The 70,828-nt window shown below is 33.3% G+C and overlaps 9 protein-coding genes and 1 pseudogene across 11 annotated transcripts; 6 read left to right on the top strand and 4 right to left on the bottom strand.

Moving 5' to 3' along the window:
• The first annotated feature begins 219 nt into the window (after positions 1-219).
• Positions 220-3,052, top strand: LOC120144101 (superoxide dismutase [Cu-Zn], chloroplastic-like). The gene is made up of 8 exons (XM_039158254.1): positions 220-587; positions 1,141-1,202; positions 1,304-1,343; positions 1,442-1,537; positions 1,633-1,664; positions 1,807-1,882; positions 2,153-2,206; positions 2,800-3,052. Exons 1-8 carry the CDS (start codon positions 326-328, stop codon positions 2,823-2,825), a joined length of 648 nt encoding a protein of 215 aa, XP_039014185.1. The 5' UTR covers positions 220-325; the 3' UTR covers positions 2,826-3,052.
• Positions 3,053-11,330: 8,278 nt separating this feature from the next.
• LOC120144058 (protein SENSITIVE TO PROTON RHIZOTOXICITY 2-like) lies at positions 11,331-12,438 on the top strand. The gene has a single exon (XM_039158212.1). The coding sequence runs from the start codon at positions 11,331-11,333 to the stop codon at positions 12,417-12,419; it is 1,089 nt and encodes a 362-aa protein (XP_039014143.1). The 3' UTR covers positions 12,420-12,438.
• Positions 12,439-18,279: 5,841 nt separating this feature from the next.
• On the top strand, positions 18,280-18,746 carry LOC120144066 (probable histone H2B.1). The gene has a single exon (XM_039158218.1). It carries the CDS (start codon positions 18,319-18,321, stop codon positions 18,727-18,729), a length of 411 nt encoding a protein of 136 aa, XP_039014149.1. The 5' UTR covers positions 18,280-18,318; the 3' UTR covers positions 18,730-18,746.
• Positions 18,747-18,987: 241 nt separating this feature from the next.
• LOC120144094 (pheophorbide a oxygenase, chloroplastic-like) lies at positions 18,988-21,867 on the bottom strand. Its single transcript, XM_039158248.1, has 7 exons — positions 21,413-21,867; positions 21,044-21,279; positions 20,826-20,952; positions 20,471-20,607; positions 19,913-20,072; positions 19,422-19,700; positions 18,988-19,343 (listed from the first exon to the last, which is right to left on the bottom strand). Exons 1-7 carry the CDS (start codon positions 21,827-21,829, stop codon positions 19,089-19,091), a joined length of 1,611 nt encoding a protein of 536 aa, XP_039014179.1. The 5' UTR covers positions 21,830-21,867; the 3' UTR covers positions 18,988-19,088.
• An 882-nt stretch (positions 21,868-22,749) lies between these two features.
• LOC120144075 lies at positions 22,750-24,841 on the bottom strand. 2 transcript variants are annotated; one of them, XM_039158228.1, is made up of 4 exons: positions 24,741-24,841; positions 23,786-24,108; positions 23,453-23,587; positions 22,750-23,361 (listed from the first exon to the last, which is right to left on the bottom strand). In XM_039158228.1, exons 3-4 carry the CDS (start codon positions 23,551-23,553, stop codon positions 23,238-23,240), a joined length of 225 nt encoding a protein of 74 aa, XP_039014159.1. In that variant the 5' UTR covers positions 23,554-23,587; positions 23,786-24,108; positions 24,741-24,841; the 3' UTR covers positions 22,750-23,237. The 2 variants fall into 2 exon arrangements, with proteins under 2 accessions (XP_039014159.1, XP_039014160.1); XM_039158229.1 differs by adding an exon at positions 24,307-24,517 and having other exon boundaries at positions 23,453-24,108; positions 24,741-24,818.
• Positions 24,842-25,742: 901 nt separating this feature from the next.
• Positions 25,743-27,097, bottom strand: LOC120144071 (cyclin-dependent kinases regulatory subunit 1-like). The gene is made up of 3 exons (XM_039158226.1): positions 26,938-27,097; positions 26,748-26,808; positions 25,743-26,174 (listed from the first exon to the last, which is right to left on the bottom strand). The coding sequence occupies exons 1-3, from the start codon at positions 26,988-26,990 to the stop codon at positions 26,022-26,024; spliced, it is 267 nt and encodes an 88-aa protein (XP_039014157.1). The 5' UTR covers positions 26,991-27,097; the 3' UTR covers positions 25,743-26,021.
• A 6,293-nt stretch (positions 27,098-33,390) lies between these two features.
• Positions 33,391-34,047, top strand: LOC120144040 (uncharacterized protein At1g08160). The gene has a single exon (XM_039158203.1). It carries the CDS (start codon positions 33,400-33,402, stop codon positions 34,003-34,005), a length of 606 nt encoding a protein of 201 aa, XP_039014134.1. The 5' UTR covers positions 33,391-33,399; the 3' UTR covers positions 34,006-34,047.
• A 2,489-nt stretch (positions 34,048-36,536) lies between these two features.
• LOC120144091 lies at positions 36,537-43,462 on the top strand (annotated as a pseudogene).
• A 517-nt stretch (positions 43,463-43,979) lies between these two features.
• On the bottom strand, positions 43,980-46,019 carry LOC120144059 (histone H2B.3-like). The gene is made up of 3 exons (XM_039158213.1): positions 45,874-46,019; positions 44,250-44,585; positions 43,980-44,187 (listed from the first exon to the last, which is right to left on the bottom strand). The coding sequence occupies exons 1-3, from the start codon at positions 46,017-46,019 to the stop codon at positions 43,980-43,982; spliced, it is 690 nt and encodes a 229-aa protein (XP_039014144.1).
• Positions 46,020-64,918: 18,899 nt separating this feature from the next.
• LOC120144102 (serine carboxypeptidase-like 51) lies at positions 64,919-68,375 on the top strand. 2 transcript variants are annotated; one of them, XM_039158255.1, is made up of 13 exons: positions 64,924-65,192; positions 65,296-65,390; positions 65,478-65,585; positions 65,672-65,912; positions 65,996-66,039; positions 66,151-66,218; positions 66,547-66,652; positions 66,729-66,931; positions 67,044-67,113; positions 67,219-67,269; positions 67,463-67,515; positions 67,832-67,961; positions 68,218-68,375. In XM_039158255.1, the coding sequence occupies exons 1-13, from the start codon at positions 65,057-65,059 to the stop codon at positions 68,296-68,298; spliced, it is 1,386 nt and encodes a 461-aa protein (XP_039014186.1). In that variant the 5' UTR covers positions 64,924-65,056; the 3' UTR covers positions 68,299-68,375. The 2 variants fall into 2 exon arrangements, with proteins under 2 accessions (XP_039014187.1, XP_039014186.1); XM_039158256.1 differs by lacking the exons at positions 67,463-67,515; positions 67,832-67,961; positions 68,218-68,375 and adding an exon at positions 67,409-67,438 and having other exon boundaries at positions 64,919-65,192; positions 67,219-67,341.
• Positions 68,376-70,828: the final 2,453 nt, after the last annotated feature.

A 70,828-nucleotide genomic window follows, 5' to 3' on the forward strand; every position in this document is an offset into this window, starting at 1 on the left:
AACCTAAGAACTAATTTATAACTTTAATAATTAAAATACTTAACAAAACAACACCTTGTATCCCACGGACTAATTGCGTACTTTACCCAAAAATAAATAATAATAAAAAAACCCAGAGGGTTTCACTTCTTACTCGTGTTTGGACCGCACCGGTCCCCTCAGCTCAGAAGATTCGAGGGCTGAACCACAACAGATCCAGCCATATATAAAACCAGCTTTGTACACTCTATAGCTATATCTCACGGGTAACTCAGCCACCACAACCTCAGCTCACATTATCATAATCTTCATCTCTCAGCAACTGCAAGCTGCGACAATAGCAGCCATGGCAGCCCACGCTTTTCTCGCAACAACCCCATCTCACCACACTCTCCTTTTTCCTTACTCAACTAACCCTTCAAACCCACCGGTTCTTCTCTCTTCATTTCGCGGCGTCTCTCTCAAGCTCCCCCGTCAATCCCTCTCCCTTTCCGCCTCTATCCCCAAAAAGCCGTTTTCTGTTTTCGCTGTCACTAAGAAAGCAGTCGCTGTTCTCAAAGGTGATTCTAAAGTTGAAGGCGTTGTCACGTTGACCCAGGAAGATGATGGTCAGTGTTTTCTTTTTATTACCTCACTGTTGATCCATTTATTAACTTTCTAATGCATTTTGTGATTTGGGTTTTGGTTTTGTTGCTTTTTAATGGGGAAATTTTCTCTCGTTTTTGGATTTCCTTCTTTTGCTGAGAATGGAAGTTCTACCTTAATATACAGCTATGTAAACCGTTTATTAAGGATTACGCACGTAAAACTTTCCCGCTGAGAAGGATAAGAAGCAAAAGAAAGGAAATTGGGTACATTTTTCCTTTAGGGGTTTTTCTTATTGGCAAATTCATTTCCAAGGTTTCTTCGAGTTTGGGGTTTGTTCTGGTTTTTCAAGGTGATATTGACATGAAATGCTATTTTTTTAATGTTCAAGTTCAATTTGCAATGAATGATAGACCGGAACATATTTTAGGAAATAAAATCAATGTTATGTTCTGTCTTTGCTGTTTAATAAGGAAGCTAAAAAAGAAAAAAAGTTCAGCTTGTATGTCTTTTATCCTTTTAGGAATCAAATATTTCTATTATCTGAGGATGCTTACTTGTTGTGTGAATGAATAGGTCCTACAACTGTGAATGTTCGTATTACCGGTCTTACTCCAGGGCCTCATGGGTTCCACCTAGTGAGTGTTTTCGGCTTTAGCTGCTTGTTTCCGGTGTATTTCAGTACAAAGAAGCTCTTTTAAATACATGATTTTGATCTCTTTTTTCCCCTTTTGTGTAGCATGAGTATGGTGACACAACAAATGGATGCATGTCAACAGGTATAACTTATTTCATTTGAGTCTGATGCCGTTTGTTGGTATGGAGTTTCAATTTGTTTATACATAAATCCTTTATTTTTGAAAATTTTACATGGTAGGAGCACATTTCAATCCTAACAACATGACACATGGTGCTCCTGAGGATGAAGTACGCCATGCGGGTGACCTGGGAAACATAATTGCTAATGCTGATGGTAATACATCCTTTGATTTACTTTGTTTTTTTTTCTTTTTAAATTTGTCTTTGCACCTGTTAAATTGATTCATTGGCTAATGTTTGGTAATGCAGGAGTGGCAGAGGCAACAATTATGGACAATCAAGTGATTCTCAGAAACTTGTGTTTTTTTTTCCCGTGGATAAGCATATTCTTGTGTTTCTATGCATGGAATTTTCCTTTTTCAGTGTGAGCGGCTCTAGATAATGTCTTCTTTTCTGTTACTAAACTTTGGCTCTCTTGAGCAGATACCACTAAGTGGCCCGAATGCAGTCGTTGGAAGAGCATTTGTGGTTCATGAGCTTGAGGATGATCTTGGAAAGGGTAAGTATTTGGCTTGCAATTCTCACTTTTCCTTAACGAGTTAAGTACCCTCATAAGTTGTGAACAGGAGAGTGACATGTAGTGGCTCTTATGTTGTTCGGACAGTGCACTTTGGTTATAGGAATACATTTTTTTTTAACTTACATGCATGCTTCATCATAGTTGATACTGTTAGTCGGGGCATATTTTGCTTTCTGGTTTCAGAATTTCCATCTTATTTACTTCTTACTTTCCTTTTGCTTATATTTATGTTTTATCGTGCATCTGCAGGTGGACATGAACTTAGTCTAACCACTGGCAACGCTGGCGGAAGATTGGCATGTGGTATGTGCAAATGTACTTTTATCTACATGCCTATATGTTTACAGAGCAGACAAGAAATTCATACATTTTCCAGACTGATCCTTGTTTTGAGCATAATTTATTTTAGTTAAGCCAAATGTGCATTAGAAACTTGGAGGACACTGCCGCTTGTTGTTCCAGTTTCCAGTGGCCTTCATTTTATTTTGATGTTTTACCCTTTATTGGATCAGTCAAGCCTAAATTTTGCTCGAGGGGACAATGATGCATTTGATTCAAACTGTTCTCTGTAGTATATTAGTCTATTAGATCCTTTAGATTGGTGCAATTCCATCCATCCACCCATCCAATGGACTCTTGAACTGTTTAAAATGCGTGTACATCCATGGCTTTGCAATGAATGTGGTGAATGATCTATATGCTTTATGTTGGACACGGTATTGTTGATTCTGCCACATGGGGATCGAATGTTTTAATGTTGGACTAAGTGATCTTTTGTACCATATCTTTGACATGCCTATGTCAAAATTCATTCCAGCATACATCAAACATTATATTGAATTCATAAGTTCCTCTCATATTTACTTTGTTTTCTTTTTCTGGTAACCTCTTTGCAGGAGTTGTCGGCTTGACTCCGGAATAAATCTTTTCAGTAGCACCAGTTGGAAGATGTGCAATTTGTTGGTTGGTGTTGGCAGCTTCTCTTATAGAGGCGCATGTGATGTTTGCTTTCAATGTTGATAGCCTGTTATGTGAGATTGTGCAGACAAGAGGTTTTAGTGGAACAACATTTGCAGAGCTTTATTATCTTTGTCGATCAGTATTCCCTATGCAATAAAAAAAATAAGTTAGTTGCATGTGTTATGGCTTGTGAACCTGTAGACGTAAAACATGCTCTCTTTTTTTAGCTAATAAAATTTGGTGGTGGTGCTTATTAGTAATTTTACTGCTTTTGCGAGTTGAAACATGTCATTTTGGGGTCAATTATGATTCTGGTCTTTGGGATTTAAGCTTCACGCAATTTGTTTTTTTCTAAGTTGGAAATGTGTCCTGAAATGTCCAAATTTTAATTGAATTATATTTCAACTAACTAGTAATATTGACAAAATATGTAAATTAACGTATGGAAAATAAATTTTAAATTTGAGTGCAGTCCACGGGCCAGAACTATAATTTGACTAAATATAGCTTATTCAACTCTTAAGCTTGTTTCTCACATTGTTTCAATTAGATGTCAAATCATATGAAATTTCATTAAAATAAATGAAAAAGTTTAAGGAACGATAATTTAATTTAAGGCTAAAGACGACAAAAATAAGTATAATTAAAAATATGATATAAAGGTAACCTAATTTAAGGTTAAAAAGAAGCAGAAGTAGGCGCAATCGAAAATATAATAAAATACATAACATTTTCGGTTGGACGTATCTTAAAATGTTATTTTTTTTCCTAACATTTTTAGTTGAACCTAAAATGTTATTTTTTTTAACATTTTCACTTGAACTTAAAATTTTATCTTATTCATGTCATTTTTTGTTGGTAATTGAAAATGTTACCTATTTTGTAACATTTTAAGTTTAGCTGAAAATGTTAAGAAAAATATAACAGGTTGCTTTTAACCTAAAATATATATTTTTTTATTTTCAATTGTGTCTATTTTCGCCATTTCCAACTTTAAATTAGGTACCGTAGAATTACTGATTAAATGGATGAATCAAAGAATTTTAAATATGGGTAAATTACTGAAATAGGCAGTTACCTTTTATATTTGTATGTTTTTGCTTACCAAATCTAAAAAACTTAAATTTTGATATTTACATTATTTGTTTTATTAAGTTTTGATCAATGGAGCCATTAGTTTGATGACGTGGTACGTTAATGAAAAGTTTTAATTTTTATTTTTAATTTCTGAAATTTAAATAAAATATTAATTGCGAGTCTTTATATAAACTCAAAGTAGTCCCCACTCCATTGTTATTCATTTTTTTCCTTTACCGGTCACATGACAGACATCACTTTGTGAAATTTTTTATTATATCTAATTATTTAGCATTCCATCATGATAAGTATACTTTTCAGCTTTTGAATCAAAATTTTTGTTATATCACGAAACCAGTTGATTCTATGAATACAGTGGGGGAGAATATCATCAGCCCAATTTGTACATAGGAAAAGAAAACCCCTTTGTTATGTACTTTTATGACGTGTGAAATAAACATCCTCTGAACCCCATTTGACAATGAAACCTTTGCAACTGCGTGTGTTGTGTTCCTTTTTTACTTGTTGGGTAGGACATCTAATTAAGATATTCATTTGGCGATTTTCCCCAAAAATCACTTTCATCAGTTTTATTTTTCTGTCAGACACCGTTTAAATTTTATTTTTTAATCTAACACCCTTTGCAGGAAGATGTGGCTCCTATACCGCGTCTTACGCTGATCTAGCGTCATGTGAGTAAAGAGCGCCCCTGCGACGCGTCTTGTGAAACGTGTAAAAAACATGAGTGTTAGTTTTGTAAATAATTTTAAAATAGTGCCTAATATGTAATTCATTTTTATTAAGGTAATATTTATGTAAAAACGCCAACTTTATCTATTTATTTTTTATGTGATATTATTTTTTACAACAGTTAATAATGTTTATTGACTTTTAAAATTAATTGTTTAAAAATATAAAAATATTAAAATAAATTTTTAATTACAATTGAGATATCAAATGAATTATTATTCACTTTTTTAAAAATAAATAAAAATACAATAAAAAAGAATTAAAAGTGAATAAAATTCAATAAAAATATAATATAAAGCTAAAAAATATCACATCTTTATTTAAAATATTCTTTCTAGTATTGATTTTAAAAAATATAAAATAAATATTAAATTTTAATTTTATTAAAAATGAATAAACATTATTAATTATTGTTAAAAATAATAATTAATAATTAATAATTCATTTGATCTCTCAATTGTATTTAAAAGTTTATTTTAATATTTATAAATAATTAATTTTAAAATACTTTATTCTCAATACCTAAAATCAAGTTTATGATTGTTAAACAGTCGTAGGTGTGGAAAGCTACAAGAATCGAATGAAAATTCGATCGTACAAAGTCAATAACTCAAAATTATCTTACTGCTATCTAAATATCAACTCAATTGTACCATGAATAAATATCCGATCAAAGATTTGATTTTTTTACTCAATCTTCACAAAAATTGTTTTGTCTCATCATTTTCTCCTGTGTATAAGCTTCTTTCTTTTTCAATTTTTTCTGTTGAATATAGTTGCCCACACGCACACATAAAAATCAAAAGTAGAGTGATTTTTATTACAAAAGTCATTTGTAATTAAAAGTTTATTTTAATATTTTTTTATATTTTTAAACAATTAATTTTAAAAGTTAATAAATTTTTTTTAAAAATATATGAAATTTATAATTTTTTAAATTATAAAATATTTATCATCATCATCATCATTTTGTAAAAGAAATATTAGTTATAAAACTTTTATAAAATTATTCATATTTTAAAATACTTACCCTCAAAGTTTTCATATACTAGATTATACGTATTGTGTAATTTCATGTAAAAATCAAAATTTGTCCAGTTATAAAATAATTTGTAAAAGAATATTTAAAGATTTTAATGTATAAAGTTTTTTTTCACACACAAAAAATAAAGAAATAAATTTGACGTTTTTACACAAATATCACCCTAATATAAATTAATTATATATTAGACACATTTTAAAAATATTTACAAAAATGACACCCAAATTTTTTACACATTTCATAAGGCGCGTTGCAGGGACGCACCTTACTCACGTGGTGCCAGATCAGCGTAAGGCGCGGTGTAGGGGTCGCACCTTCCTACAAATGGTGTTAGATCGAGAAATAAAGACTGAACGGTGTCTGACAGGGAAATAAAGCTGCTGAGGGTGATTTTTGGGGAAAATCACCTATTCATTTACTAGGAATGCAGTTCTTATTATAATTGTGAATGTAATTAATGAGATCAATAATAATAATAATCAAATTATATAATAACAATTATAATATCTCATTTTAATATATATATATATATATATGTGTGTGTGTGTATTGTATAAGAAAGGGGGTTGGTTTGCTTAAAAGTAACCATAATCATTTAGGAAATGGATATTTTTTGTGGTGGTAGTTTGCTTTTTAGGGTGCGTTTGGTTCACGGAATATAAGATTATCAAATGGAATAAGATTACCGGCGAGAATAAGATTACTAGAAATTTTGCATTGTTGTTTTTGTTTCGTTTAGCATGATATAAGATTACATTGTTTGGTTAAAAGAATAAAAGATTATTGGAATATATATTTTACCAAATTGTCCTTATTATATATTTGTTTTTTAACAAGTTGAATTCTACTATAATTTTACTATAACTAATTTATATATTTTCTTTAAAAATTTTAAATTTATATAATTTATATAATTTTTTTTACAAAATTGAAAAGATAAATAGGTTTAATGAATGGGTAAAATTTTACTTTAACCCCTGAACTTTATATAAAATTCTAATTATGGACTTTTTTTTTGTAAATCTAAAATAGTTTTAGGATAAATTTGTAATTTAAAATTCGTATAATTTTTTTATTCAACGAAAGTAGAAGGATATTTTTGAAAAAAAAATAAAGGTATTTTAGTCCAAAACACCGGGAATGTAACAATACCTAAGGGAAGGGGTAATCACATTCCCGGCAATATACCCCCAAAATACCACAGTTGGGAATAAATTATTACCGGGTTGAGAATGTTTGTCAACCAAACAGGAGAATGACATTTCATTCCTTCGGTAATGTGAGATACCCTGAACCAAACGGCCTTAAGAAGACATGACATCCCATGCTTTTTAACCATCTTTGCTTTAATCTAAGGTCTCGTTTGGTTCACGGTATATTTCATTCATGGGGGAATGTTTTTTTCCCAACTGAATATACCCATGTTTGGATGGATAATGTTACCAAGGGCCAGTAAAAAATTAATACCAATAGTGATTTTTTGCATTATTTTCCCGGTAATATTAGTCCCCCGTCTCCGTTAGGTATTTGCTTATTCCTATTATTGTTGTCTAAAATAGCCTCTCCCCACTTGATACATGCACCAGAGTCTATAATACATGCTTCTTTGGACTAATGTTTCTACTCGAACCTATTAGAAGAACAAAGTCTCGAAGATTTCTTTGATTAATAATACAACAAGAGTTCGTTTTTGCAATTGTTGATTGCCTCGTGCCTTCGAAGCTTCTTCTCCTTGAGTTCTTTCAAGTTATTGTGAGGGAGATTAATCTTCACACTCTAATTTGCCTTTTCATCGCGACTATGAGGGTTGGTTAGAGCCATATTATCGTGTTTGCCTTTTCATTGCGACTAGGAGGGATCGATAGGACATTATTCATCGATTTTCCACATATTCATTCACGCCATCAATCATCTTTACCGTTCACCTTCATAAGGGAGATCTTTTGATTTCTTGTTTATCTTATTTTATTTTTTTTAATCTTATTTCTTATCTTGTTTCTAGCACCTAAAAGAAACCCTAAAGAACCCTAACTATTGCCTCCACCTTCCCTATTCATTGCCTATTGTTCTTCATCAAGTCTAGAGCATTTTAGGTTTGATTCTTCAACAAGAGCAACGTTCATTAACCCACCACCGCTTCCCTATCAATTGATATTAGAGTCTACTGGATACTACTGAAGGTATTTGGTTCAAAAATTTTACAGGTGGTTTCTTGACGCATCGAAAGACATTCAAGAATTTTTCCAAAATTATTGGACACCGGTAACCCCCTCAAAAACGTTGCTCAAGTTGATCCAGTATTTTCTAGGTTTTCTGGTTTGGTTCTTTTTTTTTTCTTTGACTTTTAGTGCTTTAGGTTTTTTTTTTTCCTTTTTATTGTTCTTTTGCATTATCTAACACATTATCTTTCTTGTGTTAGTAGGATTAAAGTGTTTGCATACTTCTTCCTTCCTTGCATTCTCGCTCTCTTGGAGTCCCCTTGTTTAGCCTCTTAGAACTTTTAGGTTTTCTTATCGCCTTTGTTAGTAATCAAACTCCTATACGAATTGTGGAAGACTACTTGGTAAAGTGAGTTTTTAAGAGTACAAGATCAGCTTACTCGCCTCTCGTTGTGTTACTTTCTTGGAGTGACTTGATGGGCGACAATAACAACAAGACACTTACAGCTGTCTTAGTCGCACTTGCCCGACTCACGACTCAAGTTGAAAGATTTGATGAAATTGTGAAAGAACGACAAGAACCACAACTAGATCTACCAAACCAGAATCCAAGACCAAACAATGTTGAACTTTTGGTACCCGGGCGAGAACAATCACGTTTCCAAGCACCCAAACTTTTTACAAAACCAAAGTTCACGATCCCGTCTTTCAAAGAAGACAACGATCCAGACAGGTACATCGAATGGGAAGGAAAAATTGATCTCATGTTCGCATACAATGACTACCCCCAAGCTAAACAAGTTCACCTCATCACCATACAATTCGAAGGATATGCTCGAACTTGGTAGATGCAAACAAGGAAAAAGATCCAGAACTTTCAAATTCCAACAATCACTTCTTGGGCCGACCTCAAACAAACCATGAGGAAGCGATTCCTACCGGCACATTATACACGAGAAGTTAAACTACGACTACACCGACTTCGACAAGGTAGAAGTTCAGTTGAAGACTACTACAAGGAGATGATGTCCTTACTCAATAGGGCTAACATAACCGAAAAAGAAAAGGTCACCGTGTCAAGATTCGTCGTCGACTTAAACTTAAACATCACTGATCTTCTTGATCTCCAGGGGTACGAAAACCTTGAAGATACACTAAAGAAAACAATGACAATCGAAGCACAAATCCAAAGGAGATTTCAATTCATAGAACATAACCAAGGTATTTCATCCTCTTACCAAGGTAATCCTTCAAATCCTTCCTCATCTTCTACTCCATATTCTCAAAAAAAGCCAAGAGATGACAAACATGACAAGGAGAAAGAACGACCAGCAAAGAATGACACACTTCTAGCCCCTAAAGATCAAATGATAATTTGTGAGGAGGTAGGGAAAGTAAAAAAAGAAAAAGATGAGAATCTAAAGTTGAATCTTAATCTTCCAGCACCAGAAGGCGATCTCAGAGATTCACAGTTTCAACAAGCTGTTGCTTTCTCCGCACCAGCTTTGGTAGATCGTCATTACTGAAAAAAGAAGATAAAATCATGAAATCAAAGTGAATTACACAGTTAGTGCTGTTTCAACTTTCAACTCCTTGTACTTTTACAGATATATAAAATTATATCAATTATTATTTCTTGTTTTACTCCCAAGAGTTCTGATTTCTGATGATGTACATGTTCAAGTTGAATAACTTTTGAGTAAGTGGTTACTAGTGTTGATGGCTGCCTTTCATTCACGAAGGTAAGGGTGAAAAAGAAACTATAATTGTTGCTGCCCAGGATCAAACTGGGGACCTACAGTGTGTAAGACTGACGTGATAACCACCACACAACATTGCTCTTCGTTTACCAGTTACAAAACTTATTTAAAATAAATCAAGGACCCGTACCCAAAATATCACCTCGATAAAGAAGAAAGAAAGTTGGGCAATATATACAAGACGGCATGAGAACAACAAGAGATGCTTTCTGACCCCCTTTGGAATTATAAAAACCTTACGAAACATGAAGTGATTGCTCAATTCTCTCACGTAACGTGGCCATTGACCAGACAAGTGTTATTTCGACAGAATTTTTCTTTCAAATGTTACTTCGTTTTTTTATTCTCAATTAGTTTCAGATTTTATGCATGCAATTAAGGATAGGTCAATTTCTATGTGTAATCCTTGTATTTTAGTCAACTTGAAGTATTAGTAATGTTGTATGGAATAGGTATGGAGGTTGAGAGTCAGACAATGATTAGAGTTAAGAGAGGATGGTTAGGTACTTGGGAGAGAAGTAGCGATTAATAACTGGGAATCTAGTTGTGATTGATGGTCCTAAGGAACTATTTATGGATTATTTTATAAGGAATTATTACAGAATTTTTTATGGATTGATTTTTTCAATTCAAATGTTTTGTTCCAGTATTCAACCTCACCAACAATTCAATAAGTTACGCACTAAAAAAAGCCATACGAAACATGATGGATTGATGGACTGAACTACAGCCGTAAACGAGTAGAACTGAGTTCGAATATTGTTGAGTTTTACTTGATTCAAAAATTTTAAAATGGCGTTTGAAACTCAAATTCAAAATTATGAATTGAAGTTCGAAAAAGCTTGAAGTTAAAAAAAAAATCTTAGATTTATTTTAGTTAAAACTCAAACTCGAATTCAGACCTAAATCTTAAATACATGAGAATTTTATATTGCGCTTAAAAAAAATATATTAATGTTAATATTATTAATAATTTAAATTTTTTAAATATTTTTTTAATATATTTTTTTTGAGTTGCTTTTAAACTTTTTAAGTCGAATATCAAGTACTTTATTTAAACTTGTTAAAAATTCGAATCGAATTCAAACTCAAATTAAATATTAATCGAGTTTTGATCTAATAGAATAACTCATAATTTTTCTGATCTCATTTATAAGTTATAACCATATAATGAACCATGAATTTATTCATTAATTACTTATTTAATTACCCATTGAAATTTCCGAGGAAATAGAGCAAATGACTGATGCCAAGTCTTATCCAACAGGGTTTTGATTACTTCAACTTCTAAATACGTGAGAAACATTGGTTTCCCGGAATAAAAATCCAAGAAAATGGAGAAAATTAAGAGTATGGCATGATACAATCTCACAAGTCCTACATGGATTAAGATAATATTTTCCTGCCAAATATAATTATCATTTCAACGTTTCTTTATTAAAAATTTGCAATAATAATAGCCGCTGAAGATAAATTAGTGTAAGTATCTGAGTGAGGTCTTAAGTGGGGATGAACACATGCTCTTAGACTTGACTTCCATTTGTCTTTAACCGTATATTTTTTTCAACCGATCTCAAACGATGAAACATTAAATCTCAGTTCCGAGGAAGATGAAAAGCAAAACACGATCCGACTCAAAATCCAAAATTGATCCAATATAGTAGCCAAAGCTTTTGAAAATGATTTTGGAGGTGAGTACTTCATGTTTCCCCAATGCGCCGCAGGGCTTGCCGATGTATCCCATGGCTGATCAAGACAATATTAATGTTTCATTTCCTGGTTCAGGATTAGATCAGGCTCGTTCAAGCTCTCTCCTCTGTAATTTCTCCATCTTGAAAGATAAAATTCTTCAGGTTGAATCACTTGTTAGCATCTTAAAATCCTCGGATCGAGTCCACCCTGAGTCAAACAGGTCTTTAGCCATAGCAAGCATGGGTTCTTTGGTTCAAGACATCATCATAGCAGCGTCTTCCATGATAGTAGTTTGCCAACAAATGTCTCTTGGAACCATTTCAGGTAACGACAATGGTAGAGACGATAATGGCATGTCTAAACAACTAAACTTTAGCGATGATTGTGAGTTTTATCCTAGTAATGATCAAATATCTAGTTGGTATGATCTCAATAACAACGATGACAACCGAACTTCGCGAGAATCGGCTGAAATGATTCGAAGAAGCAAAACCAGCGAAGGGTCGCAAGGGAATATTTCGGATTCGAATTACGATATTGTCGAATTGGAAGTAGATGATCTGTTAGCTAAGTACGCACATTACTGCCACGTTTGTGGTAAAGGGTTCAAACGAGATGCGAATCTGAGAATGCACATGAGAGCTCATGGTGATGAGTACAAGACCAACGCTGCTTTGTTTAACCCCATGAGGGGAAGCAATAGCGGCGGCGGGGGAAACTGTTCGAAGAAATATTCGTGTCCTCACGAAGGTTGTAGGTGGAACCAGAGACATGCCAAGTTCCAACCTTTGAAATCCATGATCTGCGTGAAGAATCATTACAAGAGGAGCCATTGTCCTAAGATGTACGTTTGCAAGCGGTGCAAGCAGAAGCAGTTCTCGATGCTGTCGGATCTCCGTACTCACGAGAAGCACTGTGGTGATCTCAGGTGGCGATGTTCTTGCGGAACCACGTTTTCGAGGAAAGATAAGCTGATGGGTCACGTTGCTTTGTTCGTCGGGCACAGTCCAGTTAGTGTTAATGTTTTGCCAACGCAAGGAAAGTTCGAAAACTATGCCAACACTTCAACAAGATAATACAGGTAACATGGAGTACTCGCTTCTTCTTCTTCTTCTATTTAATGTATATTCTTTTTTAATGTTGCTAAATCTTTAACATTTTAGGCTTCCATTTAAAATATAATACTTCATATATTTTTTATAAAAATAATCTTAATTAATATCATACACTCTAACACTTTTAAACCCTAATTATCCTAATGTTTTATGTTGAATAGTTAAATGAAATAAATCAACAATACTAGTAAGGAAATTTTAGGGGTTTAGGTCATAATTAGCACTTAAAATTTATAAGTGAGGTTTAGGATTTTAGATATATGAATTATATTTTTAGGAATTAAGATTAAGGTGATGATCTAGGGTTAGTTTAGATTTAGGGTTTAAGATATTTGATTTAGTTTATTTACGAGAGTTTATAATAAATATTTGTACCTTAAAACTTAAATCTTAAATCATGCTAAACTTTAAACTTATTGCTTCTAAACCCTAAAATCATAAAATTTAAAACCCTAAATATCCTTCCTAATCATAAACATTAAACTCTTAATTCTAATAATAAACAATATGTGTCTTGTTTTACCATTATCATCAGTTAATCTCGTTTAACTAATTAACACATAAATGATTATTAAGGTTACAAATATTTTTAAGGAAAACTGCTCTAGTGTAAAAGAGTGCATGATACAAAATATCCTTGATGTGGTTGAGTTTTTACTAGTGCTTTACCCTGAAGAAAAATTAAGTTATAAGTAATTAGGTTTCAAGAAGTTTTTAACCATATGCTGCTTATGTTCATGTATATATATTTCCAGGTGACGACTGGCATCCACTGTGGTGTGTTATTATTTAGACTTTACCCCCAAAAATATTGGAATTTGATGTAAATGTTTTGAGGACGTATTATGTTTGTTCATGTGTTATATGATTGTGAAGAAAGAATTTGAAAGCATAGTAGATTTAGTCACACCATCAAACTATGTATAAATATGTATCGAATAATTTATAAGTTTTTTTAAGGTGTATGTCGTAATTCTATTGTAATCTATTCAACCATGTCTTATAATATTTTGATATAATAAATTAAAGACAAAATATTTTTTGGATTTGATTGAATTTGTTCAATAGTTTTCAAAAATAATTCAAAGCCCATTAAAGAAGAATTTGAGCACAAAACAGTTTTTCAGGATACGTAATACCGATAATGTTCATGTGGTATCGATACCAAAGATAAGAGAATTATCGATAATCTCTAGGTAGTATCGATACTACCAGTTGTTTTCCAAATTGCTCAAATTCCATAATGCAAAATAGGTACTGATACTCAAAGGGGTACTGATACTATTTTACACAATAGTATCGATACCATGAAGCATAGTATCGATATTGATCAAGCCCAACAATCTTTAACGGCTAGTTTATTTAAAAATTATAAAGAAAGTACCGATACTCACTAAAGGATTATCGATACTTTCTATCCTGAGCAATTTTGTTTTGCATAAAATTAATCCCCAACGGCTCCAAAACATCGCCAACGGTTAGAAACGACAATAAACTCATTCCAACATATAAAAACAAGTTGAGGACACTTGAAGAAGGTTACAAAACACCTATCCAAGCAATCAAACACAAGAAAAAAGCTTTTCAATCTTATTTTTCTCTCTTGTAAATATTAGAGTGTTTGAGCTCATTGCAAATCTTTTTAGTGTTTTCTTGTGAGCTTAATTTTGTAAACACATATCTTGTGAGATTTTCTTGTTTACATATCTTTTAACCTTTAAAAAGGAGAGTGGTTCTATCATAGCCATTGAAAAGATAGGGATTTGTGAAGCTATCTCATTGTCCTGGAAAAAGAAAGAACAGATTAGTGAAGTTGTTAGAAAATCCTTGGTGAGGAGCTAAGGTAGTGGATGTAGACTTGGTTGAGAAGTCAAACTACTGTAAATCGTTGTGCATCAATTTCTCATTCTTAAATCTCCTTAAACCCTAAACTAATCTAAAAAATCCATTTCAACCCCTCTTAGCACATTAAATCCCAACAATTGGTATCATAGCTTGACTCGTTAGAAGGTCTAACAACCTTGAGACGATCCTTGAAGAAGCTCTATCCATTTTTTTAAGCAACCGAGAAAATGGCTTCCACCTCCGGCTCGTTCCACATGGAAGACTCCCAATCGATCGATAAGCTTCCATACTTCAATGGAGCCAACTACTGTCATTGGAAGAAATTAATAAAGCTATTCATCCAATATAATTATCTTGATGCATGAGAGATGATCAAGAACGACTACTTTTATCCAAAGAATAAGACGAATGAGTGGAGTGACCAAGAAAGGAAGAAAGCTCAACAAAATGCCAAGGTCATGCACATATTGTTTTGTGCATTTGGTCCTGATATCTATGAAGGCATTTCTTCTTGTTCAAATACCAAGGAGCTTTGGAATAAGCTCGAAGAACTTCATGGTGACAAGAAAGAAGAATCACCAAAGGTAATGTGCTTAATGGCAGTTGAATAGCCCGAGGTATCTTCTAACTCTAATAAATTTGATTCATATTCTTTTGATGAGTTACAAGACGCATATGATGATTTTTTTTTGGAGTTTAAGACCATGAACTCCAAATACAAGAAAATTATTTCAAAATTTAAAGTTGAAAACGATTTTCTTTTGAAAACAAAATTGGATTTTTAAATACAAAATGAAATTTTGAAATTTGATTTAGAGCTTTCAAAAGTGAAATTTTAAAATTTTAAAAAAGAATGCTTTAATTTAAAAGTTAAGCTTGAATACTTAACAAAAGAAAAATAAATCATTTTAAATAATTCATCTAGTTTCATAATGGCAAAATTCTCACATTGCCATTATCATGGTCACAAGGAATATATTTGTCCTTTAAAGAAATGAAAACGATTTAAAATTAGACAAGTATGGGTTCCTAAAGGAACAAGGGGCATTGAAACTAATGTTCAAGGATCCAAAGCAATTTGGATACCAAAATCCAAATAAATGTCTCTTGTATGTGTGTGGGAGCAATGGTGATGAGAGTGAAGATATTCAAATGCTCTAGCCATACTTGATATGGAGTGGGTAACCTCTAAGCTTATTTTGAGTATCTTGCATAATTGGTTGCTCATTTGGTTTAAACATGCATGAGTTTTGATTTTAAACGATTTTATGTTTTTTATCTCATGTATGTTAAAAATATGTTATGATGGACATTTTTAAAGTTTTAAAGATTTTTCATAAATGTTTTGTTGAAGAATCGGGTAAAAAAAACAAAAGAACACAAGAATTTTTAACGAGGTTCAGCAGTGTGCTTACATCGTCGGTGCCTAGACGGCGCTAGAAGTTTTATTCAATGTCTCATAGGTTTAAGTTACATCTCTATTTATAATAAAAAACCTGATATATTTATGAGCCATACCTAACATGTTTGTTCATCATAATGAATTTTGGTCAAAATTGGTTTTAATGTTTTGTTTTTACAAATTTTTATTTTTGACCTTAACGTAAATGTTTATGCACGTGATTTATTGCAAAAGATATCTCTCTAACAATTGATATCAATTTTTTCAAATGCATAACATTTTTGGATAGCTTTATGCACATGCACTTAATTTCAACAATTGATATTGCATAAAATATATTAGACTTGAATATATTGAATTTCATGTGCTACTAACATGCTTGTTCATCTTTGTTGAAATTCAATGTCTTTTAAGTGTCAAGCTTTTAAAGTCAAATTTTTGTTTGAAATGTTTTTTAGGGGGAGTTTTTGATTTTTCAAATGACTTTAATGTTAAAATTACTACTTACTCTCCATTGTTATTTTTGAACCTTAAATTTGAATTATTTTTTATATAACAAAAAGGGAGAGGATTATAGGTTTGAAAAATTCGATTTCAAAAATGAAAAAGGGGAGCTTTAATATTTTCCAAATATTGCTCTTTTTCATTAAATATTTTATTGAGGGGGAGTTTTGCCAAAACAAATTTTCAAATGTTTTGTTATATAAAAAATGGGAGATTGTTGAACCATGTTTTATAATATTTTGATATAACAAATTGAAGGCAAAAATGTTTTTTGGACTTGATTGAATTTGTTCAATAGTTTTAAAAAATAATTCAAAGTCCATTAAAGGAGAATTTGAGCACAAAATAGTTTTTCAGGGTACGTAGTATCGATACTGTTCATGTGGTACCAATACCAAAGGTAAGAGAAGTATCGATACTCTCTAGGCAGTATCAATACTACCAGCTGTTTTCCAAATTGCTAAAATTACAGAATGTGAAATAGGTATCGATACTACTTTACACAATAATATCGATACCATGAAACATAGTATCGATACTGCTCAAGCCCAACGGTCTTTAACGACTAGTTTATTTAGAAATTATAAAGGAAGTACCGATACTCATTAAAGGAGTATCGATACTCCTTGTCTTGGGCAATTTTATTTTACAGAAAATTAATCTCCAACGGCTCCAAAGCATCCCCAACAGTTAGAAACGACAACAAACTCATTCCAACATATATAAACAAGTTGATGACACTTAAAGAAGGTTACACAACACCTATCCAAGCAATCAAACACGAGAGAAGAGCTTTGCAATCTTATTTTCCTTTCTCTTGTAAATATTTTGAAATCTTATTTTCCTTTCTCTTGTAAATATTAGTGTGTTTGAGCACATTGCAAATCTTTTTAGTGTTTTCTTGTGAGCTTAATTTTGTAAACACCTACTTTGTGACGTTTTCTTGTTTACATATCTTTTAACCTTTAAAAAGGGAAGTGATTATATCTTAGCCATTGAAAATATAGGGATATGTAAAGGTTATCTCTCTGTCTTGGAAAAATAAAGAACAAATTAGTTAATTTGTTAGAAAATCCTTGGTGAGGAGCTAAGGTAGTGGATGTAGACTTGGTTGATAAGTCGAACCACTATAAATATTTGTGCATCAATTTTCTTATCCTTAAATCTCCTTAATCCCTAAACTAATCTCAAAAATCCACTTCAACCCCTCTTGGCACATTATTCGGTTGTTCAATTGAGCTTCATCGAAATCCCAACAAAATCACACACACATGTTGTAAATAGTATTATTAAAATATAGATCATCAAAGAAAAATATATTACTCAATATAAATCCGAATAATATGAAATTAATTATTTAATATGGTGATGATTAGTTTTTTTAATCTTTACAAATTATCAATTATATTTGATATCAAGTAATATATGATAATATCAACAATCAATTGATCTAGTAGTATAATACATTAGATTATTTAAATATGATCAAAAATTTCAGTATTGACGTTATGAATAAAACAAACTAGGTTAGAGGATCATCCCTATAATAATATTTTTGCAATACTTAATTTGAATTAATTGATTAATAAATTGAATACGAGTAATCAAATTAAAAAATAATTTATATTAATAAATTTAAATTTATATTATTCAAATTCGACCTCATTGATAAATTGATAATATTAAAACGTATCATAAATTAACATATATATATATATATTCAATATCCACTTATATATAAAATATGATTTATAAATTTAAATGTATCCCCATCGGACGTAAATAAAATTTAAACTGAATTGGTAGTATTTAAACGCACGTGAACAAATAAAACTACTGCCCACAGTTTGATGGCCCGCGAAACACAAAGATTCAAAAAAAAATTCCGCTCTAAAATAATCCTTAAAACATAAAAAAAAATACGAGCAAGGAGCGATCCACTCAAAATCAACGGCCAAAACGTTCCACGTCATTGATCCATGCATACCAAAACCAGCCAATAAAATTACACCCGCCTCCCCTATATATATCTTTTCACATACAGTTTCCCTTCATCACAAGTTTCAGTATTAACAAATCTTTGTTCCCGCTTTGAAATCAAAATTTGCAATGGCCCCAAAAGCCGAGAAGAAGCCAGCTGAGAAAAAGCCAGCCGAGAAGGCCCCAGCTGAGAAGAAGCCAAGAGCCGAGAAGAAGCTGCCCAAAGAAGCCGGCGAAAAGAAGAAGAAGAAAGCCAAGAAGAGCGTAGAAACCTACAAGATCTACATCTTCAAGGTCCTAAAGCAAGTCCACCCAGATATTGGTATTTCCAGTAAGGCAATGGGTATCATGAACAGCTTCATCAACGACATTTTCGAGAAGCTTGCTCAAGAATCTTCCAGGCTCGCGCGTTACAACAAGAAGCCCACCATTACATCCCGTGAGATTCAGACCGCCGTCAGATTGGTTTTGCCTGGGGAGTTGGCCAAGCACGCCGTGTCGGAAGGGACTAAGGCTGTTACTAAGTTCACCAGTTCTTAGTTTCAAATTATCTTAAAAATGAAAACAAGGGTTTTTTGTTGTAAGAATCAATAGATTTACAGGATGTTTTCTTGTGGTTCTTTTTGTAGTTCGCAGAACTTCAATGGAAAATTAATTATCTTGTGAATTGGTTAGATCTTTGTTATTTATCTTAATTGATCTTTTACTGTTATTTAATCACATAAAGATCCAGTTAATTATGTTTAATAATGAAAAAATTACGCCTTAGCCTAAGACTTAATTTGCAGTGAAAGGAAATTTCAGATATCAATGCAGAAGGATTCAATCTGTAATTAGACCTTTCTAAATATGTTGTACATACACCGGAAATTTCTCAATGTTTTGGTTTCAAACTTGCTTCAATCTATTTCAGCATGTACATAATCAACAAAAACGAAGTTCTTCTCGAGTTGATGCAATGCAAATGCCAAACCAGCCGAAACAACTGCAAGCGCTGCTAAAACAACCCGGAGCTGGAAATCAGATGGGATGCCGGCTGAAGCGCATAATGCAACTGTTGTACCGATTAAGATCTTTTGCCATGTTTGGAATGACGTGTAAGCCTGTTTGCATGATGAACACTTGAGTGTGTGTTGCTCGAATCTATCCATCATCTACAAATGATTATGAAAATGTTTTTAAGACCATGCTCTGGTGTTTGTATATCAGTGAATTTATGAGTTTGGCAATACCTGGCGTTTTGATAACACTATTGACGGGAGAGGTTGTTGGATGGTGGTGTTGAGCCATTCCGGTTGACTGTTTCCATGTCGCCTTAGCCATTTCCGAAATTCCAAGACGAATCGATCGGCTTGTGTGGGTGTAAATGTGAGCTTTGTGTACTCCTGATTGATGTCCTTGGAACTCTCCATTGATTTTGAAAGAAATATTTTTTCTTGGCCTTGAAGTACAATCATATCTCCATCATAAACTTTGTTTGATGTCCAGTGTTCGAACCATCTAGGGACAATCTGACACGAGAAGCCCCGAATGAGTGACAACAGTTTATGCAGAAATGAAGCATAGGAAAACTCTAATTAGGAACCTACATGCCAGCTAAAGCAAGCCGACAGATGAAACAATCCTCAGGTTCCATATTTCAGTTTAGTATCCCTGTATAACTGGAACATTGAATACAAACCAACAAACACATGTACAAGAAGCAAAATGAAATAGTGCTCACCTGCCACGAGGCAGGCCCAGGCACGGAAAACTGGAAGAAGTTTCGTGCACTGCAAACGATCGATCGTGTCTTCCCTGGAGCCATGGGTACATTGAATGAACATATCCATATTTTCCATTTCTGCTCACCAACTATTGGAAGCTTTGTGTCTATCTCTATTCTGCAGGGTAAGATAGCAAAAGTACGATAAATTTGAAAGAACTGCAAAACTTAAAGAACAATACTACAAGAGACTATAAGGCCTCGAATAAGTTGCAGTCTATGGCAAAGGAACCTTGTCATCATAGCAAAAAAACATTGATTATGCGCATGAAAGATGTGAATCGGAAGAGAAAAGAACAATAGAAGTAAACAGTTAAAAATTGAAAGGCAAGCTCTTGTCAATAATCTTTGATGCATTCGGCTTTACTTAAGTTTCAGTGGGTCCATGGTATTTGCTATAAGTTATACACCGATATCCAAATATCAAATTTCCTGAAACTTTTAGGTAAAACATAAGAGAAACTATTCTAAAAAAGCATTAAAAATTCAAACTTTAAATAAGGTCAGTGAACTTACTTATTCATATAATAGCAAGGTGCAACAAACTTGGCACTGATCTTTGGGTTACCCTCATTTGATCCACCAAATCCCCAAGGGCCACTAGACTCCACCTTAAACGGCAAAGGCTTCGCTCTGTCTCTCCTCCCAGTAACCTGTGTTGAACGGAGAACAAAAGTTGCCCGGGAATAAAACAACATTACAACCCCTAAAGAGCCACATTGCCAAACAATTACAGAGAAATGAAAATGCCTAACAGTACCTAAAGAACCATGTACCATAAACAACAATTGTTTCACTAGGAAGTGATGTATCTTTCAACCATACCATAATGGAGCTTCTATTACAATCCTATGAAGTTTAGTAAAAGCACCTTGTGATGAGCAAAATCAATGTGGGAAGGATCGGAGACGTTCTCCATGAGGGTATCGTAACCATAGAACAGATCACGTTGAATGTTCACAGTTGCGAATTCGGGTTTGTTAAAGTCATCAGGCAACCTAAAAACACATACAACAATGATGTTTCAAGACATTCACCTAGACAATCTGGTATGATAACAGATAACAAAACTAGAAGCAAATGACTGACATGGGGGGCTTGGTAGCACCAGCTCTTTCCTGTCCATTCTCATCAGGCCAAACAAAAAGCAAGCCTTGAGACACCATTGTAGGAAACCTAGTGGCACATGCTCTCGGAGATCGATTCGCACGAGCTTCGGGACCTTGAGACGCAGCCTGAGGAATCCTAGTGCAAGATCCACATCCAGCAAAAGACCATCCGTGATATGAACATTGCAAGTGCCCATTTTCATCTATCCGCCCTTCCTATAAAACTCAGAGAAACCCAGAAAATTCTCAATTAGCAGCTGATACAAAATTACAAATAGCCAAATTCAAGACACCCAAAGCAGCAAATAGGATCTGGAGAAAATAGAAAACAGAGAATTGCGAAACTTACTGACAAAGGAGCAAGCCTGTGGGGGCATTTATCATCAAAGGCAACCCACTGATTGCTTCCTCTGTCGAACCAAAGCACCAAGTCAAGACCCAGAAGCTGAAACGGTGTGGGTAAAGATGGGTCCAGATCTTCAACCAAGGAAACCGGGTACCAATGATCTTTCCATGAGAACTTAGACTCTGAACTCTCTTCACCGAATTCATCTCTTACACTAAACTCTTCGTGTTTCTGATCTAAATTTCCTTCTGCTGCTGATGATGGAGAGGTTGCCACGTGTAGAGGTGTAAGATTAGGGAATCTTGTGGAAGCAAGGTTCTTCATTGGATATAAAAAAGGATGGGTTTTGCTTCCCGAAGATGTTGTAAAAGGAGTAGCCAAATTGGATGTAGGGATGGTAGCTAGAAGAAACCCTGCCATTTTTTAATTTAATATTATCTGATTTCTTTGGTTCTTTTTGGAAGAGAATTAAAACTTGAAAGAAAAATCAAAGATGAATGGAAAAAACAAAGCTTGAGTGGAAGCATTGAACTCGTGTTAGCGACCAGGAAAATCAAAAAAGACAATACGAAACTATGCTTGTATTCACACGCAACGTGGCAATTCTAGCTGGTATGATTACACACGCAAACTTTTGTTTTGCTAGATTGATTTTTATTATTCAAATATATAAAGAAATTGGTTTAAGATTATAATTCTTTCTAAAAATTATATATAAAAAAGAAAATATTAAAACGAAAGTGTCTTGTAAAATATATATATTTTTTAAAAAAAAACACGTTTTATATAATATGTTTTCGCTTTACGTGATATGATCGGTAAAAAAAATCATGTTTTATAAAATATATCTTTTTAGATTTTTTATTTAGATTATTGGATTAAAGTTCTTATTCTTCTTCTATGAGAGGCAAGCAAAGGTTGAGTTTAATTTCTTGTTTTTAGTGAATATTTTTACATTTCTTATTTTTAATCTCAGTTTTCGATTTTTCCTCATCCAACTATCCTAAAAAGGTATAAAACTAAAAGTTTTACACTAGATATAAGTCGATCATTTCCATATATATATATATATAAAGTGCAATTTTAAGGTCTGATGTGTGGTCCCTTAGTTTTTATTTTACTTTTAGATACCAATTTAGACATCCGACAAAACGACTAAGAGACCAAAATATATTAAATTGATAGTGTATAAACCATAATCGATCTTTTATTGAATCGGTAACTAAAATTGAACGGACTAAAAACATAACAGACCACTAGTGTAGTTTACCCATTGTATAAATGAGAAAATAAAAAATTTCACTAACCTCAATTCTTTAAGTTTTAGCATAAACTTAAAAAATTGGGGCCATGGCCACTCCCACCCTGTATAAAGATGCAAGAAGTACAGGCAACCAACCAGAAGGCAATAAATTATCAAATCTTAGGCTTAATAAAGAAACTTAGAAGAAAGTTTTTATAGCCAAATCAACTAGATGAGAACATACTATCATGAACAAGTCGCGGCCATAACATATCGAACACAAACAAAGTAGAAATTGACAAGTATAAAAGCAAAACGAAGTATTACCCTCAGCTCTTTTCCTTTTCATGTTATGCCCTCGATTTCCACCGAGAAAGCACAACATTTTTTCTCATATCTGATTTTGTACAATATAAAATTTTTCATGCTCACACTCATCCCGCTGCAGGAAGCAACGTAAATTCCTACGTCAGCCTCCACATATGCACCCAATAGTATAATTTCATACACATTGCCAATTCACGTAGCACACAAAGGAGCATGCGTTAACTTACAGCTAACAGGAGTTGATTCAACACAAAAGGATCATTTCTTCGGGTGAGTTTGGTGATCAGGCCCGACGTCACGTGAACCGGTGTTTATGTAAGGCCCTCGAAAAGTGGCCTGCGGAGGAAGTGGCTTAGATGAATCCACAGGTTTCCTAGATGTCCTGGACGATACAAATCATTATTCAATTTTAGCAAGTTGATAACTATATAGCTCTCAACGACGCATTGCTGTTGAGAAAGAATTACACTTACGCCATATAAAATGGGAACGCTAAGCCTGCAGAGGCAAAAGCTAGTAACCCAGAAGCAACCATGACATTCCGTGCTCGGGACACATTCCGTGCTCGGGACATTGTGATTCTAAACCAACTTCAACAAGAGGGAGACCTACAACATGTTAAACAACTTATTGACATTTCCAATACCAATACGAAATTCTACATGTTAATTCATACATTCTATATAGTAAATAAACGAAAACAATATTCTTGAATTATAGATTATAGCTCGAACCACCAGAAAATGAGGGTCGAAAAGAGATCTAGAATTGCCAAGTTCGATCTCAAGAGCAATTTCCACACTTACCTACCACCAACAGGAAAGTAAAGCACAAAACTTTCCAGTCAGCAATGGATTCTTACAAATGATCAAAACCAACATGCCCCGGAACTCTCGATTCTCAGTTCAAGGAGGCTCGTGTATGATAAAGAGTTCAAGACAAGTGGCCTCAGCAACTATGTACACCATAATTCCCAGAATTCAATACCACCCTTTCATAATTGCAAATTGGGATAACCTAAATAGACCCAAAAGCTAGTAACCCAGAAGCAACCATGACATTCCGTGCTCGGGACACATTCCGTGCTCGGGACATTGTGATTCTAAACCAACTTCAACAAGAGGGAGACCTACAACATGTTAAACAACTTATTGACATTTCCAATACCAATACGAAATTCTACATGTTAATTCATACATTCTATATAGTAAATAAACGAAAACAATATTCTTGAATTATAGATTATAGCTCGAACCACCAGAAAATGAGGGTCGAAAAGAGATCTAGAATTGCCAAGTTCGATCTCAAGAGCAATTTCCACACTTACCTACCACCAACAGGAAAGTAAAGCACAAAACTTTCCAGTCAGCAATGGATTCTTACAAATGATCAAAACCAACATGCCCCGGAACTCTCGATTCTCAGTTCAAGGAGGCTCGTGTATGATAAAGAGTTCAAGACAAGTGGCCTCAGCAACTATGTACACCATAATTCCCAGAATTCAATACCACCCTTTCATAATTGCAAATTGGGATAACCTAAATAGACCCAAAAGTCGGAGATTTCAATCACAATGCATCCAAGACCTTTAGTTCCACTTGCTTCTCTCGGTTTTCTAAATGTAAATTTTGAAACAAAAGAAACACCAATTCAAAGAAATCCTAGTCCCATGTGGGAAAATGATTGCTTTCTAATGATGAAGTTAAATCAGAAATGAGAAACACGTACGAGAGAATGGTTATAGAATCTGGAATTCGTTACCTTAAAGAAATTAATCGGAAAGTTATGCCGCCCTCAATTCGACTGAAAAGGAAAAAGAGCAATTTGATGAATTCTGAGGCTCTTGTAAAAACTGTAGAGCATTGTATGTGTTGCAGAAGACAGTCATATCTGAGGCTGATACAAAATGGGCTGGACCAAGGTCCACTGATCTTAACCCAAAAGTCAAAGTAAAATCGGACTCAGTTTGAAAATTATTGAACAATTTTTTACTTTCTGTACTAAATAATTTGTGTTATTTGAGTTGTACCATATTTTAATCGAATAAATAGTTCAAATTAATTAATTTGGTTTGGATTTGAATCCAAAAATTAGGATTGTCCAAATAATTAATAGTTAATTATAAAGGTTGAAGAAGCTAATTTGTGCATCAACGGATAATGGAGATAATGGGGGAAACTGGATCTAATGCCATGGGATAAACTATCAATTGATTTCGTTTACCTATAGTTTTCATCTGTGTAATTGATTTCGTTGTTTGGTTGGCTGTTGAGGATTGAACTGCAACTGATGAACAAACAATTGACTTCGAAATGTTTGATCCTTTGTTACGATTTTTTTATCGATGCAACCAGATTTGCTTATATCTATATTTTGTTCAAGCTTTTTAGATTATTTAACCTTTTCCTTGATGATCGTTGTATGATTCAAGTGACTAGTTTCTCGTGTTAATAGTTATAAGAAATGTCCTAATTATGTGTTCAATTTACATTTATGTTTGTATACCTTAACTGTAGTTTTGGATATTTCTTCTTTTTTTAATAAAAGAAGCTAATTCTCTTTCTGTGCGTGTTATTTCTCTTTAATGTGTGGAAAGATTTAGTCATTTAGTCAACATGGGAAGAAAACCAACCCTCAGCATAGAATTACCATAGCACAAGGAAACCCGGAAAATCCAAACAATTTGTCTTCAAATGTTAAAAGCATGATGATCACTTGAGCAAGCAGTAATCATAACTATTTAAGTAGAAAAAAGAAAGGGTTAAATCAATTGGTTCAAGAAGAATTTCATCACACCATCTAGGCAATAAACCAGATGCAAACCATCAAACATCCAAGATACTAGCAGTAGCCATGCCATTATGCCATCAACATCCAAGTAGAGAGTAAAAAACCTAACACCAATTTCTACCACAGTAGAGAATCACAATAACTACCAGTGATTCCAGAACATACAAAACATTTATGCAGATCACAAACACTAGATAACTATTTTGTTTCCATCCATTTTTTCTGGTTATTGATTACTAAACGCTACTATCATTACTTGGCAAGCACATTTTGCTGAGCCTGATTCTCCTGCTGCTGCTGATAGTTGAGAGGCCTCCTGAACAGCATGATGTGAGGTTCAGGGCGATGAATAGCATAATGGACCCAACCACGACTCTGTTGCACCCCGATAGCACGCCATTCATTCTGCAAAAGAAACCGATAGAAACTAAATCACACAAGCTACTTCAAACACTCGAAAACTCATAAATTAATGGGCATGATATCTTCAGAATAGTCAGCTCCGACAACAAAGGAAATAGCATGAGCAGCAACATATATAAAAAACATACTCGGCATTGAAAACCATCATACATTCAAAAGTAATTAAGTGGTGCAAAAATATCGGGTACCATATGGATCACAAAACCAATAAATCAGGAATTCTTCATCTAGGAAAGCATATGAACAATTACAAACCATCATGGTTTGTAGAAAGAAATTGGCAAGACACTTAAAATGCATGCCCAGAACGAGTTACTATAAGGAAGGCCAGTTTTTTTCACTTCTTATCTTATCGATGGTTATAAATCAAACTCAGAACTTGAAATTATGGTTATGAACACCAATAATTTGCCTCACTGAACAACCAACAAAACAAAACAAAACATTAATAATAAAACCTTATCAGAATTACATGAACACTGGGATCAGTTTTGAAGAATGAAACAAAATACAAATAAAAAAAAGGCATTTGTGTAAAACCCTAAAAAAACATACTTCAGAGAGGAGGCGATTCTTTGGTAGAAGTTTGGCCACTTCAGGAGGAAGAACAACATGCCTGCCCGGTCACCGCCACCAAAAAAGATCAAAGAAGATTGATTAATTCATAAAAAATGTTAAACCCATCTTGAAAAAAAAAGGAACAGATTAAGTGATAAAAATTCAGAACAAGAGAATTAAAATTTACCTGTACTCGTAAGTATCATCGAAGTATTTATCAGAGTACTGAATCTGACCCATTTTTTGATTTTGCTGAAAGAATTTCACTGATTTTGAGTAAAAAGTTCGATTGCAGCAAAGATTAAGCAATATCTTATAAGCTTTTGAAGAAAGCGAACATATTACATTTAAGAAACAAAAACACAATAAATAATAGTGAAAAAAAACTGTAGCGGCGCGTACCTAGAGGGGAAGCGGAGAGACGAAGCGTGTGGGTGTGGGTGTGGGTGGGTGTGGGTGTGGGTGTGCGTGGCGAGGGAGAGAACTTTAAATAATAAAAAATAATCTTATTAATTAAACAATAAAACTTTAAATAATAAATCAAAATTATGGCATGCTATTTTTCTCAAGGTATAATTAATTAATGCATTTTTAAATATTTAAATGATAAAAATAATTGAAAATTATAATGTGTTTTCATTGTAAACTTAATAAAAATATTAATTGAATTATTATAAATTGTGTATGAATCATAGACAATAATTGTTTGGCCAAGACAATATAAAAATAAATTTTATTTGAGGTGAAATTAATTTGCTCTTTGACTCATCAGTCAATGGCAAAATATGGTTATAAAAACATTCATGAGTTGGGTTGTAATTTGCTCTTTAACTGCGGTAACGAAAACAAGTATGCCGTACAAGCTGAACAAGATGGCCAAAAACAAATACTTTATGAACGAAGTGAATCAACGATTTATTTTTATTTTTATAAATTTTAGGTTTGAACATTATATATACAAAAATATAAATATTTATTGTAAAATAATTAATAATATTTAAATAAATACTAACTTATTTTTACTGAGGATATCGACAGTTCATGGAAAGATACTCCATTTGATGTGTAAATGTGTTGAAAACTGTAAACAAAGTAATGCATGCAAATAAAACATTTATGTTTATAGAAATATACAGTAAATGCACAAAGTTTTCTTATATTCCCATCCATGATTAAAACTGATGATGCTGACTCATCATAACATATAACTATAGTATCAACACATTTGTAAGTTGACAAAATAAATATTCAAAATAAATGAGTAACAATAAAAATTCGTTAATTGTTACGCCAATATTATAAAGACCGATAGTTTTTTAGTTAAATTATCACAATAATTTTTTTCTCAATTGAAAGACGACATTGAATGTAAAATAAATGTAGATGCCACATTATTTAAAAAAAAGTTTAAAGGCCTAAGAATGTGTTAAATTTAATCAATATAAAGTGGCGAAACCCACATAATCTCGCATAAAAAAATATCGTACACATCTTACTTATATGTAGGGGTGTAAATAAATAGAAAATTAGATGAACAATTCATGAGCAGTTCATATAGCGCTCGTTTATGTTAATTTATGAAGCTAAATAAATTAATACACAGTTTTTATGTTTATTTAATAAACGAACGAACATAATTAGAGGTGTGTTTGGTTCATTTATGTTTACAAACAAACTCGTTTACTCGTTCTTCTTTTCTTTTTATTTTTTTACATTTTAAATATTGGTTAAAGTAAGGAATAAATTAAATACATAATAAACTTTAAAGTTCAAACTGTGAAGTTTAAGGAGTTTAAGGACTAGTGGTATAATTTCACAATTTTTCTTTGATTTGTAAATAAAAGGATAAAAATATAATGTTGGTTACCAAACATTAAATGGATGTTAAAAAACATGTTCATAAACGTTAAATTAATATATTCAGGAATATTAAATGAACTAAATATAAACACCTTAAAAAATAAATAAACAAAAACAATCAAAATATTAAAAATTTAAATGAGTTCATCTTATTCGTTTACACTCTTACGTTATAGGGTATTATTCTAGGGACAAAAGGAGATTTTTTCCCTCCTTCCCTAACGGAAGTGTGTTTTCTCCTTTTTCTCCTGGATTCTTTGATTAAGATACTTTCTTCTTTCCAACCCTTACCATACTATAATCTTTCATCTTAATCATGTATCTCTCTATAGTAAACTGTAACATCCCCACCCGAATACGAATCTGAGATGTCACATTGATTTTTTAACGCTTGAAAACTTTGAAAATTTGACTAAAATTTGACTTTTTACTTTTATTTGACAAAGAAAAACGAAAACTTAATAACATATCAGAGCATCTACAATTTAAAAACATTATTAGTACATGCCAACAACATTTCAAAATAACAAAAACATATACAATTCAAATTTAGTTGATCTGATAATCTTCACAGGTATGATGTCCTGCCCTTGCTTATTCGACTTACTCCTCGAATCTCTTTGAACCTGCATGTGAAAACAATCACACGCTAAGTCTATGACTTAGTGAGGCATAATGAGTAAAAAAAAATTATTTAAACATTTATTGGAAACAATTAAAAACCATATACATTTCAGAGAAAACATTTCATATGGAAATCAATATATTTCATGTAAATATCTTATACTGTTATACATTATTCATTTTATATCAATTTGTTTTATTAGCCCAACGTATATTACTGAGATCTCAAGGTATCTTAGTACATTGAGGTTGTGCACTAACTGCAGTCACCACTGTTCATATAATTTGCACCGAAGTGCCACGTAGAATATGCACCGAAGTGCCGCATAGATTTATCCCGAAGGATCGGGTAAAAATTTGTCCCGAAGGACCATGTAGAATTTGTCCCGAAGGGCCGCTTAGAACCCTCGACTATTGGCATGCCAACTATACCCCTAATTCTCATAAAATATACTTTGGACTTATTCTATATAATTATTTCACATTTATTATTCAAGTATCTGTTATTCACATAGACTACAGTCACTTAGCACATATTCACATAGACATTTTCACGTAGTATTATCCAAGTTTATCATTCATTCACATAGAACTTAGTCTCATAGTATTTCATTTCACACAACATTTATTCAACATTTTCATTTAATCACATATATCATATACTCATAGTTCATAATTACGAATACATTAAACTTTTTGAAAAATATCATAACATAAATCAAATAATTTTCATTATCAAACTTTCAAAATTGGCTCTTCACAAGCCAAATTATTCAAAATTTATTTACAAAAGCATGATAAAAGTGTTTCATAATAAAATTCAAAAACCTTTTCTTTCAAAACATTCGAGGTTGACTCATTGCGAGTCTTTCTCTTATTATATATAAGTATAGAAAAATGCACTCACCTTTGTCTCAATTAAGCCTTAAGCAACTCTTTTTCACTTTAACTCCCCAACTTTATACGTCACTTCGTTCAGCATTTGTTTTCGATTGAATCCACATATTACATGACCAATATGAATATCAGAGCTCAATTAACATCTAACCAATTAACCTTTACTTAAACGAAATGAAACACCTAATTTAACATTTATGACTGAATAATACCAGTCATCTACCCACAGTACCAATATTTCGCTTCTATGGTACCGATACTTACTTAAGTACTGATACCATTTTGGCATTCTGGAATTCATTTTCAATTACAGTATCGATATCTTACTCTTGGTATCGATACCATCACATTAGTATCGATACTACTTCAATCAGTATCGATATTGTTCATCGGATTATAGTATTTTTCTTCAATTTAACCTTATAGTGTTACTATTCTTCCAGTACCGATACCTTTGCCTAGAATTCACCCATTTCACTTCTAACTTTACCCAAATTTCACTTAAATCTCTTACCCTTAACTCTATTCATGCCGTCAAACTCATTTACACTTATTCCCACTAACTTATATCCATTAAAATCACTTTAACATCTACAATCTTCCATAGAACTCTTGAAACTAAAAATCATACCAATTCTTCAAACATGTTCTTAATCCTTTCTAACACTTCTAACATCTTATTCAAACCCTTACCAAGTCAAATATTCCTTTAGAATCCAAATATTAATCATTTTTCAATAATTCCCTTAAAAACTCATTTTACTAAATGATCATCAAATCCTTAATCTCTTAATTTCAAGTAATTTTTAAACTTTATTAAGCTTCTATATCACCCAAAAAACCAAAACCAAATCAAAATTTCAAGAAACAATCAACTTTAAATCATCTCACCTAATCTATGGAGCTTCACGGTGGGAAGAAGAGAAGAGAAGAGCTTCCAAATTTTTCCTTTCTTTCTTTCTTCCTTTTTATAGCATGTTGTATAGTCTTAAGAAATGAATTTTAAATTCCTTTCATGCTAAAATACCATTATGTCCTTCCAATTTTTCATCTTTGATAATAAGTCCTAGACAAAAATTTCCAAATCAATATTTGAACTTTTCAATTCTTACACTTTAGTCACTGACCCGATGTTTGGGGTATTACATAAATTATCCACTTTCACTTTATCAATCAACAAAAGGGATATGCGATCACTCACTGCATTGTTCATCGTTGGATGGCACAACTTCACATTTCCCCCTGTTTTTCCTTACAACTTAATTATTTTGCATATTTTATCTAAAATCTAAATTATCACTAAAGTAACACAATGCATGAAAGTTTGAAACCATCCCACGCGCTACACGCATCTTTCAATCTCATTCATCTTGCTTACACCACTGGATGAGCTCGTCAAGCGCGTGTGTAGATGCTGATAACATGCTTTGCCTCCGAAAAAATACTTTGCTTCGATGTTTGGATATTTACTTTGCCTCCATTAGTGCTTTAGCTAAAGCAGCATATATATTGTTTTTCATTGTTATTGCAAGAGGAAGGGCATAGAAAGTTCTATCCAATTGATGTCGCCAAGTACAATTTTGGATAACAAATTAATACTAGATTTTGATCTACCTTTCTTTGATTCCAATGCCAATGTACATAATTGGTAGGAAATATTTTGTTTTTTGAGTTTTTAATAATAAGTTGTTTGTTTCACGTAAAACGTTTTTCGAAAAATGTTTTCCTCATTTTTCAATGTTTGGTTGGAGGAAAACTGGTTGGTCAACGTAAAACATTTTCCTGGTTATTAGAATTTCCTTTGTGTTTTCTAGAAAATAGCTTACGTTATGATTTTCCGTAAGTCATTTTCCAAACTTTTCACTTCAAAAATAAATACTCAAAATAATTTTATTTTATGAATTTAATATTAATAAAATATTTTAATATCATTTTAATCAAAATATTAATTATTAAATTATTTAAAATATATTTATTAATATTTTAATAATATAATATTATATTTCTAATATTATAATAAAATAATCAATTATATTATAATAAAATAAGATATTATATTATATTTTTATTTTAATAATATATAATAAATTATTAATAAAATTTATATTATATATTAATTTCACAGAAATAATATTATTATAATATTATTTATATATTAAATATTAATCTAATAATCTAATAATATTTTAATAAAGATATTTAAAATATACTAATTAATATTTTTAAAATATAATATAACACTATTACTTTAATAAATAATTAATATAATTTATAATATTTTAATTTCAATAAAATATACCAATATTAATATTTTATTAATAAAATTATAAAAATAATATTTTAATAATAAATAAATTATTTTAATATTTTAAAAATAATAATATTAAGTTTTATGATAAATAATATTATTTATTGTATTTAATATTTGTAATAAATAATTTTTAAAAAATTCATCAATTAGTGGAAAAATGATTTAAACAACATCTTCCAAACATAGTAAAACGTTTTTCAGAAAATGTTTTTCAGAAGATGTAATTCATTTTACGGAAAACATTTTCCGAAAATCGTTTTTAGTGAAACAAACATATCCTAATTGTTGATGCGATATGTTAGAATCTTATTCTCTAAAAATACTTCAAATTTTAAATTAACAATTGCCCTATAAATTTTATTTTTTTTATGAATAGAGTGATTGTCGGTTAATTCTAACTGTAGAAAGTCTCTATTCGACTAAAATAGTAACATATTTCATTTTCAATTTGATTTGATGATTTGGATTCAAAACTATATCTCCATTGATCTTAGACACAGAACTCAGAAGCTTCTCCAGATCAGCAATTTGATTTTCTTTTTTGCTTTTTGGAACTATATTCAGTAACTGCTACAAGCACAGCCAGTTAAGAATTGCATTTGAAATCAAATTGACACTTTATAAATAATAATAAAAAATTAGCATATTCTTCCGCTTCATTGTTGGCCCGAAGTCTAAACAGAGCAAAAGGAGAGAAAAAAAAGGATTTGGAGTGAGTTTTAGCAATGAATCTTGCAACACTGAACCAGAAGAAAAGAACAGAACATGAATCTTTAAGATGTCTTGAGTTTCATTCAAGAAACCTTGAAGAGGGAATCACTAAAGAAACCAAACAACTAAGAAAACTGAAATTCTCTCGTCTTTGTCCATATATACAAGTTCATCAGGCAAAATATTCGCCCACTTTTTACCCTGTATAAAAACACCGTCCGACATTCTCAGTTCAGAGAAAAAAAAATGGCTAATAATACATTACCAGCTCCTCAACAGCCAGGTAGGCATTTTAACCTAGTAAGATGTGTCGCCATTTGCTGTCTAGCCCTTATTGTTCTTGTCGGTCTAGCCGTGCTCATCACTTGGCTAGCCATTAGGCCCAAAAAGTTGGTTTACACCCTCGAAAACGGCTCACTCCAAAATTTCAACCTCAACAATAATAACCACCATCTCAATGCCACATTCGATTTCGTGCTCATGGCTTATAATCCCAATACCAGAACCTCCGTCTACTATGACTTCATGGAGTCCGCCGTGTCGTTCAAGGACCAAACTCTCGCATTCGGGACGACCCATCCTTTCTTTCAGCCTCACCGGGACACGACTCGGGTGGAATCGAGACTCGTGGCTACGAATTTGGCACTGTCACCTTCAACGTATAAGGACCTCAGGCATGAAAAATCGTCGGGGGAGATCGAAGTCGATGTTCATTTCAAGTCGAGGATTCGGTTTAAGGTAGGTATATGGAAGTCGAAACATCGTACTATGAAGATCGTGTGTTCCCCGGCGACATTGCATCTGTCTTGGTCCAAACATTTTGAGAACGTACCATGTGATGTAGAACTTTAGGGGTTGTTTTTTCCCTTCTTTTTTCTAATGTTGCCATTTTCAATGGAGTGGAAATTGTTTTTCTTTCTTATAGTAAAAACCAATGTATTAATCGGTGTGGAAATCTCTCTCAGAATCTCTAAATCATTTACTAATTTTATCCCGATTGATTAAGAAAATTACTCGAATTATTATTTCAAAGTAATTAAAAGAGGTTTGTGGCTTTTCAATACCGTCTTTATATAAAATTCATATATCTAATATCATTCTTATATAAAATTTATGCATCTACATCGACATTACTTATAGTTATATTGTTAATCTTTTAATGATAATGACTTGATTAATATAATTTAAATAATTCAGTGACTCGACTAATAAAATTTATAGTTAAGTGATCTAAATATAACATTCCATATAATTTAATGAATATAAAAATAGTTTACCTTTATAATAAATATACTAGTTTTAATCAATGTTTATGAACAATCATCAACCAAACTTAAACAAGGAAAAGGGATGCTTTAATTAATAGTTGAAATATTAGAATTATAGGGAATTTAGTAATAATTACTTTGCTTATTAGCAAAGCCATCTCCGAATTTTGAACCAGCAAAAGAAATTGTAAAGGGGTGTGATGTATTTTAAACTTATTTTATTTTGTCAGCTTTGTCACTAAAGATAACTCTTACATTTTTGGGGTAAAGTACGCAATTGGTACCTAGACTATAGGGTGTTGCTTTGTTGAATTCATCGATATTAAAAACTACAAAATGATTAGTCGACTATTCATATATTTCAAGCTCATCATTTTCTGTTAAAAAATGACAATTATTTGAACTGGACGTTAATTACTAACTGTGATATCATAAAAATCATATTTTAATGGTGTCTACTAGCATTGTCGTTGTTTTCAAGTATTGACTTGACAATATAATATTTTAAGCATTAACTTGAGGACATAATGTAAGCAGAGACTCGATCTACAAAATACAACTTAAATAATTTTGAGATCAATATTTTTATCATATCCCGATGAGCAGGTTAACGTCAAACTCAGAGATCACTAATTTTCTAACCGAAAAGGATAAGCTTTAAACATACGAATAGTCGGATTATTATTTTGTAACTTTTAATAGTCAGGAGACTGAACAAAATAACGACTTACAATCAGATGATCATTTTATAATTTTCAATTGTCGGAATATTCAATAAAACAACACCTTATAATCAGAGACATTTATGTATTTTAGCCTATTTTTTAAAGAAAAGTTGTCTAAATTTAATATTTGTACTACTATTTTTTAAACATAACCCTAAAATAACAAGGCTTAATATAAAAATAAGTGATTAAATAATGTCTTGAAAATATTTTGGTGCCTAAATAATTTTTTATTAAAATTTTGTCTAACATTTTCTTTGTTACACTTTTAGGTGTTTACCGTTATATATATATATTTTAAATTTTAATAATAAAAATATTATTGAAAAAAACTTAAACTTAATTTATTTATTAAAAAACTTAAAATTTTAATTAAATTATAAAAAACTCTAAAAAAACTAAAATATTTCATTTTAACCCTATTACCAACTGTCGTCAATCATTTCCAGCCATCATCGTCGCCGAACACTTGGATTTTGATCGGAATTACACAGTGGTTTGAATGGTGGTGACATTGTAGTATATGAACGTCGAGATCGACCGAAATCAACGAAAAGCAGTAACGGTGGCTTAAGTTCGACGATTTTTAATGCTTTTCTACGACAAATGGTGGCACTTTATGACGAAAGACCAATGGGGATTTGGTCGGAGGTTGAAGCCGGTACCAGTGAAGGTGGCAATGACGGTCACGGATAAGTCGATCGGCGACCATGGAAAGGAGGAAGGGGGATGCACACGGATTGTGGTTTTTTAATAAAAAAATATTTTTTAAATAATTTTTTAAAATTATCAGAATGTGATATGTCACTTAACAGTAAATTTAATAATTGTTACGATTTAGACACCTAAAAATCTCTGATGAAAATATTATGTACTTATTTTTTAACAAAAAATTTTGTTAGACACTAAAATATTTTTCAAGATAAAATTTAATCACTTATTTTTGTATAAGCCAAATAACAATGTAATCTGAAATTTCTATGCAGTGTTATATTTTTCTCTACTATTTCGAAAACTAGTGTCTTTGGAATGCCGTTAAGGCCGCGATATTACCGGTCGTCGTCGCTCTCCCTCGCAGGTTGAAATCCCTTTATTGCCCTTTCCTACTTTATTTTTGAAATTTCAACTCACCAACACTAGCGGTTAGTGAAAGAAATTCCAAAATCACGAAAAAACGCCTCGTCGATTCTCGACACTTCCTGTTAAATCTAAGATTTGGATTCTTTCATAATTAGCCCCTCTATAAAAGGATTATCACACCTGTCAACCTTCTATTCGTCTTAACCCTAATTTTATGACGTTAGTGTCACGGCATGATCTTATAACCGTTAACGAAAACAATTAAAAGAAAATAAAAAGGATATTCACAAAAAGGCTCGTTCTTCCCCCACCTCTCCCGCTCTCCTCTCAGCTCTATTTGTCTCCATTTCTTTCTCTTTCTCTCTCTCTTTGGCTTTCGTTTCCTTCGGAATCAAAGAGCTCAAGCTTCCTCGGTACTTTACTTTTTCCCATTCTTTGCTCTTTAATTGGTGCATTATATTGTTTTTTTTCGTTGTTCGGTTCTTCAGTTTCCTTCTCTCTATTTTTTTCCTGTTAGATGTGGTTTTTGCAATGTTAATTTTTCTTGTTTGGCTGCGGATAGATTTGAGGAAAAGAAGAAACGTGAAAGGTTAATTGTGTGCGTGAGTGTTTATTTGGCGAGAGACTCTGTTGTCTTTCTGCATTTTCTCAGCATCCAAAGAAGGGATTATTCATTTAAAATAATTAGGATTGCAGTTTCTAACCATGTTTTGTGGAGGTTGTTGTAAATATTTCAATACATCTTTATTTCTATCATCTTATTTTATTTAGGTGAAACATGATAATGAGGAAATTGAATGAATATCAAGAGTGAGTTATTTATGAAAATAAGTTAGGAAAAGAAAAACTGAGATTCTTACTTGTTGATGCAGAATTTTCAGAGATTGGCTGTATTAGTACATGTTTTTACGTGCGTGTTTGATCTGAAGTTTGATAGCGATGATGGTGGCAATTCTGATCGGTTTGTTGATGCAAATGCTCTGATAAATGACGACGAAGACATTTTCTATGTTTAGGTGTTGATGCAAATGTTGATTTTTTTTCCCATGCATTTGAAGTGGATGAGTGGAAGGGTTTGGTAGTTTAAACATTGCAGCAGTATGGCTATTGCCGGTCTACACAATGTTTCTGTGCTTGAAAATTCTGTTAGAATGGAATCTCAGTCTCAACAATCTAGAAGGCAGGAAAATGGTAGCACCCGGCCATCCTCAATCCTTCAGATGTGGCGGGAGCTAGAGGATGAGCATGTGGTGAATAATGCTCAAGAGAGAGGTAGCAAAAGAATTCTCCAACAAAGGAGTTGTGACCACTCAAGAACTGTTTCTGACAGCCGAAATAGTGAATGTATTTTTGTTTCAGAGAATGTGAGCGAGAATGAGTTTGGGCAATGGTCCCAAGATCGATTTGGGTCACAGAGGCTAATGCAGATTCAAGTAATTTTAATTGTGAACGTTCATCTGATTTGGGGGAAGTTGAAAGGGAAAGGGTAAGGCAAATATTTCAGGAGTGGATGAACAATGGTGGCAGGGAACGTGCATCTACTATTTCCCTTAGAAATAACAGTTCAAGGCCCCAATGGCTTGGTGAAGCTGAGCAGGAGAGAGTCGGAACTACAAGGGAGTGTGTGCAAATGAACAGCCAGCAGAGAGGTGCTTGTATCCAGAGCAGAGAAGCGCAAGCGGCTGATATTGGCGGCCACATTGAACGAGTTCTCAGTGGATTGGTGGTTAATCAGAATGAACACCAAACTGAGCGTGTGAGTAGGGGCATTCGTAAATTATGTGGACGACAGGCCCTGAACGATATGCTTAAAAAGGCTGAGAGTGAAAGGCAAACAGAGGTTCAGGGGTTGCTGGAACTTCGGGCTGTATCAAAATTTTCCCATCGCAAACGCATTCAGGTATGTGAATGAAAAGTATTGCCATTTACTCTGTGGTGCCTATTGACTTTATTTCTTTTGATTTGGTGCATATTTTTCCAATTTTTTTAATGATAAAAAACACTCTAAGGTGGATGACAAGTCTGCAATTTTGGTCTTATAGATTCTCGTAGGTAATTGAAATTGTCTTGAATGATTTTGAGAGCTGTTGGACTGGTCTAAATCACAAAGGTGATAATGTTCATGAAATGTGACCGTTAGTTGCATAAATTGACCCGGTTGCTTAAAACATAATCTTTTAAGTGTAATACATGTTCTAACAACAGTATTAATTTGGTTTATGCTTTCCCGTAAACATTTATGAAAGTAACTTCTTTGCAATTATGACATATAAATAAGGAGAAAGACCATATATCATACTAACCAGAGTAGATGTTTAATTAAAGAAAAAAAGAGTATCATTATTTTGAGCCAAGAAAGGAATTTCTTGATTTCATGTCAAAGCTGGAAAAACTGGCTCGTATATCTCAACAACTACTTGTGCTTTTATCTTTTTATGGTTGTTGATATTACTGTTATTATTAGCTTGTAGTTTGTTTTGGAAATTAACTGTTTCATAGACTTATAACCCGGAACAATTAGGTTACTAATTGTCTGTTGTTATTGCTATAATAGGCTGTTAATTTTTTTAAATGAGTTATTTGTAACATGGGAGGAGCCATACCCCCTTCCCCAGGGGAAAAAATGGTTTTAATTGTTTTTTAGGTCCCTCCTATTTTTGAAGCGAGACAAATTAAGTCTTGACCCCCCTATTTTTTTGGATTCAATTGCTTTTAGGTCCACTTAGTTTTGAAACTAGGTGAATTTATTCCTAGCCCCCATTTTTTTGGGTACAATTGCTTTTAAGGTCCCTCTTAGTTTTGAAACTAGGCAAATTAAGCCTTGGTTCACTGTTTTTCGGTTTAAATACTTTTTAGGCCCTTCTCAATTTCCAAATTAAACAAATTAGAGCCTAACTCCTCCATTTTTAATTTTAAATTGATGGCTTAACAATTAGACTCTGACCATCATTTTACTCCTATTTATATTTCCCCCCCTGAAGTTTCATCCTGGCTTTGTTCCTGTATATGTGTGACTTGTTTGAAGTAAACCATAGTTTAGTTTAGCTTGGCCTGGGCATCTTTATCAAGTGCATGAAGTTCCTACTGTTGTTCCGTCATCTAGATTTTTACATTACTTAACAAGGACTGGTTTTACTGGAACTCATTTATTTCCATGTTTTATTTTCTTTTGCAGTCATTGTTGAGAGGTAGATTCTTGAGAAACGACAAAAGGGTTGCAAGTGAACGATGCACATCCACAGCAGCCAGTGAATTAGGCTTATTAAGACAAAAACAGACCGTATCTGGTCTAAGGTACTTCATTGTTTTCTGTAAGCATCTTTATCATATCCTTTCATATTATATTATATGGAACTTAATTTAAGATAAAACTCTAAGCAAGCTGAAGTTGTACCGTATAGTAAATTGTGCTGTCAGCTTCTCAAGCAAAGCGTTGTTTTTTCTAGTCTTATTATTTCACATTCACCGCACTCACTATTCATGAAAATTCAAAGCTGAATTTAGATCTCAAATTTAGTTTGCATGTTTTCACAGAAGCTTAAAATAATGCCTCTTCCATTGATTTAACTCAAAATACTCACTTCCATTAAAAAAAAGAAACTTAAAATTCTTAGTAGGATTCTGGCCTGGTAGAAAGAAGCTTTATGGTAAAATTAAAAATGTGGAAATTCATGATACTACTACCCCTCATTGTATTGAGTGATACAATAAAGAGTTTAAGATTGCAAATGCTAGTGCTTTGGTCAAGTCTTCATTCTATTGTACAAGTTCTTGCATGAAAAGTTCTACTATATTAAGATACCTGCAATGCCTAAACCTTGTCTACTAAGCTTCCCTTTTCAAGTACTATATTCACATAGCAAAATTTCCTAGGCGCAGATGTAATAAGATAAAAAATGGATTTGGAATTAAGCAGATATCTACCTAGAAACACCGGACCATATCCAGAAGCTGCAAATTTAGATGTGATAGTTGGTCTGAACTTGGGGCCTTTTGCACTCTCATTCTGTGATTGCGAGTCTCACAAATTCAGGGAACAGGAAACTTCGAAAATCTTTGGAGTTTATAAACATTCTTCATTTAATTTTACTACTATTTTGGCTGGATAAGTTAATATTACATAAATTGTATATTGCACTTTATTTTTGGCCAAACATTTTGTTGTCATGTGGGTGGTCTGCTAACTATTATAATGGATTACTACTAATATGAGGATGTTCTGTCAACAGGGGTTAAGTTTAATAAAATTTAGTATATTTTTTTGCTTTCTTTAACTATTGGGGGTGGAAGTTCACTAAGATAATCAGAGTTGAATTAGATAATAAGTTTCCGATTCCTAGTTCATTTTATTTATATGATGTCATTTTCACCTTTTGGCTGTAACATTTTGCCAACTGTCTTTGTATTAGGGAAGGTTTTCGCTCCAGATTGGATAGTTTTGGTTGTGTTCCTGCAAGCAGTAGATGCTCTGATACATCATCAAACACTGACACTACAGGTAATAGAAATGAACAAAACTATGTAGATAATTCTGATGAAGTCATAGATAGATTAAATGACCAATCTGAACATGAGAATGAGGAAACTTTAGTGGTTGATGTTGTTGCAGATGTAAGTCGGCAAGAAGCTTCTACTCTTGTGGAAGAGTGTCGGGATGAAAGGAGGGATGTTAATGATCAAATTTTGGATGGGGACCGGCAAGAAAATATTGCGAATGTATCGTCCCTTGAAACTTTACAGAATGAAGCGAGAGAACATAGTGGTGAAGCATCTTATGTACATTTTCCCCAAGATGGTGAGAGAAGTGGGACCTACTGGTTACCTGATGACAGAGAAAATTTAGAACAGAATCTAGTTCAATATATTGACGGGCAGGAATCTGCTTCTCAAATTTTGGATGGGGACCGGCAAGAAAATATTGCGAATGTATCGTCCCTTGAAACTTTACAGAATGAAGCGAGAGAACATAGTGGTGAAGCATCGTATGTACATTTTCCCCAAGATGGTGAGAGAAGTGGGACCTACTGGTTACCTGATGACAGAGAAAATTTAGAACAGAATCTAGTTCAATATATTGATGGGCAGGAATCTGCTTCTCAAGTTGAAGGACAGCAGGAGGAGAATAACGAAAATAACATCGCAGAGTGGCAAGAAGCGCGTGTTGAGCATAATGTATTGATGGATGGTAGTAATGAAGAAGCCTCTAACATGCACCATGAAGATGGTGGTAATGAGGATGGCAGCTTGCATGAGGCCACAAGGAATCAGTTGGAAGGGTCTTACAATCAAGAATCTGAAGCTGTTAGAAGAACATATACATTTTATCTTCCTGATGATGATGATGTACAGAGTGTGGAACTGAGGGAACTGTTAAATAGGTGTGATTTCTTTAACTGTTGTGCTTTATGTTGCTTTGACTTTTCATTTTCTTGAAGCACCTCTATCTGAAACCTGTGCCTGATATATGTTCGGACGTACCCATGTTAGATGCATGCTCAGACCTGAGTGTTGACCAGTTGTTTTTCTAATACAAGCTATGTTTAATATTGTAGGAGAAGTGTGTCTAGTCTTCTTCGTAGTGGTTTCCGTGAGAGTCTTGATCAGTTCATGCAATCATATGTGGAAAGGCAAAATGATCCCTCTTTTGAATTGGAGTCAAATGAAACATCTGCTACTCCTGCTTCTGTTGAACAAGATGTAGAACAGCAAAGCAGGGATCAAAATGAGGGTCAGAGAGATGCTGAGGTTTCTCCACTTGCTCTTCCTTTACCCAGGATGCCATATATGCTGCCACTCTGGGACCAGGATTCATTACATCGAGCTGAAACATTTGCTACTCCTTCGGTTGAACAAGGTGTAGTACAGCAAAGCAGGGATCGAAATGAGGGTCGGAGAGATGCTGAGATTTCTCTACTTGCTCTTCCTTTACCCAATATGCCATATACACAGCCACTCTGGGACCGGGATTCATACCATCATTATAATTGGGCTCCAGATAGTGTGCATCAGCGGTTTGGCATGGTATGTACATTTCTTCTTATACTGCACTGTTGCTTTTATTTGCTTATTGAATTCAAAACTGTTGCTTGATGTTGTTAATATAATGGATCTCCTAACATTCGTGTCTTCTTGGTGAAAACTTAATATTAAGCTTCAGCAGTTTGTTTCCTCTTGCCTTTGGGTAGCCAAACTGCAATTTACATCCTGCTATCCTTGTATAGTGAACACGTCTGTTCTTCGTGCTTCCTGTTTGTCAGATTACCATTTGTTCAGTCTCCATTTTAATCGAACCATGTCGCTAATTTGGTGCAGGAGTGCGATATCATTAATGATTTGAGGGTTGACTTGGATAGAATGCAGCAAAGGATGAATAGCATGCAGAGGATGCTTGGGGCCTGCATGGAAATGCAGCTCGAGTTACAGCGGGCAATAAGACAAGAAGTCTCTGCCTCCCTGAATCATTCAGCTGGTTCACAAGGTTTGTTTCTTCATTCCTATCGTATTGTATCTGCTCACTTGTGTAATAGAGCCTTCGGAATTATCCTGGAAAGTGATTCCCTCTTCTTTTTCTCGCTAATCTCTCACAAACAACTCTGTTTCTCTTTGACTACCTTCATAACCCTCAAGCAGCACTAATCTATGTTGTCTGCACTGTAATGTATGCGTTTAACATCTTTGTCCAGTTTGTTCATTAATCCCTGTGACATTCCGCCGCAGGGATAATTCATGATAATAGCTTGTCCAAGAATTCCCACAACTGGGATAGTGTCAGGAAAGGGATCTGTTGTATATGCTCCGATGGCAACATCGATTCATTACTGTACAGGTAAATTTTATTTCATATAAAATGTCAGGTGTAATATTGTTCTATTTGATTTCTGTATCTACCATATTTTTATTACAGATGTGGGCACATGTGCTCATGCTTTAAATGTGCCAATGAATTGATCAAACGTGGAGCCAAGTGTCCAATGTGTCGTGCGCCAGTAGTTGATGTCATCCGTGCTTACTCAATCCAATAAGAAAACAAAAGGAAAACCACTAATTATAGAGATCTCTCATCAGCTTTCCATCCAGGATCACTTTCAGGTATCTTAATTTCTTTTCCTTTCCCCCATTTTCTTCTGATCCCGTTACGATGATCCCATTTGTGTTATGTCAGGATCTGCATTTTGGATTAGCTTCTTTCGTTGGTGAAAGTGCTTCTGGTTTTGTTGTTGAAAGCTCCTGCCTGCCCAACTACCCTGACCGTTTAGTGAAAAAGAGAGATTTGCAAACGTATTCGATCTATTTTAATTTTTTTGTGAATAGTTGTTGAACTGTTGTCGGTTGACAAATGTTAATGTCACTGTTGTCGGTTGGCAAATGTTAATGTCTTGTGTCGTCATAATGTTGGATTTTATTTCACAACATTGGTATGTCACGTAAAGGATTAATCATTGTACTATAAATATTTAATTATCGTATTAAAGTTCTTGCTTTTAATATATCAAAATAATTGTTAAACACCTATATTACATGATAATGCTGCTTGAAATAACTTCAAGTGAAAAACCAAACTAAAACACCTATTTTACATGATAGTGATAGAAAACATGTCCACTAATAGACATGTACCAGACAGCAACACAACAAACCATAGCTACAAACCACAAACCCCTTCCAATTATAGTACAAAAACAAAATGCAAAAGGGACAAACAACAAGGAGACATTAACCCTAACATCCTATAAGAAACTAATTAACCCTAAAACTAAGCCAATTTGGACCGTTTTTTATAGTACGTAGCAAAATTAGTGACAGCTTTACTTCCTTCAGCAGCGGCATGTTTGCCGAGCTCCCCTGGCAAGACCAGCCTCACTGCACCTTGAATCTCCCTCGAAGACAATGTCTTCCTATCGGTGTACATGGACAGTTTAGTTGCCTCACTCGTAAGCTTCTCGAACATGTCGTTCATATAGCTGTTGATCACCGACATGGCTTTCGACTAAATCGCCATCCCTGGATGGACCTGTTTGAGTACCTGAAAACGTACGTCTTGTACCCTTCACAACCATCGAATTCCCCTCTCTTCTTCTTCCCCCTCTTCCTCTTCCCATTCTCTTTTCCCTTCTTCTCTTCGTTTTTAGCGTCCTTTTGCTCTGTTTTTTCATCTTGTTGCTGCACTCTGTCTTCGCCTGGAGCTTCGACCGGAACTCGAACTCTCATGGGGTTTTTTCGTGGTTCATGTTCACTTGGTTCTTCTTTTTCCTCTGTTATGTCTTGGAAAGGAACCGTCTCCGACTGTTTCTGATCACCATTGGTGTCTCCCTCTGTTTTCTCAACTACAGCTACTTTAACAGTTTCCTTCACAATTTTCCTAGTGGATTTCACTACAACTTTAGACGCTTTGGAGCCATCTTTTTCTCACTCTTTTCCTCGCTAGTTGAAATTATCCGATTCAAAAAGTGAAGACTATATTACAATTGAGAGACCGATTTATAGACAGTGTTAGAAATGTCTGTAGAATGACATGTGGGAAGGCATGTGTCATTCTATCGTGCTTTCGCAGTTTTTAATTTCTACGTGGCGGTAAAAGTAAAAATGCATTAACACCCAATACATATTACCTGGCAAATTTGCTGGGACAATGCAGTGAAAATGTTACACAATCAATTGAGTCAAATAGATTATTTGATGTCTTTGAAAAGATGTAAGAAAAATAAGATATCTTCTTATATTAATTTTCGTGTTTTATATTTTGTAAAATTTATTTTATTTAATAAAATAAATTAGAATAAGGGTAAAGTATAGTAATGGTCACTGAACTTTTCTAAAGATTTTACTTAGGTCCCCCAACTTTTAAAACTTACAATATAATCCCAAATTTAGTCCGTTTGCAATGTGGTCCCTCAACATTTAATCCATTTGCAACATGGTCCTGAAGCAACTGTTGGGGACTGTATTGCAAATGGACTAAATGTTGGGGGGACTGTATTGCAAGTTTTAAAAGTTAGAGGACCTAAATAAAAGCTTTAGAAAAGTTCAATGACCATTATTATACTTTACCCTATTTTTTATTACTAGTTGTTATATCTGAATATGCACCATAAATACATTAAATATACACTCAAAATATAAATGCTATTGGGAAATGTATGATACAATAATAATAATATGTGTACTTCTAAGAAGATATAGGATTTGACAAGACTAAATCACATTAAATTTTAAATCTTGTAATTTTATTATTTCATTTTGGCCTTGTATTGTTTGTTTTTTAATGAATTTAATAAATTCATAACAAGTGGTATTATAATATTTTGTTTTATTGAAATTAAAAGGATTTAAGATTTAATGTGATTTCATCTAATAGTTTAAGTGTAAGCTCATTTATAAATTCAATGAGTTATTATTTTTATAAGCAAATTAATGAAATAATTGTATTTGAGTTATCAGGCACAGGAAACTGAAGATACTCATTTAATGCATGTAATTGTGTCTAATACTTGTACAAGTAGAATGAAATATGGCCTTGATGAACAATTAGTTGTATTTGATGCATAGGAGTGATTGAATTTGGGAGTTGTGTTTCAGGCAAAGAGGGGTTTGAGAAGGTTGGAGAGGTTGAAATCGTCGTTGTACCAGGTGCAATCCATAAAACAAACCACGAGTACACTGAGACGCGTGTAGTTTCAAGCTCGGGCGCAGTCCCAGAATCACGCAAGAAGACGTAGAATGTGGGAAGAAAACCAGATGCTTCACCAACACCTTCAAAAGAAACGCGAGAAAGAGTTGGAGGAGAAGAATGCATCTGTAAGTTCATGTGAATGATTAGTCGAGTAGTTAGTAACTCTTTTTTAACATTTGGGAAATTGAACAGATGGGATCAACTGGCATGACAGTAAAAAATCCAAGGAACAATGTGAAGCAATAAAACAGTACAGGCAACAAGTTGCTGAGAAAAGGGAAAGAGCTCTAGCTTATGCGTTCACTCACCAGGTGTTGTAAATGAATATAAATATGCATATGATACCAGTATATTTTAAATTGTTATTGAACGAATGTGGAATACATGCAGCGATCATGGAAGGTGCCTTCTAAAGCAGCGAATCAAACGTTAATGGATCGACAACAGAATCCCCACTGGGGATGGGGATGGTTAGAGAGATGGATGGCAGCTCGGCCATGGGAGACGTCAACCTCAACACCTAACAATGCACCACTCAACATTGTGACTGCCTCTAATTCCATCTCTAACAACGAAAATATTAACAAGCCATCTCTTGCACCTTCTAAATCCACCACTTGACCTTCCGTCCGCCAATCTCTTCCCACTCCTCCCTCAAAGATAGCTTCAGTTTCATCAGTTACTAATAAAATTAGACGGCGAGTCTAAGCGTAACACGACGCGCATGGGATGACGACTCCGCACGGGATCATCAACGGAGACGACAAAGTATCGTTGGAGGTTTTCCATCGGTTCGAGAGGACGACAGCCATAGAATCGCGGCCGCAGCGGCCCTGAATTCTAAGGCAACGACGGCGTAGTGAGATACCGGACAGGGGATTGCCCCCTGCTGAAAAGAAGCGGTTGTCGTTCCCTCCGAAGGCAAGTAATAATATGATACGGTCAAGTCCTCCAACGGTGGATAAGTTGAAGAAAGAAGGGAAACTTAGGAATGGAGGAGAGGCTGGCAGTGGCGGTGGAAAAGAGCTGTTATAAATTTTGGTGGTGGTGGCGGCGTGGTGGTAATTATGGATTGAGCGAGCGGCCATTTTGGCAGTTACATTTTTTTAATTATTGATACATATTACATTACTCAAGTATGAAATGGATAGTATTTTTGTTTAAAGTTACACTTTTCTAAAGCTTTCATTTAGATCCAACTTTTAAAACTTACAATATAATCCCCAATATTTAGTCTATTTGCAATATGATCCCTCAACATTTAGTCCATTTGCAATATGGTCCTTGATGTAACTGTTGGGGGACCATATTGCAAATAAACTAAATGTTGGGGGACTATATTGCAAGTTTTAAAATTAGGAGACCTAAATGAAACTTTAGAAAAGTTCAGTGACCATTACTATACTTTACCCTTAGAATAATTATCATATTGAAATTTTATTTTTCCAAATCATTATTGCAGTGATGGGTAGCTTTATTAGTTGAAATTTGTTTCTTGTTAGTGATATTCAATTTTTTATTGGAAAATGATTTATTTACTTTAGATGTAGAGAATTCTAGCGGTGAACACTATAATTGAGGATGTAGAGTGTTCTGGTTTCCTTGGAATTCGAGTTCTCTGACATTGACTGTCATCAACTTTGGAAAAACGGTTTAGTTTAAGGCCTTAAAAGGGTTTTGCTCAGTAAAACAAACAAGGGTTGGTAAGATAACTATTGATATTATATATATATATATTCAGGCCAACAACGCTCAAACGAGATGGATTATTGAAACGTTTAAGGTTAAGGTGCGTTTGGTTCACGATATAAGATTATCAGTGGGAATGTAAGATTATCAGGGAATAGGATTACTGGAATGTTGTATTTTGTGTTTAGTTGGCTTAACATGAATGTAAGATTATCGTATTTGGTTAAAAGAATAAAAGATTATGGGAATATATATTTGACCAAATTGTCCTTATTATATATTTATTTTTTTAATAAGTTGAAAAATATTTATATATTTTCTTCAAAAAATTTAAATTCATAAAATTTATATATATATATATATTTTTTACAAAATTAAAAATATAAAAAGGTTTAATGAAAGGGTAAAATTTTATTTTAACTCTAGAACTTCATATCTAGAATTGCCCGTCTAGCTCAGTTGGTAGAGCGCAAGGCTCTTAACCTTGGTCGTGGGATCGATTCCCACTGAGGGCAATTCATAACGGAGGTCTTCCACGGAAGCTGCTCTCAATCTGACATTGAGGGCAGCTTAAAACCTTATCTCACCTTTACTCCTATTACATATGGGAATAGGGTCAGCTAATTTTTTTTCTAGAACTTCATATAAAATTTTAATTATAGACTTTTTTTTGTAAATCTAAAATAGTTTAAGGATAAATTTGTAATTTAACCTTCGTAGAATTTTTATTATTCAATGACAGAAGAAGGATATTTTTTGTAACACCCCAACCCGTACCCGACCCGAATACGAGTCTGAGATGTAGGGCTGTAAATGAGGCGAGACAGATCGTGAGCTACTCGAGATCGACTCGATCAATGCTCGATAAATACTCGGATCGAATGGACTCGACTCGAGCTCGAGCTCGACTCGAATTCTTAACGACCGAAACGAGCTACTTGATACTCGACTCGAAAAGCTCGTGAGCAGCTCGAAAATATAATATATAAGATTATATTTTTTTAAAAAAAATTATTAAAAATATTAATATTTATGTATTGATTTTTTAAAGAGAATACATTAAGATTTTCATGCATTTAAGGTTCAGGTTCGAATTTGAGGCATCAATCGAGTTAAGTTTAAGAATTTTTTTCTTCATTTCGAGCTGCTCACGAGCTTCAGTTCAGGATTTCGAGTTCGAGTCGAGCTTGAAAATTTTAAACTCGCGAGTTTTCGAGTCGAGTCGAGCTCAATTTTAAAGTTTTCGAGTCGAGTCGAGTCACAATACTCGACTCGACTCGGCTCGTTTACACCCCTACTAAGATGTCACATTGACTTTTTAAAACACTTTTGCTTACAAAATAACAAAACATTTGACTTATTTTAAGAAAATAAGATAATATATTATTAAATTATGTTCGAACTAAAATTTTGAGGTAAAAACGTATTTATTAACAGTAAAATATGGTATGAACAGTACCGTGAACATTAATGAACAATACCTTAAATAATACCCTGCTACAGTACCAAATGCTAAATTTTCCATATTATAAACATGGAATCGATTCCCATGCTACAGTATTTCCGTAAAACGTACATAAAACTCGTAAAAATTTAACCGTTCATTACTATACATTTACACTTACATAAATAAGTTCAAAACATTAGAAAGTCGATCAGGGCGTTTGTACGACAACTTATTACATTTCTTACATGCCAACATACTTTATACAATCAAAATACATACTTTATTAGTTAATTCTGATCTGATCTTCTAGCAGTGTTGCTATTCTTGCCACTCTTATTTATGCTATTCTTGGATTCTTGGTACCTACGTGTAAATCACTTACATGTTAAATCATAGACTTATTGAGCATAATTAAATATATAACGATGAATTCATGAAACATGCACTCTTACCATCCAATCATGACATTACAACTTGCATGTAGGTATTGCACTATACAATATATGATCATGTCATTCACATATGAACTTACCTTCTTATACCACTTTCACTTTAATTTACCTTTCAATTGCCATGTATATTATTGAGAACAGAAGGTACGTGAGTACACTGAGGTTGTGCACATATGTTGTCACCACAGCTCGTATAAATTCCCACTAGGGGCACTGAATATTTGTCCCGAATGACCCTGTATATGTCCCGAATGACCACTCCTTAAGAACCATATACATAATACAATGGACCAAATAAGTGTACCAAAGTACCACATATGTTCCACAGAATTACATATATGTCTCGAAGGACCACGTAGAACCCTCAACTCTTGGCATGCCAATTATACCTACAACTCTCATGTTAACTCACATGGGCTTAAATATGAATACATTTATCATTTTCATATATTTTTCATCACTTTTCATATAAACATATATTTCACTTCATATGTACACATATGATCACTTTCATTATTTCACATACATGGATTGATTCTCTGACAATTTCATTTTTTCATATAATATCATATTAAAGCATAAATGAATTATGCATGAAATCACTATATCAATATATAAATGTGGATGCATGTACATGAATATGAAATCATGAATTCAACTATAAGAGATAGACTTATCGCAAATCTTTCTCCATACAATTTGTTTAGTATGTGCACTCACCTTAGCCTTGTTGCATTTGAACCAATTCTAGAACTTATCTCTTTATCAATCGTTTCTAATCCCTTGATCGTTCTTACTTTCACTTGTTCCGGAACTCGTTTAGGCTCGATATCTACATAAACATAATTTCCGAGACAATTATCAAAAGCCTAAACCTTATAACTTGATATTAATATCTTAAACGAATTTAATGAACCAAACTTCAACTTTTCTTTAGGGGGTATCGATACCCTCCCCATAGGGAATCGATTCCCCCTGCTTAATCTGTAAAACCCAGAATTTACTGTTCAAACCCGAAAATCATGAACTCTTCACTAAATTTTCTCATACAAAGTTCCTTTCATACCACCAAACTTAACTACAACCATTTTAACTAACTTCTATCATTTCAACACTTTAAAATCTCCCATACTTATTCAAATTCTTAAAGCTAAGAATCATACCCAATTTTCCTTGTTATCCAAACTTAATTCTAACACTTATAACGTATTATTCATTCCTATGACAAGTCAAATTCAACTTCTAAATTCACTTATTAACTCTTTTTTGGAAATTCACTTTGAAACCCATTCTCTTTAATCTTTCATAATTTCTTCATCTTTTGATTATAAGACAACTTAATCTTTCCTTAAGCTTAAGTATCACCTAAGGACCAAAACCCACTCTTGAATTTTAAGAATTAACCAAAAGAAATTAAAATTACCTTGGCTTGGGTGCTCCACGGTGGGAAGAAGAAAATGATGAAGAAGATGAGAAAATTGCCTTTGAACTTGTTTCCTCCCCATGGATCCCACATGTTTCCCTTATCTTATAAGGGAAATAAAAATCTTTTAGGTCAAATGACCATTTTGCCCTTTAATTCATTTCATATTTACTAACAATTATTTTTTTAACTATTCAATTATTCTACCTTAATCACCAAACTCTGAATTTTTACAATTTTGTCACTAACCCGTTGTTTGGAATGTTACATTTTTGAAAAAAAAATTAAGAGCATTTTAGTCCAAAACGCCGGTAATCCAACAATACCTAAGGAAAGGGAGGTAATGACATTCCCGATAATATACCCAAAAAAATCTACTATTAGTAATCTTACATTATCGGGAATGAGATTCTCGGACTAACCAAACAGGGGAATGTGGATTCCATTCTCATGGGAATCCCACATCCCCATCCAAACGCCTCCTAAAGGTTGAATTTAGCTGTAAATATCTTTTTTAGAATTATTAATTTAGAATTTGTGGTTGCTTTCACATGCATAGTTAGACCATGTGTAGTAGACAACGCCAAATCATTCAACTATAAAAAATTCCTCACCTAATTGACTTTTCCTACTCAAAATTATTTAATTCTTTTGTTCTATAATTTTGCATCATTTTATGTATATAGACCCTTCTGTTTCGATCTTCTCTTTTCTAGCAACTCAATAATTTACGTCACGGTAATGTTAATTTCTTTCTTTCTCTCTCCAAACATACTTCATTATTTGGATTTCTATTAACATGGCATTTACTGACCAAATCGATTTATTTATACATTTTTTAATCTTATCCAATTTCAAATAATTTATTTGAATTAATAATTAAACAACATAGTTTACATCAAGTAAAACCATATTAACATCGGTCTCTTCAACAAACGATACTAATCATTATTTAATGATTAATTCACGGCTTTGAAATTAAGTAGCACATTATTCCTTACACCATTCTTCTAAAAAATATAAATAATTCATGCATAATAACACATAATAATTTTGGAATTTAAATCTCAATGTAATCTTTTTATATTTTAAAAAAATATATTGCTACATGATTAGGTATTAATTAAATCCAAATTACGCATGATTGTTGATCATTTTGCTAGCAAATCCCTTTGCAGCTTTAATTGAAACTTCAAATCATATAACTTGTATTGTTTAAGTCCTAATTATTATTGAATTACGTAATGAAACATAATTTTTCTTATTTCATAAAATTTCCATTTCACTTCACTTTAAAATTTAGATTAATTTTTTTAAAATTAAAACATAATTAAATATGTATTTGAGTTATAATTAAATTTTATATATTATATTGTTTATTAATAACATGAGTAAATGCCAACGTGTGTTGGTACAAGTCGTTGATATTCAAGAATTTGAGCTTATAAATCAAATTTGAATCCTACCACTGTCACCCTTAATGGACAATATGCAAATTTCTATATAAATCCTAAATTAAGTTTTAGATATATTATAACTTGAATTGAAAAACCATCCTAACCTAAACAATTTATGTAACGAAAATAAATAACATGAGTAAATGATATCGATATAAAAATACAATTAATAAATAACTCGACTCATTTGTATCGCTTATTGATAACTTCTAAGCTTTATTATGTCTCTTTGTTTCGTTGTTATTAAAATAAGAGGAAAGTTGTCAAAATCTCCATAGTTTACAGCTAAGTTTAGCAATGTGACCAGCCAGTTGTGGATCCCTACAAGATTTACGCCACGTCGTTTGCAATATACAACTTTTAGCCTAAATATCATCAAATATTTTTTTAAAAGAAGATTAACAATGAGTACACATACCTTATAGCCTTATAGATGTAATTATTTTAACTTAGAATTTTTTTTAAAAATGATAATTTTTTTTATATCGAAACCATTTGGTGAGTTCATGTTTAAATTTTTTTCTTAATTATTAACAATATACATAATTCCTACGAACATAACTATTTAAATTTAAGATTTTTAGGAAAAATAATTTTTTTATTATCAGTGAGGTTGATGATTTTTTTTCTTTTGAATAATGTTTACATGAATATGTATATGAAAGAAAGCTTTGGTTGGTTGGTTGGTTGTAGTCTTATCCATACCAGCTTACAAAACAATAAATGGAGATTTTGTCTTCTTTCAAGACTTTCAGAAAGAAAAAAACCCATATTTAATGCTTTTTTCCTTGTTGCTTTAATTGCATTAAATAGTTTTTAATTTAGTGTCAATTTTTAAAGTTCTCTAAATTCGTAATCAATCAAATTATTTTTTTAAAAAGGTCTACAAAATAATTATATTTAGCATAGTTAACCTTTTTTAAAAGAAAATATTGATGTAATCTTGAATGCTCCGAATTCACAGTCATTTTCTTTACAGCAAAAGGCAAACAAACATGAACATGGGTAGCTAGCTACCTGCACTCAACTTCTCCATCCCAGCAGTCGTCCATTTATAGGCCCCCATCACTTTAATAAATTCCTTTAGAGATAATGTACTTCTTTCTTTGAGTAAAAGCTAAAAGAAAAAACTTTGTTAGAAAATATATTTGATAGTTTTTTAAGTTTAAAATTTGTGTTTTTCATATCATATATTCCAAAACAGGCTTTTCTCATCATACAGAACTCTAAAAGAATCTCAAAACTTATCATGATTATTGCATTATTCATTCATTTTCCAATATTTCATTTCATTTTCCATGTACTTTAAAAATAAATAATGCCCTTCACCCACCATGTAATACCAGTAGTCAAGTCTATACATGCAACAGTATAGTTAAAACTGAATTTAGATTTCCAAATCAGTCAAAATTCAGTTTTTAATAACAAAAAAGCAAACAGCCTTTGAACTTTTCACATAGTATTATTGTCACACCCGATTTTTATTACTTTTTATTTAATTTTTTATTTTAGTTAATTTTAGGGACCAAACTACCAGTTTTCAAAATTTTATAATAATTCTTGATTTTTCTGAAAGTTTAGGGGCTTGTTCTCAAATTTAACGATTACTAAAAAAAATTAACGTTGTTGGGTTTTGAACCCAGACATGTGGGTATAGTGAATCATGCCTATTCATTAGGTTAGAGCGCTAATAGTGTTAGAATTCCATTTTAATTATTTTAAAAGATTACATATGGGATTTAAAATCCCAAAATCAGATGGATCCAAGGGACGATCAAACCAAATTCCCCCAATTTTTATCTCCCCTGTTGTCATTGCCTCTGCCTTGAACGGTCTTCCTCTGACCACCGTGTCATGCACCGTCGGTACTATTGTAACTGGGGTCTACCCACAACCAAAACTCCTCAAACCGTCCATCGTAAAAAACCTCTGGCTATCGTAAATCGGAATTTGAATGCTTTAATAAAATCATCGCCTCCATGAACTTTATCACAATTTTACATCGATTTCGCCACCGTCTTGTTTTATCACCGTCGTCATTGAGTTCCCCACTCAGTTCCGACCAGAACCCGACCCCTCCGGTCCCTTATTGCCATCGAATCCTCTTTCGTCGACGTAGGTAAGCTCGAATTTAAGTTTTCGGTGATTTTGGATAATTTTATTATGATTTTTGGGTTGATATTGGTTAATTCGAGTATGTGGATGATCAGGGAAGAACCGACCGTTCAAAACGGCCTCTGTCACCGTCGCATGCTCCGTCACACGCCGACAGTGCGCGTGGGATTCGCTTGCCTGTTCAAGAAGCTTCTGAAATTGGTCCAGTCAAACCGGTCTTGAACCAAGTCAACCCGACCCGACCAATTGACTTTGATATGACCGTTGACTTTGACCCAACCCGTTGACTGTTGAATTTGACCAGTCTAACAGTTAACTGTTGACTTTGAAAAAAAAGGTCAAAATTTCTGAAAAAGTAATATTTTATGTTTTTCGACGTCTTGATTCCGATTCTTAAGTCCCTTTTGCCAAATTCACACTCGGTAAGCCATTTTCAGTGTTTTATCTTCGGATTCAATTTGGTTTTTCGATTAAGTTCAACTTTTGATGTAAATTCGTTTGTTATGTATCCGAGATATTATGAGACATGTAATTAAAGTTCAAGAGAGATCGAATGGAGTTTAAATAGTCGATCGATATAGATCGTAAATCGAGATAATACTCTACTACCTTTTGTATGCTTTTCAGAACACATTGATAATTGATAAATGCATGAATGAAAATGATTAATCAATTAGATGTATTTAATTATCATTGGACTTAAACTGAATATGCAATAAAGGCATAACACTGTAGAAGACTCAGACTACTCGCAAAAGAAATTGGTAGACCGATCAGAAATAATTCTAAGTTCATGGATTATGTAGTAATAAATTGATCTCATAATCCAAAATTCTGATTAATTTCTTTAAAGGTTAAATGCGGGAAATACTTGATTAAGAAATTATGAAAATACCCTTAAATTGTAAAATATGATATGTATTGATCCTGATAGGGGAATTACCCCGAGAATCTGTATTTTGACTCTATAAAAATTTATGACACACCTGTTAGCTCCTAATTTATTTGAAAAATATCTTTTAATCAGTTTTAAACCTCAGAGGAAGCACAAGACCTATGAACTTCGATGCTTGAATAAACACTTGAAGCCTAATTTATCAGAAGTAATGTCACTGACAGAATTGAATGAAATGATGAGATTACCCTTAAAGTGTAAAAAGGACTATGGATGGCTATGATAATGGAGATGACCCGAGAACTTATATTTTGATCCACTTGAACCTTGGAATCACCGATTAAATTCCTGATCTATTTAGAATGGCCCGAAAGTGTAAAATGACCCGAAGTATATAACACCCCAACCTATACCCGACCACATACGAATATGAGGTGTCACGTTAACTTTTCAAAACTTTGACTCTTTGAAAATATGCTTAAAATTTAAACTTTTGTTTTGAATTTAGTGGTGAAACCCTCATACAAAAGTTAATATCAAAAATTTATATTTCACAATGAAATTTAAATACTTAATATATATTTTCATAAACTTAAAATAGTATTGTTACAAAACTGATCAGAGCATTATGATTTAAACCTTTACGATACATGCCAAAAAAATTTCAAAATAACAAGAAACATCTACAATTAAAATTGATCTGATCGTCTTCAAAGTGTATATTGTCCTTTCCTATCTTTACTCCTCAGATCTCTTTGAACCTACGTGTGAAAACACTCATACGCTAAGATATTTAAAAAATACTTGCTTAAACATTTCAGAGAAAACATTGAATACATAAACTAATATACACTTCATGAAAATAACATATACTATTATACATTGTTCGATTTATATCAATTTGTTTTATTAGCCCAACGCATATCACTGAGAACTCAAGGTATGTGAGTACATTGAGTTTGTGCACTAAAATTACAGTTGAAACTGTGGCGTATAATTTGTACTGAAGGACCGCGTAAAACCCTCAACTCTTGGCATGCCAACTATACCTCTAATTCTCATAAAATATACTTTGGGCTTTAACAATATAATTATTTCACATTACATTATTCAAATTATCATTTGTTCACATTGAACATATTCACTTAGTACATATTCACATAAAACATTTTCACAAAGAACATATTCACATATAACATATTCTTATATAAATAAAAATAAAAAAGTACTTCGAAAATACAATTTATATAAAACATTATAAAGATTTTGGATAAAATAAATAAATTTGTTTTTGATCGAAAACCTTCGAGGTTAGCTTATCGCAAGCCATCCTCATATATAATATAAAATATATAAGTTGTACTCATCTTTGCCTCACGTAAGTCCTAAATGAAATCCTTTTTAACTTTCAATCAATCTCTTTACTACGTCGATTCGTTCGGTACGCTTTCGATCCAAATCTACACATCAACATGTCCAAGATAAATACCGAATCTCAATTAACGACTAACCAATTAACATTTATATAAAGGAAATGAAACCCTTAATTTAAAATTTCAGACTGAATATTATTGATATTCTACACACAGTATCGATACTTCTCTTCTATAGTACCGATACCTACTTCAGCATCGTTACCATTATGATATTCTAGAATTTCATCTTCAATTACAGTATCGATACCTCTACATTAGTATTGACACTACTTCAATCAGTATCGATATTGTTCATTCGATTCATACAATTTCCTTCAATTTAACCTTATAGTATCAATATTATTCTTCTAGTACCGATACCCTTATCTAGAATTTACTTATTTTTAATTCGAATTTTACCCAAAATTCACTTAAATCTCTTACTATTAACTTCATTCATGCCATAAAACTCTTTAACACTTATCTCGATCAACTTATATCCATTAATCCCCTTTTAACATCCAAAATTCTCCATAGAATACTTAAAGCTAAAAATCATACCCATTATTCAAACATGTTTCCAATCCTTTTTAATACTTCCAATATCTTATTCATACTTTTGGCAAGTCAATTTTGCCTTTAAAATCTAATAACTACTTAAAGTTCATCAATTCCTTTAAAAACCCTTAGCTTCTATTCATCTTTAAGTTTTTTAAGCTTCTGTACCACCCAAGAACTAAAAACCAATTCAAAATCACAAGAAATAACCAACTTAAAAAAATTATCTCACATTGGAATCAAAGTTCACGTAGAAGATAAGAAAAGAAGATAAAGGTAAAGGATTTATTTCCTGCTAAAAGACCATTATGCCCTTCCATTCTTTAATCTTTGATAATAAGTCCTAGATAAAAATTTCCAAATTAGTCTTTGAACTTTTCAATATATCAAAATTAAACCGATAAATTTTAAATCCTTACACTTTAGTCACTGACCCGATGTTTGGGGTATTATAATTCTCCCCCTTAAGAAAAATTTTCCTCAAATTTTCACTGAACAAAGAGATGAGGAAATTGTCTTCTCATATCCTCTTCACGTTCCCATGTCGCCTCTTTCACTTTGTGATTTCTCCAAGAACATTAACTAACAGAATTGTCTTGTTCCGTAGTTATTTGACTTCATGTGCTAAAATCTGCATTGGTTCTTCCGCACAGGTCAGGTCAGATTGGACTTCTATTTCTTCTGGTGCTATAATGTGAGAAGGATCTAATCGATATCTTATGAGCATCGAAATATGAAAAACATTGTGGATTTTCTTCATTTCTGGTGGCAAAGCTAACTGATATGCTACTGGCCTAACTCTTTTTAAGATTTTAAAGAGTCCAATAAATCATGGATTGAGTTTTCCTTTGCATCCAAAACAGAGAATCTTCTTCTAAGACGATATTTTAAGAAACACTTTATCACATACTTGATATTCAATTTCCTTCCTCTTCAAGTCTGAGTAAGACTTCTGCCTATCAACAACTATTTCAGATTATTTTTGAACAATCTTCACTTTCTCTTCGACTTCTTTGATCAGATTTATCCCCACTAAGTCTTAATTTTTCAATTCAAGCCAATTTAATGGTGTTCGATACTTTTTTCCATATAAAGCTTCGTAGGGCGCCATCTTGATACTCGATTGATAAATATTATTGTAAGCAAACTCTGTGAGCGGCAGATACTTCTCCCACGATCCATGGAAATCAATCACACATGCCCTTAATATATCTTCCAAAACCTGAATAGTCCGCTCATATTGACCATCTATTTGTGGGTGAAAAACTGTGCTAAAGTTCAATCGGGTACCCAAAGCTCCATGTATAGATTTCCAAAACCATAAAGTAAACCTTGGATCTCTGTCAGATACTATTGAAACTGGTACTCCATGTAGTCAAATTGTTTCCTTGATGTATAATTCATCACTTATCAATTAAATAATTAGTTCAAACATGAATGAAGTGTACAGTCTTCGTTAATTTATCTATAATTACCTAAATTGTATTCTTTTTATCTAGTGTCAATGGTAAACCCGTTACGAAATCTATCGTAACTCTTTTCCATTTCTATTGAGGAATGAAGATTGGTTGTAAAAATCCTGAATGCACTTGATGTTCAGCTTTCATTTGTTGGCAGGTTAAACACTTTGCAACAAACTCTGTAATAGCTCTTTTCATGCCTGACCACCAATATCGACTCTTTTGATATATTTTGTTTCCTCTTGGATGCATAGTCAATGAACTAAAATGCGCTTCAAAAAGTATATCTTTATTCAATTATTCATCATTTAGAACACAAACTCGATCTTTATAGTATAAGCATCCATCAGACTTTACTTCAAAATCTTTGATTTCACCTTTTTCCACTTGTTCCAATCTTGCTAAACACTTACCATCTCTCATTTGTAACTCCTTTATTCGCTCCAACAATAAAGGCTCTAGCTTCAATTCAACCACCAGAGCCCCACTGTCTTTTAAAGAAACTTGGGCATCTAGCATGCGTAAAGCTGCAAAAATCTTCATGCTAAGTGCATCAGCTACACCATTAGTTTTCCCGAGGTAATAGTCTATAATTGCATCGTAGTCTTTAAGTAACTCGATTCATCTCATTTGTCTCAAGTTTATCTCTTTTTGAGTCAGCAAATACTTTAAACTTTATGATCAGTGTAAATATAACATCGCTCACCATATAAATAGTGGCGCCAAATCTTCAGTGCAAACACCACCGCTGTTAACTCAAGATCATGCGTTGGATAATTCATTTCATGTGGCTTAAGTTGTCTCGAAGCATAGGCTATTATTTTTCCATCTCACATTAAAACACATCATATACCATTATGGGAAGCGTCACTATATATTATATAGTCCTTGTCCGATTCTGGTTGTACTAGCACTGGAGCCTCCGTTAGAACCTTCTTTAAAGATTCAAAACTCTCTAGGCATTTATCCATCCAATTGAATAACACATCTTTCCTTAATAAAATTATCAGTGGAGAGGCAATCATCGAAAAATCCTTTACAAACATTCGATAATATCCAGACAAACCCAAAAAACTTCATACTTCAAAAACATTTCTAGGAACTTCTCAATCTATAATAGCTTTAATTTTCTGATGATCCACCCGAATCCCCTCTGCAGATACCACATGTCTAAGGAATGCCACTTCAGGTAACCAAAATTCACACTTAGACATCTTAGTATAAAGTTTCTTATTTCGCAGTGTTTGAAGAATCACTCGAATATGGGTGTCATCTCCTCATTTGTCTTTGAATAAACCAATATATCATCAATGAAGACGACCACAAACTGGTCAAGATACGGTTGGAATACCTTATTCATAAGATCCATAAATGATGTTAGTGTATTGGTTAATCCAAACAACATTATTATGAACTCATAATGACCATATTGTATACTAAAAGTAATTGTTGGAATATAATATTCTTGTATCTTTAGCTGATGATAGCCAGAGCGTAAATAAATTTTGGAGAATACCGAAGCTCCCTTGAGTTGATCAAATAAATCGTCGATTCTTGGGAGAGGATACTTATTCTTTATTGTCACCTTGTTGAGCTGTCGATAATCAATACATAGACACATTAAACCATCTTTCTTCTTTACAAATAACACTGGCACACCCCAAGGTGATACATTAGGTCAGATGAATCCTTTAACCAGTAGCCCTTGCAACTGGGCCTTTAACTCACTCAGTTTCTTTGGGGCCATTATATAAGGAGCCATCAAAATTGGTGTCGTTCCAGGCATTAGCTCAATTTGAAACTCAACCTCGCTATATGAAGGTAATCCCAGTAACTCATTTGGAAACACGTATGAAAATTATCGGACCATTAGAATGTCTTCCAATCTCATCTCCTTTGCTCGAGTATCAATCAGATTGGCGATGAAAGTTTGACATCCTTGAAACATTAGTTTCTTAGCTGACATTACCGATATCATATTAGTTAATGGATTAATTATTTTGATGACCACAATTACCTTTGATCCATCAAATTTTTTCAAAATTACCCTATTTAGTCGATAATCCATATTAGCATGGTAATGATACAACCAATCTATTCCCAAAATAACCTCAAACTCGCCAAAGGGTAATTCCATTAGATTAGAAGAGAATTCAATTCCCTGAATCCTTATAGGACACCCTCAACAAATTTGGTTCACCTGAGCACTATGCCCTAACGGGTTAGTCACAATCATCTCACTACTTATAGCTTCTAACTGGATTCTCAAACCTCTCACCAATTTACTACTAATATAAGAATAAGTTGATCCCGGGTCAATCAATACCAAAACAAGTTTAATTGATTTTAAGTTCTAAATGAAGCAATTTAGGTTTTAAAAAGTGTACATGCCAACGAAATGTTAAAAATCTTTGATATGATAAAGTAATTATTATGTTATCCTTGCTAATATAATTATTGATTATATTTTAATAGATGTCGGACTACGAGGGCTCCCGAAGTGAATCGGGAGATGGAAATGAGGGTAGTAGTAATTCACCTACCCCAGCTAGGCAAGGTGAAGAACATACGCCTCAGGGAGTGACTCTACAAGATTAAGGAGTTTTTTTCATGACATTGGACGCGATTCTGATGTGTTTCCAACCGTCTTCTCCCCCAGCTCCTAGGATGAATGTGGCTAAGGAGCTAAAAAATTTAGAAGCACATGAATTTAAGGGAGAAGCTTAGGAATGTCCCGTTTCTGTGGATATTTGGCAAAACAACATAAAGATTATGCTTGAGGGTCTCCATTGTTTTGAAATGGAGAAACTGGATGGAGTAGTCACATTACTACGAGGACAAACACGTATATGGTGGACTATTGTGATGATGAGAGCTCCTAGGGATCAAGTGACATGGTCGTTCTTTCTGGACGTGTTCAAGAACAAATATATTGGTGATCAGTTCATTAGACAAATGAAGTAGGAGTTCTTGAATTTGAAATAAGGAAATCACACTGTGTATGAGTATGAGTGCAAGTTTAATAAATTGAGTAGATTTGCAGCTGAATTGGTCCCGACTGATAAGGATTCATGTGATTGGTTTGTGGAGGGTTTACGCCCCAGATTGAAGGAGTTGCTATTAGTGCTGAATATTTCTACCTTTCAAGAGGTAGTGAATTGAGCTAAAGCATTGGAGTGAGCACAAATGAAAGATTTGGGGAGTAAAAGACCCAATTGACCAAGAGAGTAGGTGCCTTGTCGAGTGTATCATAATCAAAGAAAATTCGAGGTTTGGGTTTTCGACCTCAATCTAGATCTAAGTCAGCTGCATCCTCAGGAAGAAGATCAAACCCAGTGAGAGCTAAGCATACTCAATCAACTGAATCAGGAGCTGAAAGACCAAGTCAATGTTAATATTGTGGCAAAAATTATAGTGGCATTTGTCGAGTGGTCTCGGGAGCATGTTTCAGATGTGGGGACACTGAACATTTTATCCAGGATTATCCCTTAATGATTAGAGAGCCCTAAACAATCAGAGAGATCCCCTACTGTACCTCAGAGAGATAAAAGACAAGGTAAAGTAAAAAGTCAATGTGACACCACATATGCATATCTGGTCGGGTACGGGTTGGGGGTATCACAAAGTGCGTCTAAGCCCTGTAATAACTAAATACCCTTAAGCTCTGAAATGAATAAATCAACCTCGAATACCAAAATAAATATATTATATGACCAAGTGGAACTAAATGGAAGTATTATATGTATCCGAATTATGGAAATGACCGAATTACTCTAGAACTCTGAAGTGACCCGGATAAACTTAACTACTAAATAACCTAAGTAACCTCAAAGACCTAAAATTAAGTGAAGAACTTATATAAGTTTGGAAACGATGATGAACCTATATGTTGTACTATCCATAAGGGTTTTGAACCATGAATCAAGCACGTTGACATTTCTTGATATCGTTGTAATATAGAAATAAAATAAATACCATTGGAACATCTGTTCGTATCCCTAAAATCCATTCAATGATGATTCTAAAAATGATCAGTTCGACAAGAGTTGTCAGTATTAAAGTGTGAATACCTTTGAAGTGCATCAATTTGACTGATTGGCAGGTATCACAGTGTTGTGATTTTTTCAGTTCGAGTTGACTCGATATCTTGATAAATCAACATGAATCTTAATTATCGTGAATCATCGTTTCACCCTTATTTGAATAAATTACTAAGGGGCTGTTTGTTTGGATTTGAATAGAACCATTCAGCGCTGATTGTTTCTCACCTCTGAATGATTCAGTGCTGACTGATTCAGCAAAACAGTGCTGAATGATTCAGCATCAAAGAACATTCTGAATCATTCAGAGCTATTATCAAACAAACATGTCACATTCAGAGCTAATTCACACAGAGCCTCTGAATCATTTAGCATTTGAATCATTCAGCACTTAATCATTCTGAAGTAAACAAACATCCCCTAAGATTTATCCAAGAACCAAATGTCCAAAATGCCCCTGATTTCCTGAATAATGAAATCATTCATGTCATAATTGAAACCTCAAGTAACGTTAAAACAAAAGATTCTGAATACATTTCTGATTACTTAGTGCCTCATAAAAATATCTTAATATTGTATGATCTTGATAGATCACTTCCCGAATGACTAATGAATTCGTTAGCTATCAAACCTCCTTTTATAGGGATATTGATTTTAAAATCCTATTGAATTACAAAAGTTTCATGGTTTCCCGTTTGATAATTGCTAAGTACCTCGAGAAAATAATTGGATCCTCTAGTGTGTTCCATATGTGCTAATGAATGTTTTATATGTTTTGAAATGCGTTTCATCGAAATTTATGATTTACTGGTTTATGAACCATGGCTACATGGTATGTGTTCTCTAATTTTTGTTTTCACTGGAAAATATAATCGTTTTTATTTATGGATCATGGGGTCTACTGGTTAGTACTTGAATTGTTTTATTAAGACATTATTTGGGTAGGCTAGAGAATGTAGGTTCAGCTTTGATCAAGCTGGTAATTCCTTACGGACCTAAGGTGACCCTTGGGTAGTCTCTAAGGCCCTGAGAAACTTTATTAGGTAGGCTCTCAAGCCCAAGGTACTCCTTTGGGTAAATTATGGTACTTCATATGGTGTACAAATGGAGGATTTGTTATGTGGTTTATTTCATTGTCACTATGAGATTTTACTGGATCACGATCTTGATATTATTATTTATTGTTAGACCTGATTTCTATTGGATATTGTATGGGTAGGATTCTAGAGTATGAAGGTTCAACTATGATCAAGCTAGTAATTCCTTACGGACCTAAGAAGACCATTGGATAGGCCCATAGGCCCCAAGGTATTCCCTTAGGGTGACTCATTTGTTGTGTGCTTAGGATAAGTCTTTATGGATGCAGTTATGGGGAAATTGCATAAAGGTGTTTGGTTGGAGGGTATGACTATGATTTTAAAATATGTTTTAAACTACTAATGTTTTTAAAAGATCTATATACATTACTCTGTTTTGTTGGAACGCACTGGACATCCTATTCCGATCTCTTGAGCTTGGCCCTTTGAATGTTCATCTGAACTGAAATCTTCATGTCTTTTACTCGAAGAAATATCAGTGGAACCCCAGCTCATACCGAAAACCTGGAGACGTATGAATCAATAATAAAAATTTATGCTTTTCCATTTATCTACATGTCTTTCCGCATCACTTGGTAGTTCTGTATTACTGAGCTTTCCAAAACTCAATATTTTACTCACCATTTCATGTTAAAAGAATTGATTCAGTTCAGCTATCGACATATGCAATGGAAGTTCCTTTGGCTTGGGAGGAAGAGTACGGTACAAGTATAATCAGGGGCATGTATGTCACATTTGAATTTTTATAATGAGTATGAATTTATATGATTTTAATTCTGTTTGTAATATATGAATAGTTTCTAAACTAGTATTTTAATTATAAATTATTTTATAATTTTAAATGTTTTAACAAAAATTTTAATTTTTTTAAAATTTTTACTGCAAATAGCTATGGTGTTATTAAAGTGACATCTAGAATCGAATTACTCCTGTCGGAATGTGGGTGATACAATTATATGACGGACAGATACAAAAATTGTTATATCTCTATCACCTTGTTTTGTTATTATATAAAGCCTGAGTTCTACCTTTGCTTCAAAGATCAGAACTTTAAAGTTGGGTTTATCTGGAAATTGGGAAACTCATTTTCTTTATTTTTCTTAGCCAAGAAAATGGGAACATTCCATGTTCTTCTTCTCTTTGTTTTCTTCAGTTTCTCTTTGTTCCATGGAGGATTATCCAGAGCTGTTAAAGCTAAATCCCAAGGTGGATCAGAAGAAGAATGGGGCTATGTTCAAGTTAGACCAAGTAAGAAACATAGTTCTCATTCATTTTAGCGTTTTTTTAATTAAAAAATAGCCAATGTAATTGATTTTGAATTGGGTTTTTGTTTTGTTGTTGTTTTGAACAGAAGCACACATGTTTTGGTGGCTTTATAAAAGTCCTTACAGAGTTGAACAGCCTTCAAAGCCATGGCCAATCATTCTTTGGTTACAAGGTGGACCTGTAAGTAATCTATTTGAATAAAATACCCAGAGAACAGTTCTGGATTTTTCATTTTTTGTTAAAGTTTTTGAAATTGTTTTGTTACAGGGTGCCTCTGGTGTTGGAATTGGAAACTTTGAGGAGATTGGGCCATTAGACACTGATTTGAAGCCAAGGAATTCCACTTGGTTGAAGAAGGCTGATCTTCTATTTGTGGTTAGTTTAGTTATCCATAATTCAACAACATGAAAGTTTATTCTTCTTCTTTGAGTTTAATGGGAATTTATTAATGTGATATATAGGATAATCCAGTGGGAACAGGGTACAGCTTTGTGGAAGATACAGAGCTGTTGGTGAAAACTGATGATGAAGCAGCAACTGATTTAACTACTTTGTTGATGGAATTATTCAATAGAAATGAAAGCCTTCAAAAGAGTCCTTTGTACATTGTGGCTGAGTCTTATGGAGGCAAGTTTGCTGTCACTGCTGGATTATCAATTCTAAAAGCCGTTGATGATGGGAAATTGAAGCTAAAACTTGGAGGTAAAAAGAAATTCTTTGTTTCCATTCATAATTCATACAAATAAAGAAATACTCTGTTTTGATGCATTGAACTGATATTCTAGGGGTTGCCTTGGGAGATAGTTGGATATCACCGGAGGATTTTGTTGTAAGTAAAAATTTATTTAAATTGTTTAATTTCCCAGGGAAATTTGCATAATTGAATGTTTGCATTTAAGTTCATCTAAACCCCCACACCCTTAAACATGGGTGATTACAGTTTGCTTGGGGGCCGCTTCTTAAGGATGTTTCCAGGCTAGATATCAATGGCCTGAAAAAGTCAAACAGGTACTAAAGATTTTCCTTTTCCACTTCTTTTGCAAAAAAATGTAAATGTATTTTGGTCAAAATATGTTGTCTGTCCATGTACTTTAGCAAACTTTTACGTTTAGTCCCTATACAAGTTAAAAATTAAATCATCTTATTTTCAGATTTAAAGGTTCTAATCAATCATTGGTGCTTTTAATATTTTCCATCAAACTTTGTCAACTTGGTATGTTATTTTTAGATCAAAAAGAAGATTTGATTTTAAATTATTTAAGTACAGGGATTAAATTTCAAAATTTGTCAAAATACAAGGACTGATTATCTGATAAAATCCCATTTGGAATATCAGTCTAGCAGAGGAGATCAGCCAGCAACTCAAAGATGGTCAGTATACTGATGCAACAAATACTTGGAGTCAACTTGAATCAGAAATTGGTGCCAACAGCAACTCAGTGGTATGCTATTTTTTACTTCTCTTTTATCATATTTGGCCTCTTTTTTTATTTCTCATTTTTTGGAGTAAATTTGCAGGATTTCTACAATTTTCTTCAGGATGCTGGGATGGGGCCTGTAGCTTTAACAGCTTCAGAATTCTCTAATGGGTTTTTTTCAGTCAACAGATACTCAAGGTATTTGAGTTCCTTGAGGGTTTCACCAGGAAATGGTGAGGGTGACCTTGATAGTTTGATGAATGGGGTCATCAAGAAAAAGCTTAAGATCCCAGATAATGTCACGTGAGCTTATTTTATATATTCCTCTGTTTTTTTTTTGAAATATTTATAATTTCTACAATATTACTCTTTGAAATTTTTTATCCAAAGTTACAATTTTTATGTGTTTTAACAGATGGGGAGGGCAGTCGGATTTGGTTTTCTCATATTTGGCAGGTGATTTCATGAGGCCAAGAATTGCTGAGGTAAAAGCTCAGTTTCTAATCCTTGGTTTTTGAATTCATTTGGCAAAAGATTGTTTTTTTTAAGTATTCTTTGTATATGTAAGTATTGTTTTATGATTAATCCAGGTTGATGAGCTACTTTCAAAAGGAGTTAATGTCACTATCTACAATGGACAGGTAAGATTCTTCCAAATGTTTCTTATTTACCATAAACAAATTTTACACCCAATGATCCTTTTTCTTTCTTGTTTTTTTTTCCAAAAATAAAAGAAATTAGAAAATAATATAAATTGTTGTTTCTTCTTCTCTCTATTGGGGTTTAAACTTGTAACATTAATGATTGTGTTGTTGGATGGATGGGTCACTGCAGCTTGATGTGATCTGTGCAACAAAGGGAACTGAAGCTTGGGTTGATAAGCTCAAGTATGACTCTTATTTTCCTTTCTATCTGTATCTTATTAGCCCTCCAAAGAAAAAGAAAAAGTTTAATGTCTTATTATAGGTTGGATATATATATATATATAATTCCATTGGTATTCTAGTAAAAATAATATTTTTTTTATCATTGAGGTCACTCAATGAATTCTAATATATTAGATATATGAATGTGATAATTCGAGTGAATGTTCAACACATATTAGAAATATTATTTTTTAACATCTTCATAAATGTCTGATATAAATACTAAATGGAGTACGGAGTTATAATACATAAAGTTGTGTTCTGATAATTTATTCAGGTGGGAAGGACTTCAAGATTTTTTAAGCACTGAAAGGAGTCCTCTTTATTGTAAAGAAGAAGTCACAAAAGGGTTCCACAAATCATACAAAAATCTGCAATTTTTCTGGATCCTTGGTGCTGGACACTTTGTAAGTCTTCAAAAATCACTGTTAATATTACTCCTAAAATCATACAAATAGACAAATCTTTTCAATATAAAGAAATACCATGATTGTTATCTCATCCATGCCATCATCACCGTCACCTGCATATATATAATCATTCATTCGTTAGAAGGGAATAAAGAGAACAAAATACTCAGCATTATTGCAGTTGTTCTCCGATAGCGAAATCATGTATTGATTTATGTAATAATTAATAAATTCAATAATGTATTGGATGCAGGTACCTGTAGAGCAGCCCTGTGTAGCTTTAGACATGGCTGGTGCAGTCACACAATCACCAGCTGCTGCTGAAGCTTCTTAACCCCAAAACAGACAAAAAGACAAACAAAAAAAACGAAAGATTTGATGGGATTGGTTGCCATTTCAATAAAAAAAAGAGGGAAACAGAGGGATTTACTTATCTTCAGGAACAGTAGAGTTTCAGAAGCCAAGACTACACGTAAAGCAATTATTGAATAGAGAGGCATTGATGAGGTTGAAGTTTTTTATCATGTGGCTCTGCTCCAAGTTGTAATAATCATTTACAGAAAGGAAAAATAAAAAAAATAAATTGAATCCAATATTTCTATACATATGCATGCATGGTGTATGGATACAGGATCCTAGAATTCCTTCTTATGTATGTGTCTTATGAGATCATAGATTTAGACAGTAAATATTGGACTGTTCAGTGCTTTGTGTCTTTCAATGGGTCCTAAGAAATACCCAAATCCCAAGAAAAAAAGAAGAAAAATGGAGATCAGGGTCAGGTCAGGCAGAGAGTTGTTTGTTCAGGGAAGACTGTCAGAAGGGTTAAAATAAAATAAAATAAATTGAAAATGTCATTTTTTTTATCAATGCCAGGAAATAGCGGAGCAAGCAACAAAATAACCATTTTCTGCACGCAATCTACTGTCTAATCCTACAAAGAGGCAATAACACCGAAAAATCACCTTTTTTAAAATTTAATTACCTGATACACAACCTTTCATCTTTATTTATTAATCTAATATCTTTTAATGGATGACGCGTCTTATGTACCATGTCTTATGTTAATTTGACGTCATGTGGGGTAAGGTGTGGCCTATGAACTACGTCTTATGCTGACGTGACGACACGCTGGCTAAGACACGGTGCATAGGGCGCGCCTTATGCCACGTAGGGTATAGCGCGGTGCATGGGTCACGCCTTATGTCACGTAGGGTATAGTACGGAGCATGGGCCGCGCCTTCCTGCAATTATGACATGCACCAGAATGACGCGGTGCATGGGTCGCGCCTTGCATAATTGCATCCGCATTTCTCGTGTTTAAATCATCTCATCTCCGCTATAAATACCCCTCCCCCTTAAACTCTCTCACAACTCCCTCTCAATCGAAAAATTACTACAATAATCATCTTAACCAGTAAAAAACACCCGACAATCTTTTTATATTGGATTCAGAAGTTCGATCGATCTTTCGTTATAAGGTAATTTTTTATAATTATATATGATTATTTGAAAAAAAAAATTGTATTAATTATTTTTAATTAATTTTTCTGGTCGTAAAATTGGAAAGCAAGAGCATACGTCGAAATATTTTTACCGATACGGTAATAATATAAATTTATATTATTTAAATTATTTACGTTTATGTGTAGAAATTTTATTGTGTTATATTTTAATCTATATATTGTTTATTTAATTAGGTTTGTTTCAGGTTTTTTTGCAGATATAATATGTCACACTTTCAAACTCTAAGAATGACTCGAATTCAGCTATTGTTTATTATGATGGGGAAATTCGAGAAGATGAAACCGGAGTTATTTTCGTATCAAATCATTATGTTAAACATCCTTCAAGAGAAACATAACTCTTAAGGAGCTGATAACGAAGATTTCAAGGAAGATTCATGTTGGAAGTACTAGAAGAATGTCGTCGTTGCAGTACAAATTTCCAACATCATTGTTACCATTAACTTATACAACGTTTGAATTATCGAACAATGATGATGTTGAAATGATGGTTGATTCTCAAAGTAATTATTCAGACGTCGATACGGAGATGTATGCAAAGTTTGTTGAAGTGTGTGTTGTTTGGGGTCTGCCATTAAGCTCCTACTATGGGTTGACTGAACAAGTTGATCAAGTTGACAGCCTGACTACAGTAATGTGTAATGATTTTAAAGCAATAATGGGAAATCCACATCATGTTGTCGTCTCATCAACTTCAACAAGGAGACATTCATTAACAACTCCTTACGATCTGTACTGAGGTGGGTCCACGAATAATTCGTATGGCAACATCGCGTCCAGTTCAAGGTGAAGGCGTTCATCTACAAATTTCTTTGACCTTAATATGGAGATGCCCTCGACGCAACAATCTATGCAGTTTCCATTTGACATGATAGCTTCAAGCTCCAGGGGGAGGCATTCGACTGCGAGCTTTTTCGATCTCAATGTCGATATGCCTTCTAGTTTAAGGGGAAGGCATGCAAGTAGTAGGTTCTTCGACCTAAATGTGGAGAGCATGGAGAAACCATCATCTCCACCAGAAGAACCGCTTCGTGAGCAAGGTGTGGATGGTACTGAGACTGGACTATTCATTCACCCAGAATCACCGCAATTCAACTCCGATGATGATGATGTAGATGAAGTTCCCTAAAATGTGTCGTAAACTGACCCTCCAGCACACATGTATGAAGCTGATTATGGTGCAATATACGGGCCGGAATTTACGGATATGCCTAATCTCAGTGACTATGGATTTTACTCATCAATAAATAATGGTGAGTTATCTTTAGGCATGAAGTTTTCAAGAAAAGAAGAAGCGATGATGGCTATAAAAAAATTGCAATATCTGTAATTATGTTC

This window comes from Hibiscus syriacus, unplaced genomic scaffold (genome assembly GCF_006381635.1).
Source record: "Hibiscus syriacus cultivar Baekdansim isolate YM2019G1 unplaced genomic scaffold, ASM638163v2 tig00110879_pilon, whole genome shotgun sequence".
Lineage (NCBI taxonomy): Eukaryota > Viridiplantae > Streptophyta > Magnoliopsida > Malvales > Malvaceae > Hibiscus > Hibiscus syriacus.

Bases quoted from the DNA above. Each gene is read 5' to 3' on its own strand.
- LOC120144101 (XM_039158254.1), top strand. From the start codon at position 326: ATGGCAGCCCACGCTTTTCTCGCAACAACCCCATCTCACCACACTCTC. The intron at 1,203-1,303 runs GTGAGTGTTTTC...CCTTTTGTGTAG, and splicing joins GGCCTCATGGGTTCCACCTA to CATGAGTATGGTGACACAAC. The intron at 2,207-2,799 runs GTATGTGCAAAT...ACCTCTTTGCAG, and splicing joins TGGCGGAAGATTGGCATGTG to GAGTTGTCGGCTTGACTCCG.
- LOC120144058 (XM_039158212.1), top strand. From the start codon at position 11,331: ATGATTTTGGAGGTGAGTACTTCATGTTTCCCCAATGCGCCGCAGGGC.
- LOC120144066 (XM_039158218.1), top strand. From the start codon at position 18,319: ATGGCCCCAAAAGCCGAGAAGAAGCCAGCTGAGAAAAAGCCAGCCGAG.
- LOC120144094 (XM_039158248.1), bottom strand. From the start codon at position 21,829: ATGGCAGGGTTTCTTCTAGCTACCATCCCTACATCCAATTTGGCTACT. The intron at 20,953-21,043 runs GTCAGTCATTTG...ATGTGTTTTTAG, and splicing joins GGTGCTACCAAGCCCCCCAT to GTTGCCTGATGACTTTAACA. The intron at 20,073-20,470 runs GTAAGTTCACTG...CTTACCCTGCAG, and splicing joins CCTTGCTATTATATGAATAA to AATAGAGATAGACACAAAGC.
- LOC120144075 (XM_039158228.1), bottom strand. From the start codon at position 23,553: ATGTCCCGAGCACGGAATGTGTCCCGAGCACGGAATGTCATGGTTGCT. The intron at 23,362-23,452 runs GTAAGTGTAATT...TGTATCGTCCAG, and splicing joins GCGTTCCCATTTTATATGGC to GACATCTAGGAAACCTGTGG.
- LOC120144071 (XM_039158226.1), bottom strand. From the start codon at position 26,990: ATGGGTCAGATTCAGTACTCTGATAAATACTTCGATGATACTTACGAG. The intron at 26,809-26,937 runs GTAAATTTTAAT...GTGACCGGGCAG, and splicing joins GATGATACTTACGAGTACAG to GCATGTTGTTCTTCCTCCTG. The intron at 26,175-26,747 runs GTATGTTTTTTT...TTTCTTTTGCAG, and splicing joins AGAATCGCCTCCTCTCTGAA to AATGAATGGCGTGCTATCGG.
- LOC120144040 (XM_039158203.1), top strand. From the start codon at position 33,400: ATGGCTAATAATACATTACCAGCTCCTCAACAGCCAGGTAGGCATTTT.
- LOC120144059 (XM_039158213.1), bottom strand. From the start codon at position 46,019: ATGCATTCTTCTCCTCCAACTCTTTCTCGCGTTTCTTTTGAAGGTGTT. The intron at 44,586-45,873 runs GTTTGTTTTATG...GAAATCCACTAG, and splicing joins CGCGTCTCAGTGTACTCGTG to GAAAATTGTGAAGGAAACTG. The intron at 44,188-44,249 runs GTACTCAAACAG...GGTGATCAACAG, and splicing joins TACAAGACGTACGTTTTCAG to CTATATGAACGACATGTTCG.
- LOC120144102 (XM_039158255.1), top strand. From the start codon at position 65,057: ATGGGAACATTCCATGTTCTTCTTCTCTTTGTTTTCTTCAGTTTCTCT. The intron at 65,391-65,477 runs GTAAGTAATCTA...GTTTTGTTACAG, and splicing joins TTTGGTTACAAGGTGGACCT to GGTGCCTCTGGTGTTGGAAT. The intron at 66,040-66,150 runs GTAAGTAAAAAT...GGGTGATTACAG, and splicing joins TATCACCGGAGGATTTTGTT to TTTGCTTGGGGGCCGCTTCT.